Source organism: Mytilus trossulus, chromosome 14 (genome assembly GCF_036588685.1).
Source record: "Mytilus trossulus isolate FHL-02 chromosome 14, PNRI_Mtr1.1.1.hap1, whole genome shotgun sequence".
NCBI classification, from domain to species: Eukaryota; Metazoa; Mollusca; class Bivalvia; order Mytilida; family Mytilidae; genus Mytilus; species Mytilus trossulus.
The window spans coordinates 21,411,036-21,472,254 of record NC_086386.1 but is presented as its reverse complement, the minus strand read 5'-3'; the positions used below and the strand labels follow the sequence as shown (position 1 = coordinate 21,472,254).

General features: G+C 33.1%; 6 protein-coding genes across 6 annotated transcripts; all 6 read right to left on the bottom strand.

Annotated features, from left to right (window-relative positions):
- Positions 1-12,127: 12,127 nt before the first annotated feature.
- LOC134697576 (extracellular matrix-binding protein ebh-like) lies at positions 12,128-14,383 on the bottom strand. The gene has a single exon (XM_063559860.1). The coding sequence runs from the start codon at positions 14,381-14,383 to the stop codon at positions 12,128-12,130; it is 2,256 nt and encodes a 751-aa protein (XP_063415930.1).
- A 636-nt stretch (positions 14,384-15,019) lies between these two features.
- Positions 15,020-17,272, bottom strand: LOC134697575 (extracellular matrix-binding protein ebh-like). Its single transcript, XM_063559859.1, has one exon. It carries the CDS (start codon positions 17,270-17,272, stop codon positions 15,020-15,022), a length of 2,253 nt encoding a protein of 750 aa, XP_063415929.1.
- Positions 17,273-17,570: 298 nt separating this feature from the next.
- Positions 17,571-19,565, bottom strand: LOC134697574 (uncharacterized membrane protein DDB_G0293934-like). The gene has a single exon (XM_063559857.1). It carries the CDS (start codon positions 19,563-19,565, stop codon positions 17,571-17,573), a length of 1,995 nt encoding a protein of 664 aa, XP_063415927.1.
- A 121-nt stretch (positions 19,566-19,686) lies between these two features.
- On the bottom strand, positions 19,687-21,192 carry LOC134697573 (LIM domain-containing protein A-like). The gene has a single exon (XM_063559856.1). The coding sequence runs from the start codon at positions 21,190-21,192 to the stop codon at positions 19,687-19,689; it is 1,506 nt and encodes a 501-aa protein (XP_063415926.1).
- A 38-nt stretch (positions 21,193-21,230) lies between these two features.
- On the bottom strand, positions 21,231-23,882 carry LOC134697572 (LIM domain-containing protein A-like). The gene has a single exon (XM_063559855.1). The coding sequence runs from the start codon at positions 23,880-23,882 to the stop codon at positions 21,231-21,233; it is 2,652 nt and encodes an 883-aa protein (XP_063415925.1).
- Positions 23,883-26,474: 2,592 nt separating this feature from the next.
- LOC134697571 (trichohyalin-like) lies at positions 26,475-60,628 on the bottom strand. The gene is made up of 25 exons (XM_063559854.1): positions 60,200-60,628; positions 55,603-55,801; positions 55,240-55,352; positions 50,904-51,035; positions 49,235-49,393; positions 45,151-45,254; positions 44,366-44,498; positions 43,766-43,774; positions 42,123-42,466; positions 37,552-37,578; positions 36,438-37,073; positions 35,892-35,918; positions 34,982-35,005; positions 34,296-34,412; positions 33,541-33,888; positions 32,606-32,992; positions 32,027-32,149; positions 31,336-31,449; positions 30,888-30,992; positions 29,733-29,819; positions 29,226-29,466; positions 28,923-29,005; positions 28,305-28,394; positions 27,786-28,080; positions 26,475-27,079 (listed from the first exon to the last, which is right to left on the bottom strand). The coding sequence occupies exons 1-25, from the start codon at positions 60,249-60,251 to the stop codon at positions 26,787-26,789; spliced, it is 4,242 nt and encodes a 1,413-aa protein (XP_063415924.1). The 5' UTR covers positions 60,252-60,628; the 3' UTR covers positions 26,475-26,786.
- Between the last annotated feature and the right edge of the window lie 591 nt (positions 60,629-61,219).

The window sequence follows — 61,219 nt, the reverse complement described above, 5'->3', positions numbered from 1 at the left end:
TGAAGTCCAACGGAATAACGTAGGTATTTGTTATTAGGAACAACAATGGAACTGGTAAGTGCGGTATATTATAGAGAGTGATCGCTGTCATTAGAGTTCATTGTTTGACGAAAGTTTAGCTGCATTTATCCTGTTTATCTTGATTTCCCTTTCTGTTCGACGTTTTGATAATTCTAACTATATATCTGATAAATAAAATAAAAATTGAAAAACATTTTAAATTGAGAAAATCTATACATATAAGCTGTACTCTGACCTATAGCTGTTAACGTTAATGTCATTTGGTTTATGCGGAAGAGTTTTCTAAATAAAAAATATACCACATCTTATTATGTATTCAATACTTTACGAAGCTTTGTATTAATTTACTTTACTACCAACTACAATTCTGTTCATATACAGATATTATTTGTTAAATGTAACTTTAAAATGATTTTATTTAATAGCAAACACATACAAAGTATACATCGACTGCGTATATAATGAAGCTCGACACTACTTAAAACCAAGCTATATCAATTAAACAACAAAAATGTTTCTAAATGGTACGCCAGATCAAAGTACAGCGACTGGATATATTTAGTACTAGTATTAACATAGCTGCAGATGGACAGTCTCGGGTTCGAGAAGTTGTGGTTTTGATTAATCATATGTGCGAAAAGAATTCGGACTTTTAACTTTGTAATTTCTGCATTTACACCATTAAATACCGGTCAAGTCCGTGTCGTTATGATATATCTTCTTAAAGTTATATTTATATTTCTTTGCGTCCTTTATTACTTTTCAGCTTGTAGTTCAAAACCCCTTTTCAGTTGCGGTCATGTACTATTTCAAAAAATCATTTCACATAAATTATTCATCAATCATAAAAGCAATCGGGTGAGGTATTATATGTATTAAGATAAACACACCAATTAGCATGCACAATAGGGATTGAAGTGTTGGTGCAAATATGAGTCTTAAATAACCTCAGTTCATTCATAAATCAGTTCATTAAGTTGTATTTATGAATGAGTTTAATGATATGTCTTCACTACAATTGTCTTTACTAAGTCAGTGATTTTGCGTCGTTAGTGTTTATTGATTCTTTTTGTAAATCTCGAAGTGTTTTTCACATGTTTTATGATACTAAAAATGAAATTAAAAAAAAGGTGTTTTCTATACAAAGGTATGAACTCAAGACTATAAGATGGGAAAAAATTCAATTCACTCTGTTATTGCTACCCAGATTTTCCAGATTGCTTCACAATATTTAAAAAAAATAAAATCACAAAATACTAAACTCAGAGGAAAATTCAAAAAGAAAAGTTCATACCTTGTAATCAAATGGAAAAATCAAAAGATCAAACACATCAAACAAATGGATAACAACTGTCGTATTCCTGACTTGGTACAGGCATTTCTTATGTACAAAATGTTGGATTGAACCTGGTTTTAAAGCTAGCTAAACTCCTCACTTGTATGGCAGTCGCATCGAATTCCATTATATTGACAACGATGCGTGAACAAAACAAACAGACACAATAGGTACACATTTCAAAAATAAGGGTACATCATGTCAACATTGTGTAATTAACCTAATCTGTTCACTATTAAAACAAACAAATGTAACAAAGAAGCACAAACAGGCATACATCAATTTTAACAACTTCATTTTGCTTTTTATTTTACTATTTTATCTAGAGATGTTAAATTAACCCATAAAGGATAAAAATATTTTAAATAAACCACATAGGTTAATACTGTAACGCAACAAAATCAATCACTGACCTCAGGTAAAACATTGTCGTCTGTATTTCAGAAATCAGTATGAATATTTAATTTTGTATCTTTTACGTTTGCTTTGGGTCTTAAACGACCTTCATTTTTTTCTTCTTAAAAAACTGCAATATCTATTGAAATAGTCTCATTTTAAAATTTTGTCATAAACATTTGGTAAAAATCATAAACATGTTGTCTCAATGAGAATTGAATATTGCTATACAATGTCTAGTATACAAATATCTTATATATATAATTAATGCGGGTAAAGTATCTTCCCAAATCATAATTAAACTAATACTCAGTTTCGAACGACCTAATAGTTTCGATTCTTGATCGAGTACGTATATTAAAATAGTTCAATAAAGACATTATGAACTAATAAAACATGCACAGATAAAAACATTATCACATATAATATTGCAATTTGTCTTTAAAAACTTCAATGAAACACAAAAATTGGATTCACCACCCCAAAAATGAAAGGGGTTTACCCTTTTGATTTTTCACATACCAAAATTTTAGGTCTTTTTCTGGGTTTAAATTGTGCCAACAGTGTTAACCGTATATCAAAAAGCTGACCAGGGATATTAATCCTATTGTGTTTTACCTTTGTGCGCTATATTCAAATTTGGCAAAATAATGTAATATGACTACTGTAAAATGTTTTGATTACCTTTGTCTTTTTCTTATTTTTAACACCTAATGACTTTGTTTGAAATCTACGGCCTTCGTTAGTTCAGTAATGTCATTATTATTAAAAAAAGATAACTGAAATGGGGTTTATGTAAAAAAAAAAAAAACAACCAGCTGAAAACAGTCGAAGTACACTGCTTTGTCTGCAACACAGCAAGAAAATGCATTGATGACCACAACAAAGTGAATTTGGAAAATTATCTTAAAAAAAGTGATTAAAAAATAAATGGAAAAATATTCAGATAGCTTTGCTTTTTGTAGTATGAGGTCTAGTCTCATTTCGGGGCCTTTTATAGCTGACTATGCGGTATCGGCTTGGCTATTGTTTAAAGCTGTACGATGACCTATATTTGTTAATTTCTATGTCATTTTGGACTCTTGTGGAGAGTTGTCTCATTGGTAATCATACCACATCTTCTTTTTTTTTATAGGAATAAGCAAATTAGGAATAATTTGATATGTATTAAAATTCCTACTAGAAAACCTGGTAGAAATTTTTCAAAATTCTACCTAAAAAAAATGTTTTCTTGTATGAATCTAAAAATATACAAAATGTAAGTGTATATTAACAAATAAACAACTGGGTCAATGAATTAAGTTTGACTCTCAACAAAAAAGAACAAAGGAATTTCATAAAATACATTCATTTTTTAGAAAATGGACTTTTAAAACGTAAAAGGCAACTGCAATATATGCAAGCTAGAAATTTTATTACATAAACATGAAGATAAGCCAAAAATATGCCTAGATAAAATTAAGAGTGAATTTCTTTATAATTTAGCTGTGTGACCCTAGCTTGCAGCATAAGTGTTCCGATACATTTCTTCATAATAATCCCCTCCAACTTTTAAATATGTGAATTGGAACTTACTTGCATTTAACACTACAAAATGTGTGTCATTAGCAAACAAAGATCCAGTTCAAGATTACTTAATAAATCCAGGTAAAAAGATTGTTTGGTAGGAATCTGGTACATGTAGTAGGAAAAGAAATAATCAAATCAAATTTTTAAAACAGAAAAAAATCCATACAGGCTTTGTAAATTCCACCTAGGTAGTAGGATTTTGGTAGTAGGAATATTAAAAAAATCTAGTCAGAATTTTGTTCATTTTCCATGTCCGCCTACTTACTATATGGAATCTTTGATTCAAGGTAGATTCCTACTTCATTCCTACTACTTATTTCGTACCGGTAGTACAGCAAAGGCAACTGAGAGGACATTAAAACCGATTTAGGCATGATTAATAAAACAATAATTAACACATATGATTCTTTAGAAACTGATGAGCTACATTTGTATGGGAACTCTTTGTATCTACAATCATCAGCTCAGTCCAAAAATCATTTATAAAAACACACTAGAACAAACACAAATAACAGTGGATCTGACAATTTTAAAAGAGGTCAAATAAACAATAAACATAAGCTGTACAAAAGCGAAAAAAAAAACAAAAAAAACCCACTGAAAATTATAAAAGAACAGAGGAAAGCCTGTTGGGACTATATTGAAAAACTCATCTGTGATCTTCCCATAAAAAAAACAACATATGTTAACATCCGAAAATAATTCAAATACATATAACATCAAAAGAGATCAAAATGTTTTTTTTAAAAATAAGATCAAATTCATAAAGCCAGCTACTCAGATAACAGTAGATGCCGCTTACTCAACGAAATGTAGACACAAAAATTGCAATATTTCTTTGACAAAGTTTCAAATAATCTTACATGACTGGAATCATAGCTGACGATTGAAAACATGCTAGAGTCGCATCGGCATAGAAAAAGGGGAACAAACATAAACCGTTTAGTTATAGACCAATCTCATTAACTAATTTGCTGCAGGTTAATAAAGAACTTAGTCACATCACACATTATGAAACATTTGAAATAAAATATCATCTTGTACGACCTCCAACATGGCTTTCGACACTGTCGATCTTACAAAAACAACTTCTCTCCTTCATCTCAGAATTTCAATCCACTGTCCGACAAGGTACCCTCTTAGATACAATCATAATTTTTGCCAATATTAACCACCTCCCAGACTACTTTACTCATAGCAAACAACGTTTGTTTGCTTTAATATGACAGTATCACATACATGCAATTTAAATCCAAGGGTGACTTCCTCACATTGCAAGCTGATCTTGATGCAGCCGCGAAATGGGAAATGGACTAGCTGATGGCCTTCCAACCAGACAAGTGTACGGTTCTCTCTGTCACAAGAACACGTCAAACTTTACAACATAACTACACTCTTCACAATCATTATTTAGAAACTGCTTCATCATTAATATGTACCTAGGCATCCCACTACAATATAACCTCAAATGGGATAAACATTGAGATGACAATATCTTCAAAGCCAATTAAAACACTTGGCTTTCTTAGAAGAAAACTGAAAACATAAAATCAAATCATTTAAATGGGTTCTTAAAAGACCCAGGCCAACACTTGTCCTTCCGAAAATTGAGTACTCTTGCTCGGTTTGTGATCGCCCTTACTTCAGAGTCCATCTTGAAGATACATATGGTCCAAAGCAGAGCTGTTCGGTATATGCTAGTATAATAACACTAGCAGTGTATACAACATGCCTAATACACTCAACTGGGAACAATTTACACAACGCAGATTACGCGCACGCCTGGTTATGATGAACAAGATCACACATCATCGCGTTGCTATAACATCTATTACAATTATCATTCCATCAGACTCAAGAAACAGAATGAAATGATACATATGTACTTTTACATCCAAATATATGCAACAGAAGTATACCGCTGTTCAAAATTCATAAATCGATTGAGAAAAAATCAAATCCGGCTTCAAACTAAAACTGAGGGAAACACATCAAATATAAAAGGAGAACAACGACACAACAGAAACACAACAGAGACACAACATCAAAATGTAACACACACAGAAACAAACTATGATATATAACAATGACCATTTTCCTGACTTGGTACAGGACATTTTAACAAAAAGTGGTGGGTTGAATCTGATTTTTTTTGGCATGCTAAACTTCCCACTTTTATGTCAATGTTAAATATAACATTAAAATGACAACAGTACATGATAGGACTACAATACAAAAAAAATGGGAGAACATTAGGACAGAAAAACACACGAATAAAAGCTAACAAAAGGTGCCAGGTTTAAAATTTTTATTTTTTTGTTGAATAATTTGTTGAAATAGAACTAGTTTTTATATAAATATCACCTGAATTTAATTAATAAATATCGACGATATCAGTTCTTATCTGCACATGCAGGTACTGTACTCGTAAACACTAAAACAGATGTGTTTATCCTCATTGTTTTCAACACTTAAAATAACCAAGTTTATAAATTTATGTTATTGACACCTTGTAATTGGTCATCCACAACTCATAACTGCAGCAAGATGGCAGATAGCCAGCATAAGGGAACCAGGTACATGTATGTCGCTGTGATAATTGCACGTATTGTTGATCATCACCATTCCACTTTTAGTCGTTTTTAGAAAAAAAATCAGGCAAGAAACGATGTTGAAGACCTTCCAAGGTCAGGAAGACCCCCTTTAACATCTGATAGGGAAAGTAAAGCATAATAAAGGTTGGTCAGAAGGAAACCCATTGCAAACAATACAATCTTAAAAAGGGAAAGATTGCCATACAGGAGCCTTTAAACAAGAACTGTTCGAGATCGGCTCATCGCTACTGGTTAACGTGCGATAATACAATTTCGAGGACCTTTGCCTACGAACAGACACACAGATGCTTGTATCCAATATAGTGCAGAGCTCGCCAAAGTTGGAAATAAGCGTCGTGGAGGAAGATCCATTGTTCCAATGGAATTCGGTTTATCTTCCTCGGCCCAATCGTAGCCCGAATTTGAACCATATTGAGCATATATGGGACACTATTTAGCGTAAAGTGCACATCTCCGTCTATTCACAGTGCGTTATAAGTTAAGTGCAACTATATACTTTTGTTTAAACCCCTGAGCTAAAGAGAGTAACTAACTTTACGTTTCATTGATAATCACTATGGAATTTTGTTTAAAACAAATTCAATGAGAAAATGCAAATACATGTTTGATATTGTTGTAAAAAAATTGAAAGAACAATAAAAATGTGTTGATAGATATAGGAAGATGTGGTGTGAGTGCCAATGAGACAACTCTCCTGAGTTTGTTACACCATCAGGAGTGCAAACAAAACAGATTTGTAGAGCTTAAAATCAAGACCCATAATGATTTACTGAACACAATAAAAATATTCACGTTTATTATCTATCATGAATCATTGAAATTTAGAATAATACTTGTTGGATTTCAGTTGAAAAAAAATTTATATGATGTGATTGCCAATGAGACAACTCTTTACCAGAGACCGACTGATACTGAAATTAAAAACTTTAAGTCACCGTGCGACCTTCAATAAAGAACAAAACCCATATCGTAAAGTCAGCTATAGAAGACCCCGAAATAACGAATAATGAACGAAAACAATATGTAGCACAACAGCAAATGACAACCACTGAAATACAGACGCCTGACTTAGGACAGACACATACAGAATGTGGGGGATGGGGGCTAAACATGTTAGCGGGATACCAACCCTCTTTTATCAACATTTTTATTACTTAAATACTTAAGTCAATTAGATTTTGCAAAGCATTGAATTTATATTTCATGTAAAGAGCGTTTAACACTTTGTTCTTAATAACATTAGATATATACATACAATGTATCTTGAAAGTGCAATTACAAGTGTCCTTTGACATACAAGTCTGCGTATATGGTTAATTTGCTCAATATACTTCGCTTGAAAGAAAAAAGGTTCATATGTCTACATTGTACCAGAATGAAATGAGTACCTATTAAATCAATTAAGACTTTTCATGGCCACTGTCTAAAAAAAACGCATTACATGAATATTTGTTATACTAAAGCACCTTAGTTTACACATAAAACACTAGACATATTGGTAACTGTAAGGATTTGATACGTGTACATGTTCAATGTACCTACAGCATTAACTAAATGAATTCATATATATACATGTACATGTATATAAAATCACATTATGAACATGTGGTACAATATATTATTATTTTGAAAATATTCACCAGAAACCAAATATAAACGAGGCTTCAAGTTATCTTATGCAAACAACGATGAGCCTGTTAATCTAATCGTCTGATTTTAATTTTCAACGCAAACTTACATATTATGTAACATACATATTGTATAATACCCTATATAGGTCACCAAATACTGGCAAACCATTGGATATATAGAGAATATATCAGTTGTCACGATTCATGGGGATCAGTATTTCAATATTTTTTTTATGGTTGCACAAAAGAAAGATAACTTGTGGATTTCATTTTGCTAACGACGTGAATTAGTGTCCTGAATAATACCACCAGGCATGCATTTGATATGGCAATACAGAAGCACTTTAAATTCATTCAAAAGAATTAAAATATGCATTACTTAACTATAATTGCTCATGACAGGTGTTCTTTGTGAAGTGTCCCTTAAAACTCTTTTAGTTTTTAATAATTTCACCTACTCGATGAAAACGATAAATAGTCCCTGACATGTATAATATATTACACATATTACACGTTATTAGACGGACATTTTGGTGTTTCACATTATGTAATAGATTGTATTAGATCGAATACCGTACGGATCTGCAACGGATAAATGCCAATTGAAAATTTCGCGTCAGAAATGCCAATTATAGGTTTGTCAGATTTCTTGAGTGTCATGAATGCTTATTATAGATAATAGATCTTAGAGTAAGACCACGTCTTCATTATTAAGCAGCTCTTATTCAGGTCATACACTTCCCTTTGGTGGCATTTTGAAGAACAAACCAAAAGCAGTAACACGGAAACTTTTTGAATATTTATGCGATTTACATGTATTATTAATTTCGCCATAAACTTTTTAATATTTTGTTAATCCGTTTTATCCGGTACATTTCCGTTAGGTGTCCGTTTTATGCGGTACTCGTCCGTTCTGTCCGGTACGTTTCCGTTTCTCGTACGTTACATATCATGTGCGTGTCCGTTTTATTTGGTCAGTACTTAACGGACTCCCAACGGATAACAATTTTGTCAACGGAAAACTTTTTTTTCTCATACGTTAGTCGTCCGTTCGTGCTTTCCAGTAAGATGTGACCACAGCTTTATATATAATGTCTTGAACTATAAAATGCAGAACTTGATTTAGTACTTTTTATATGCAATGAATATCATATTAAAACTTTATTACATTTATAAATATCATGTGCCATCATGTACATGTATAAAAAAAATGTTTAATTTTTATTAGGTACATTGTAATTCAATCCTTAAATCTGACAACAAAACTGCTGTGTGACGAATGCTACATGTACATTAAACATTGTGTATAATTCAGTGGTTGTCTTTGGTTGCTGTCTGTTATATATGGCTTCTTTTCTCTTGTTTGCTGTCATAGAGCAAGTAATTATTCTTTCTTTTGATTAGTTTATATTAATTAAACAATTTGTCTCCTTATTATATAAACAAGAAGTATTCTTTTTATTATTATGCACAAGCATATAATTTGCTGTGGTTTTAAATTCAACTAAATATTTTATGTGCATCTTATTTTTCATAATTTTCTACATGGCTAAATTTGAGTCGGACCATATTCTTCGTACAAGTTTGTCCTTAAGAGAACTATTATAAAATCAGACTAGTCGACCCCATTTAAGTCTAATATGAAACATAACAAAGTCATTCTAACAATTAAAGGAAATTACATAATGACCTAGTTATCATGCACAATTCGTTCTTGAAAGCAACTGCATATCTGACACGATGAAAAAGCTTAATCGTACGACGTCTTTCTGACGTAAACCGTATCCCTCACATTGTAACCCGAATTCAGATCTAAATATATTGCGATACTTATCCCCCTTTTTAAATACTTGTCGCTTAAAAGTTCATGTACCCCTTTCATAAATTAAATAATGCATTTAAAAAGCGTTATAGAAAATGGCTCATTTCATTTAATATTTCATATGTTTATATGGTTTTTGATTTCCTTTCAAGCTTTGTCATTTCAGTATTAGAAATGATTGCCAAAATACGATAAAATAAAAGAAAATCACCCGGACGTGTGACCATTATATAAAGAGGTTCAAAACACTTTTAAAAGTTTTAAACATCGATATTGTATTGACTTCAGATAAAAGAATATTATTAAAATTTCCCTTTTCAGCATTTAATTTGTAATTAGTTTATAAGTACAGACGTTTATTTAAACCCACGTAAAGACCACGGTGGTGTCAACTAAAATATTAAGTGTAATGCAGCATTCATAACTTTGGAAAATATTGATTTGAAAGTATCATATTAAGGACAATTGAACAATTACTTCATATCTTTATTGCAGTAATATAAAGCTTACTATTCTTACACAATACCATTTCAATTTGTCATTCATAATTGACAAAAATAGGCAGATTGCTAGAAACTAAATACTAACATTACTTACAATTTGTATTTTTACTGTTAGATTTATTCATATTTATTTAATAAAAGTATAAGATTGTTGATAATATAAAAATAAATCAAAATCTATGCTATTTTCAATTGTATTTCATCTGAGTGTTTAAAACTTAAGAAGACTTATGAATTTAAACAAAGGTGTACATTGTATGTCATTTTTTGGAACAATATATGTATTGCTTTCTGTCTACTTGCAAAATCAAATTAACACATAGAATGACTACGCGGAATGTTTTATATGACAAACCTGGTCTACTTTATAGAACCGTTTAATTGTGACCAGTAAGCAACGAAAACCGAAATTACTGAAAGAAAGACCCCATAAACATTAACACTAAGAACAAATTACTCTAAATGACGACATGAAGTGTTCAAACGATTTTATTTCATAAGAATACTGGTTATATGAATTGATGGAACCGAATTAAGGTATCACAATAGCTGTCTCGTGGTGTAAGGGATCATGTGTCACGATTGCTCCAGAAGGAATAATTGAAATTCGAAGGATTCGCGGGAAGCCTGCTACAAGACTTAATCTCTGTCTCTAATAGAAAATAACCTCTTTTCCTAGTGGCAGTTATATAGTTTAGCATTCCATCCTATATACACACTGTAGAACCAGTTCATTTGATTTTTAATTCTCCTCAAGAATTTACATGAGGTATTTGCAACTGAGCGTTAATGAACAATCAATCAATCCACCATGGCCAGCAGCATTGTTATTTCCAGTTCTTCAATTTTTTTTATTACTCTAAAATATCTTTGAGAAATAATTACTTGTAACTGCGATAAAGAACCGATTTAGTTATCAAAGATTTCATTCCACTGAATGGTCACGTAAAAGTTCAACCTCTGGCAACACAATAAATAAGCAAAACAAAATCTTATTGCATTGACTGAACTTGATATCGGAAATTTCTTTTATTCAAAATCTATATAAATTCAATATACGGTAACTGTGAATAAACCAAATTATTGAATAAGTAAATACAGGTTCATTTGAATGGTAGTCTAAAACGATCATGGTCGAATACACACTTGAAGATGAAATCAACAAGAAACCGATTTAAAAAACGGATGATTTGATTTATTCACGAATTTAGCTAATGATTGAATCAGAAAGTTTGTAAAATTCGGGTATGGTATCGCGAAATTTTTCTATGATCTCACATAAGACATATCTTCATACCTAACTTAGACCTCATCTCGAGGCTGTCTTAGGGTGATGTTAGCAAATCTTGTATAAAAATGTCGCCAATTCTTCAGATTTTTAGTAAACGTGAGTACATGTATTGTAGGGTTCAACTTGATGATTGATGTTGTCTGTTGTTGACGTAAGTATGGTAGGGTTGGTGATTGATGTTGTCTGTTGTTGACGTAAGTATGGTAGGGTTGTTGATTGATGTTGTCTGTTGTTGACGTAAGTATGGTAGGGTTGTTGATTGATGTTGTCTGTTGTTGACGTAAGTATGGTAGGGTTGGTGATTGATGTTGTCTGTTGTTGACGTAAGTATGGTAGGGTTGGTGATTGATGTTGTCTGTTGTTGACGTAAGTATGGTAGGGTTGGTGATTGATGCTGTCTGTTGTTGACGTAAGTATGGTAGGGTTGTTGATTGATGCTGTCTGTTGTTGACGTAAGTATGGTAGGGTTGTTGATTGATGTTGTCTGTTGTTGACGTAAGTATGGTAGGGTTGTTGATTGATGCTGTCTGTTGTTGACGTAAGTATGGTAAGGTTGTTGATTGATGTTGTCTGTTGTTGACGTAAGTATGGTAGGGTTGTTGATTGATGTTGTCTGTTGTTGACGTAAGTATGGTAGTGTTGTTGATTGATGCTTTCTGTTGTTGACGTAAGTATGGTAGGGTTGTTGATTGATGTTGTCTGTTGTTGACGTAAGTATGGTAGGGTTGTTGATTGATGTTGTCTGCTGTTGACGTAAGTATGCAGGGTTGTTGATTGATGTTGTCTGTTGTTGACGTAAGTACGGTAGGGTTGTTGATTGATGTTGTCTGTTGTTGACGTAAGTATGGTAGGGTTGTTGATTGATGTTGTCTGTTGTTGACGTAAGTATGGTAAGGTTGTTGATTGATGTTGTCTGTTGTTGACGTAAGTATGGTAGGGTTGTTTATTGATGCTGTCTGTTGTTGACGTAAGTATGGTAGGGTTGTTGATTGATGTTGTCTGTTGTTGACGTAAGTATGGTAGGGTTGTTGATTGATGTTGTCTGCTGTTGACGTAAGTATGGCAGGGTTGTTGATTGATGTTGTCTGTTGTTGACGTAAGTATGGTAGGGTTGTTGATTGATGCTGTCTGTTGTTGACGTAAGTATGGTAGGGTTGTTGATTGATGTTGTCTGCTGTTGACGTAGGTATGGTAGGGTTGTTGATTGATGTTGTCTGTTGTTGATGTAAGTATGGTAGGGTTGTTGATTGATGCTTTCTGTTGTTGACGTAAGTATGGTAAGGTTGTTGATTGATGTTGTCTGTTGTTGACGTAAGTATGGTAGGGTTGTTGATTGATGCTGTCTGTTGTTGACGTAAGTAAGGTAGGGTTGTTGATTGATGTTGTCTGTTGTTGACCTAAGTATGGTAGGGTTGTTGATTGATGTTGTCTGCTGTTGACGTAAGTATGGCAGAGTTGTTGATTGATGTTGTCTGTTGTTGACGTAAGTATGGTAGGGTTGTTGATTGATGCTGTCTGTTGTTGACGTAAGTATGGTAGGGTTGTTGATTGATGTTGTCTGCTGTTGACGAAGGTATGGTAGGGTTGTTGATTGATGTTGTCTGTTGTTGATGTAAGTATGGTAGGGTTGTTGATTGATGCTTTCTGTTGTTGACGTAAGTATGGTAGGGTTGTTGATTGATGTTGTCTGTTGTTGACGTAAGTATGGTAGGGTTGTTGATTGATGCTTTCTGTTGTTGACGTAAGTATGGTAGTGTTGTTGATTGATGTTGTCTGTTGTTGACGTAAGTATGGTAGGGTTGTTGATTGATGTTGTCTGTTGTTGACGTAAGTATGGTAGTGTTGTTGATTGATGTTGTCTGTTGTTGACGTAAGTATGGTAGGGTTGTTGATTGATGTTGTCTGTTGTTGATGTAAGTATGGTAGGGTTGTTGATTGATGCTTTCTGTTGTTGACGTAAGTATGGTAGGGTTGTTGATTGATGTTGTCTGTTGTTGACGTAAGTATGGTAGGGTTGTTGATTGATGCTTTCTGTTGTTGACGTAAGTATGGTAGTGTTGTTGATTGATGTTGTCTGTTGTTGACGTAAGTATGGTAGGGTTGTTGATTGATGTTGTCTGTTGTTGACGTAAGTATGGTAGTGTTGTTGATTGATGTTGTCTGTTGTTGACGTATGTATGGTAGGGTTGTTGATTGATGTTGTCTGTTGTTGATGTAGGTATGGAAGGGTTGTTGATTGATGCATTCTGTTGTTGACGTAGGTATGGTAGGGTTGTTGATTGATGTTGTCTGTTGTTGACGTAAGTATGGTAGGGTTGTTGATTGATGTTGTCTGTTGTTGATGTAAGTATGGTAGTGTTGTTGATTGATGCTTTCTGTTGTTGACGTAAGTATGGTAGGGTTGTTGATTGATGTTGTCTGTTGTTGACGTAAGTATGGTAGGGTTGTTGATTGATGTTGTCTGTTGTTGACGTAAGTATGGTAGTGTTGTTGATTGATGTTGTCTAATGTTGACGTAAGTATGGTAGGGTTGTTGATTGATGTTGTCTGTTGTTGATGTAAGTATGGTAGGGTTGTTGATTGATGCTTTCTGTTGTTGACGTAGGTATGGTAGGGTTGTTGATTGATGTTGTCTGTTGTTGATGTAAGTATGGTAGGGTTGTTGATTGATGCTTTCTGTTGTTGACGTAAGTATGGTTAGGTTGTTGATTGATGTTGTCTGTTGTTGACGTAAGTATGGTAGGGTTGTTGATTGATGTTGTCTGCTGTTGACGTAAGTATGGTAGGGTTGTTGATTGATGTTGTCTGTTGTTGACGTAAGTATGGTAGGGTTGTTGATTGATGCTGTCTGTTGTTGACGTAAGTATGGTAGGGTTGTTGATTGATGTTGTCTGTTGTTGACGTTAGTATGGTAGGGTTCTGTTGTTGACGTATGTATGGTAGGGTTGTTGATTGATGTTGTCTGTTGTTGATGTAAGTATGGTAGGGTTGTTGATTGATGTTGTCTGTTGTTGATGTAAGTATGGTAGGGTTGTTGATTGATGCTGTCTGTTGTTGACGTATGTATGGTAAGGTTGTTGATTGATGTTGTCTGTTGTTGACGTAAGTATGGTAGGGTTGTTGATTGATGTTGTCTGTTGTTGACGTAAGTATGGCAGGGTTGTTGATTGATGCTGTCTGTTGTTTTATACAAGAGCATGCCATTGTTTGTGGTGGATTTGGTCTGATGTATAAGCTGAGAGCATGCTGACTTGGGTGGTTAACGCGGTTTGTTGATTACAAAAATGTATGTGAGCATCGCCGTGGGTATGGTAGTGTTGGTGGTTGATATTGTCTGTTGTAAACGTGGGTATGGTAGTGTTGGTGGTTTATGTTGTCTGTTGTATACGTGGATATGGTAGTGTTGGTGGTTTATGTTGTCTGTTGTATACGTGGATATGGTAGTGTTGGTGGTTTATGTTGTCTGTTGTATACGTGGGTATGGTAGTGTTGGTGGTTTATGTTGTCTGTTGTATACATGGATATGGTAGTGTTGGTGGTTGATATTGTCTGTTGTAAACGTGGGTATGGTAGTGTTGGTGGTTGATATTGTCTGTTGTATAAGTGGATATGGTAGTATTGGTGGTTGATGTCTGTTGTAAACGTGGATATGGTAGTCTTGGTGGTTTATGTTGTCTGTTATATACATGGATATGGTAGTGTTGGTGGTTGATATTGTCTGTTGTAAACGTGGGTATGGTAGTGTTGGTGGTTGATATTGTCTGTTGTATAAGTGGATATGGTAGTATTGGTGGTTGATGTCTGTTGTAAACGTGGATATGGTAGTCTTGGTGGTTTATGTTGTCTGTTGTATACATGGATATGGTAGTGTTGGTGGTTGATATTGTCTGTTGTAAACGTGGGTATAATAGTGTTGGTGGTTGATGTTGTCTGTTGTATACATGGGTATGGTAGTGTTGGTGGTTGATGTTGTCTGTTGTATTAAGTGGATATGGTAGTTTTGGTGGTTGATATTGTCTGTTGTAAACGTGGGTATGGTAGTGTTGGTGGTTGATGTTGTCTGCTGTTGACGTAGGTATGGTAGGGTTGTTGATTGATGTTGTCTGTTGTTGATGTAAGTATGGTAGGGTTGTTGATTGATGCTTTCTGTTGTTGACGTAAGTATGGTAAGGTTGTTGATTGATGTTGTCTGTTGTTGACGTAAGTATGGTAGGGTTGTTGATTGATGCTGTCTGTTGTTGACGTAAGTAAGGTAGGGTTGTTGATTGATGTTGTCTGTTGTTGACCTAAGTATGGTAGGGTTGTTGATTGATGTTGTCTGCTGTTGACGTAAGTATGGCAGGGTTGTTGATTGATGTTGTCTGTTGTTGACGTAAGTATGGTAGGGTTGTTGATTGATGCTGTCTGTTGTTGACGTAAGTATGGTAGGGTTGTTGATTGATGTTGTCTGCTGTTGACGAAGGTATGGTAGGGTTGTTGATTGATGTTGTCTGTTGTTGATGTAAGTATGGTAGGGTTGTTGATTGATGCTTTCTGTTGTTGACGTAAGTATGGTAGGGTTGTTGATTGATGTTGTCTGTTGTTGACGTAAGTATGGTAGGGTTGTTGATTGATGCTTTCTGTTGTTGACGTAAGTATGGTAGTGTTGTTGATTGATGTTGTCTGTTGTTGACGTAAGTATGGTAGGGTTGTTGATTGATGTTGTCTGTTGTTGACGTAAGTATGGTAGTGTTGTTGATTGATGTTGTCTGTTGTTGAAGTAAGTATGGTAGGGTTGTTGATTGATGTTGTCTGTTGTTGATGTAAGTATGGTAGGGTTGTTGATTGATGCTTTCTGTTGTTGACGTAAGTATGGTAGGGTTGTTGATTGATGTTGTCTGTTGTTGACGTAAGTATGGTAGGGTTGTTGATTGATGCTTTCTGTTGTTGACGTAAGTATGGTAGTGTTGTTGATTGATGTTGTCTGTTGTTGACGTAAGTATGGTAGGGTTGTTGATTGATGTTGTCTGTTGTTGACGTAAGTATGGTAGTGTTGTTGATTGATGTTGTCTGTTGTTGACGTATGTATGGTAGGGTTGTTGATTGATGTTGTATGTTGTTGATGTAGGTATGGAAGGGTTGTTGATTGATGCATTCTGTTGTTGACGTAGGTATGGTAGGGTTGTTGATTGATGTTGTCTGTTGTTGACGTAAGTATGGTAGGGTTGTTGATTGATGTTGTCTGTTGTTGATGTAAGTATGGTAGTGTTGTTGATTGATGCTTTCTGTTGTTGACGTAAGTATGGTAGGGTTGTTGATTGATGTTGTCTGTTGTTGACGTAAGTATGGTAGGGTTGTTGATTGATGTTGTCTGTTGTTGACGTAAGTATGGTAGTGTTGTTGATTGATGTTGTCTAATGTTGACGTAAGTATGGTAGGGTTGTTGATTGATGTTGTCTGTTGTTGATGTAAGTATGGTAGGGTTGTTGATTGATGCTTTCTGTTGTTGACGTAGGTATGGTAGGGTTGTTGATTGATGTTGTCTGTTGTTGATGTAAGTATGGTAGGGTTGTTGATTGATGCTTTCTGTTGTTGACGTAAGTATGGTTAGGTTGTTGATTGATGTTGTCTGTTGTTGACGTAAGTATGGTAGGGTTGTTGATTGATGTTGTCTGCTGTTGACGTAAGTATGGTAGGGTTGTTGATTGATGTTGTCTGTTGTTGACGTAAGTATGGTAGGGTTGTTGATTGATGCTGTCTGTTGTTGACGTAAGTATGGTAGGGTTGTTGATTGATGTTGTCTGTTGTTGACGTTAGTATGGTAGGGTTCTGTTGTTGACGTATGTATGGTAGGGTTGTTGATTGATGTTGTCTGTTGTTGATGTAAGTATGGTAGGGTTGTTGATTGATGTTGTCTGTTGTTGATGTAAGTATGGTAGGGTTGTTGATTGATGCTGTCTGTTGTTGACGTATGTATGGTAAGGTTGTTGATTGATGTTGTCTGTTGTTGACGTAAGTATGGTAGGGTTGTTGATTGATGTTGTCTGTTGTTGACGTAAGTATGGCAGGGTTGTTGATTGATGCTGTCTGTTGTTTTATACAAGAGCATGCCATTGTTTGTGGTGGATTTGGTCTGATGTATAAGCTGAGAGCATGCTGACTTGGGTGGTTAACGCGGTTTGTTGATTACAAAAATGTATGTGAGCATCGCCGTGGGTATGGTAGTGTTGGTGGTTGATATTGTCTGTTGTAAACGTGGGTATGGTAGTGTTGGTGGTTTATGTTGTCTGTTGTATACGTGGATATGGTAGTGTTGGTGGTTTATGTTGTCTGTTGTATACGTGGATATGGTAGTGTTGGTGGTTTATGTTGTCTGTTGTATACGTGGGTATGGTAGTGTTGGTGGTTTATGTTGTCTGTTGTATACATGGATATGGTAGTGTTGGTGGTTGATATTGTCTGTTGTAAACGTGGGTATGGTAGTGTTGGTGGTTGATATTGTCTGTTGTATAAGTGGATATGGTAGTATTGGTGGTTGATGTCTGTTGTAAACGTGGATATGGTAGTCTTGGTGGTTTATGTTGTCTGTTATATACATGGATATGGTAGTGTTGGTGGTTGATATTGTCTGTTGTAAACGTGGGTATGGTAGTGTTGGTGGTTGATATTGTCTGTTGTATAAGTGGATATGGTAGTATTGGTGGTTGATGTCTGTTGTAAACGTGGATATGGTAGTCTTGGTGGTTTATGTTGTCTGTTGTATACATGGATATGGTAGTGTTGGTGGTTGATATTGTCTGTTGTAAACGTGGGTATAATAGTGTTGGTGGTTGATGTTGTCTGTTGTATACATGGGTATGGTAGTGTTGGTGGTTGATGTTGTCTGTTGTATTAAGTGGATATGGTAGTTTTGGTGGTTGATATTGTCTGTTGTAAACGTGGGTATGGTAGTGTTGGTGGTTGATGTTGTCTGTTGTATTAAGTGGATATGGTAGTGTTGGTGGTTGATGTTGTCTGTTGTATACATGGATATGGTAGTGTTGGTGGTTGATATTGTCTGTTATAAACGTGGGTATGGAAGTGTTGGTGGTTGATGTTGTCTGTTGTATTAAGTGGATATGGTAGTGTTGGTGGTTGATGTTGTCTGTTGTATACATGGGTATGGTAGTGTTGGTGTTTGATGTTGTCTGTTGTATACGTGGATATGGTAGTGTTGGTGGTTGATGTTGTTTGTTGTATAAGTGGATATGATAGTGTTGGTGGTTGATGTTGTCTGTTGTATAAGTGGATATGGTAGTGTTGGTGGTTGATGTTGTCTGTTGCATACGTGAGTATAGTGGTGTTGGTGGTTGATGTCTGTTGTATAAGTGGATATGGTAGTGTTGGTGTTTGATATTGTCTGTTGTATAAGTGGGTATGGTAGTGTTGGTGTTTGATGTTGTCTGTTGTATAAGTGGGTATAATAGTGTTGGTGGTTGATGTTGTCTGTTGTATAAGTGGATATGGTAGTATTGGTGTTTGATATTGTCTGTTGTATAAGTGGATATGGTAGTGTTGGTGGTTGATGTTGTCTGTTGTATACGTGAGTATAGTGGTGTTGGTGGTTGATGTCTGTTGTATAAGTGGATATGGTAGTGTTGGTGTTTGATATTGTCTGTTGTATAAGTGGGTATGGTAGTGTTGGTGTTTGATGTTGTCTGTTGTATAAGTGGGTATAATAGTGTTGGTGGTTGATGTTGTCTGTTGTATAAGTGGATATGGTAGTGTTGGTGGTTGATGTTGTCTGTTGTATACATGGATATGGTAGTGCTGGTGGTTGATGTTGTCTGTTGTATACATGGATATGGTAGTGTTGGTGGTTGATGTTGTCTGTTGTATACATGGATATGGTAGTGTTGGTGGTTGGTGTTGTCTGTTGTATTAAGTGGATATGGTAGTGTTGGTGGTTGATGTTGTCTGTTGTATACGTGGATATGGTAGTGTTGGTGGTTGATGTTGTCTGTTGTATACATGGATATGGTAGTGTTGGTGGTTGATGTTGTCTGTTGTATACATGGATATGGTAGTGTTGGTGGTTGATGTTGTCTGTTGTATACGTGGATATGGTAGTGTTGGTGGTTGATGTTGTCTGTTGTATACATGGATATGTTAGTGCTGGTGGTTGATGTTGTCTGTTGTATTAAGTGGATATGGTAGTGTTGGTGGTTGGTGTTGTCTGTTGTATTAAGTGGATATGGTAGTGTTGGTGGTTGATGTTGTCTGTTGTATACATGGATATGGTAGTGTTGGTGGTTGGTGTTGTCTGTTGTATTAAGTGGATATGGTAGTGTTGGTGGTTGATGTTGTCTGTTGTATACGTGGATATGGTAGTGTTGGTGGTTGATGTTGTCTGTTGTATACATGGATATGGTAGTGTTGGTGGTTGATGTTGTCTGTTGTATACATTGATATGGTACTGTTGGTGGTTGGTGTTGTCTGTTGTATACGTAGGTATGGTAGTGTTGGTGGTTGATGTTGTCTGTTTTATACGTGGGTATGGTAGTGTTGGTGGTTGATGTTGTCTGTTGTATACGTGGATATGGTAGTGTTGGTTGTTGATGTCTGTTGTATAAGTGGATATGGTAGTGTTGGTGGTTGGTGTTGTCTGTTGTATACATGGATATGGTAGTGTTGGTGGTTGATGTTGTCTGTTGTAAATATGGATATGGTAGTGTTGGTGGTTGGTGTTGTCTGTTGTATTAAGTGGATATGGTAGTGTTGGTGGTTGATGTTGTCTGTTGTATACGTGGATATGGTAGTGTTGGTGGTTGATGTTGTCTGTTGTATACATGGATATGGTAGTGTTGGTGGTTGGTGTTGTCTGTTGTATACATTGATATGGTACTGTTGGTGGTTGGTGTTGTCTGTTGTATACGTAGGTATGGTAGTGTTGGTGGTTGATGTTGTCTGTTTTATAAGTGGGTATGGTAGTGTCGGTGGTTGATGTTGTCTGTTGTATACATTGATATGGTACTGTTGGTGGTTGGTGTTGTCTGTTGTATACGTAGGTATGGTAGTGTTGGTGGTTGATGTTGTCTGTTTTATACGTGGGTATGGTAGTGTTGGTGGTTGATGTTGTCTGTTGTATACGTGGATATGGTAGTGTTGGTGGTTGATGTTGTCTGTTGTATAAGTGGATATGGTAGTGTTGGTGGTTGATGTTGTCTGTTGCATACGTGAGTATAGTGGTGTTGGTGGTTGATGTCTGTTGTATAAGTGGATATGGTAGTGTTGGTGTTTGATATTGTCTGTTGTATAAGTGGGTATGGTAGTGTTGGTGTTTGATGTTGTCTGTTGTATAAGTGGGTATAATAGTGTTGGTGGTTGATGTTGTCTGTTGTATAAGTGGATATGGTAGTATTGGTGTTTGATATTGTCTGTTGTATAAGTGGATATGGTAGTGTTGGTGGTTGATGTTGTCTGTTGTATACGTGAGTATAGTGGTGTTGGTGGTTGATGTCTGTTGTATAAGTGGATATGGTAGTGTTGGTGTTTGATATTGTCTGTTGTATAAGTGGGTATGGTAGTGTTGGTGTTTGATGTTGTCTGTTGTATAAGTGGGTATAATAGTGTTGGTGGTTGATGTTGTCTGTTGTATAAGTGGATATGGTAGTGTTGGTGGTTGATGTTGTCTGTTGTATACATGGATATGGTAGTGCTGGTGGTTGATGTTGTCTGTTGTATACATGGATATGGTAGTGTTGGTGGTTGATGTTGTCTGTTGTATACATGGATATGGTAGTGTTGGTGGTTGGTGTTGTCTGTTGTATTAAGTGGATATGGTAGTGTTGGTGGTTGATGTTGTCTGTTGTATACGTGGATATGGTAGTGTTGGTGGTTGATGTTGTCTGTTGTATACATGGATATGGTAGTGTTGGTGGTTGATGTTGTCTGTTGTATACATGGATATGGTAGTGTTGGTGGTTGATGTTGTCTGTTGTATACGTGGATATGGTAGTGTTGGTGGTTGATGTTGTCTGTTGTATACATGGATATGGTAGTGCTGGTGGTTGATGTTGTCTGTTGTATTAAGTGGATATGGTAGTGTTGGTGGTTGGTGTTGTCTGTTGTATTAAGTGGATATGGTAGTGTTGGTGGTTGATGTTGTCTGTTGTATACATGGATATGGTAGTGTTGGTGGTTGGTGTTGTCTGTTGTATTAAGTGGATATGGTAGTGTTGGTGGTTGATGTTGTCTGTTGTATACGTGGATATGGTAGTGTTGGTGGTTGATGTTGTCTGTTGTATACATGGATATGGTAGTGTTGGTGGTTGATGTTGTCTGTTGTATACATTGATATGGTACTGTTGGTGGTTGGTGTTGTCTGTTGTATACGTAGGTATGGTAGTGTTGGTGGTTGATGTTGTCTGTTTTATACGTGGGTATGGTAGTGTTGGTGGTTGATGTTGTCTGTTGTATACGTGGATATGGTAGTGTTGGTTGTTGATGTCTGTTGTATAAGTGGATATGGTAGTGTTGGTGGTTGGTGTTGTCTGTTGTATACATGGATATGGTAGTGTTGGTGGTTGATGTTGTCTGTTGTAAATATGGATATGGTAGTGTTGGTGGTTGGTGTTGTCTGTTGTATTAAGTGGATATGGTAGTGTTGGTGGTTGATGTTGTCTGTTGTATACGTGGATATGGTAGTGTTGGTGGTTGATGTTGTCTGTTGTATACATGGATATGGTAGTGTTGGTGGTTGGTGTTGTCTGTTGTATACATTGATATGGTACTGTTGGTGGTTGGTGTTGTCTGTTGTATACGTAGGTATGGTAGTGTTGGTGGTTGATGTTGTCTGTTTTATAAGTGGGTATGGTAGTGTCGGTGGTTGATGTTGTCTGTTGTATACATTGATATGGTACTGTTGGTGGTTGGTGTTGTCTGTTGTATACGTAGGTATGGTAGTGTTGGTGGTTGATGTTGTCTGTTTTATACGTGGGTATGGTAGTGTTGGTGGTTGATGTTGTCTGTTGTATACGTGGATATGGTAGTGTTGGTTGTTGATGTCTGTTGTATAAGTGGATATGGTAGTGTTGGTGTTTGATGTTGTCTGTTTTATAAGTGGGTATGGTAGTGTTGGTGGTTGATATTGTCTGTTGTAAACGTGGGTATGGTAGTGTTGGTGGTTGATGTTGTCTGTTGCATACATGGGTATAGTAGTGTTGGTGGTTGATGTCTGTTGTATAAGTGAATATGGTAGTGTTGGTGGTTGATGTTGTCTGTTGAATTAAGTGGATATGATAGTGTTGGTGGTTGATGTTGTCTGTTGTATACGTGGATATGGTAGTGTTGGTAATTGATGTTGTCTGTTGTATACGTGGATATGGTAGTGTTGGTGTTTGATGTTGTCTGTTGTATAAGTGGGTATGGTAGTGTTGGTGGTTGATGTTGTCTGTTGTAAACGTGGGTATGGAAGTGTTGGTGGTTGATGTTGTCTGTTGTATACATGGATATGGTACTGTTGGTGGTTGATGTTGTCTGTTGTATACGTAGGTATGGTACTGTTGGTGGTTGATGTTGTCTGTTGTATACGTGGATATGGTAGTGTTGGTGGTTGATGTCTGTTGTATAAGTGGGTATGGTAGTGTCGGTGGTTGATGTTGTCTGTTGTATACATGGATATGGTACTGTTGGTGGTTGATGTTGTCTGTTGTATAAGTGGGTATGGTAGTGTTGGTGGTTGATGTTGTCTGTTGTATACGTGGATATGGTAGTATTGGTGGTTGATGTCTGTTGTATAAGTGGGTATGGTAGTGTCGGTGGTTGATGTTGTCTGTTGTATACATGGATATGATAGTGTTGGTGGTTGATGTCTGTTGTATAAGTGGGTATGGTAGTGTTGGTGGTTGATGTTGTCTGTTGTATACGTGGATATGGTAGTGTTGGTGGTTGATGTTGTCTGTTGTATACGTGGATATGGTAGTGTTGGTGGTTGATGTCTGTTGTATAAGTGGGTATGGTAGTGTCGGTGGTTGATGTTGTCTGTTGTATACGTGGATATGGTAGTATTGGTGGTTGATGTCTGTTGTATAAGTGGGTATGGTAGTGTTGGTGGTTGATGTTGTCTGTTGTATACGTGGATATGGTAGTGTTGGTGGTTGATGTTGTCTGTTGTATACGTGGATATGGTAGTGTTGGTGGTTCATGTTGTCTGTTGTATACGTGGATATGGTAGTGTTGGTGGTTGATATTGTCTGTTGTATACGTGGATATGGTAGTGTTGGTGGTTGGTGTGGTATGTTGTTGACATGAGCATAGTAGTGTTGGTGGTTGATGTTGTCTGTTGTATAAGTGGATATGAAAGTGTTGGTGGTTGATGTTGTCTGTTGTATACGTGGATATGGTAGTGTTGGTGGTTGATGTTGTCTGTTGTATACGTGGATATGGTAGTGTTGGTGGTTGATGTTGTCTTTTGTAAACGTGGGTATGGTAGTGTTGGTGGTTGATGTTGTCTGTTGTAAACGTGGGTATGGTAGTGTTGGTGGTTGATATTGTCTGTTGTAAACGTGGATATGGTACTGTTGGTGGTTGATGTTGTCTGTTGTAAACGTGGGTATGGTAGTTTTGGTGGTTGATATTGTCTGTTGTAAACGTGGATATGGTAGTGTTGGTGGTTGATATTGTCTGTTGTAAACGTGGGTATGGTAGTGTTGGTGGTTGATGTTGTCTGTTGTATACATGGGTATGGTAGTGTTGGTGGCTGATGTTGTCTGTTGTATACTTGGATATGGTAGTGTTGGTGGTTTATGTGGTATGTTGTTGACATGAGCATAGTAGTGTTGCTTAATTATATGGTTTGCTGTTTACATGCGCATGGTAGCGTAAGGGGTTGATTTGTTTGATTTTGTGTATGTTCGCATGGTAGACTAAGTGTTGGTTGTTGTTGAGGTCTGTTGTTAACGTGAAGCATGATAGTGTTGTGTTAACTTACGTTTTTTGACTGAGCTAAGCCTTCCAATTGATATTTTATCATGTGTTCTTTTTATGTTGTGATGGTATATACTTTTTTTTCAGAAAAAGTTAGAAAAATGTGGTGCCATTAAAACGTTTAATCCCGCTGCAAATGTTTGCACCTGTCCTAAGTCAGGAATTGGATGTACAGTAGATTGTTTTTTGTAATTTATACGTGTTTCTGGTTCCTATTTTTTGAATAGATTAAACCGTTGGTTTGACTGCTTAAATGGATTCACGCTAGTAATTTTGGGGCCCTTTATAGCTTGTTGTTCGTTGTGAGCAAATGCTCCGTGTTGAAGGACGTACCTTGACCTATAATAGTTTACTTTTATAAATTGTTTTTTGGATGGAGAGTTGTCTCATTATCACTCATTCCACATCTTCCTATATCTAATTGAAGAACTATTTTGTATCCATTAGCAAGGTATTGTTGGTGGTTGATGTAATCTATAATTGTTTACGTGATCATGGTAGTGTTGGTTGTTTATGTGGTCTGTTATTGACGTGAGCTTGGTAGTTTTGGTGGTCAATAGGGTTTGTTGTATACACGAGTATGGTAGGGTTGGTGGTTGATGTGGTCTGTTGTATACATGAGCATGCACGGTAATATTGGTTGTTGATGTGGTTTGTTGTTGACGTGAGCTTGATAGTGTTGGTGGTCAAATGGATTGTTGTTCATATACGTATAGTAGTGTTGTTGGTTGATGTGTTTTGTTTGTATCCGTGCACATGGCATTGTTTGGGGTTGTTTTTGTCTGTTGTATATGTAATCATGATAGTGTTGAAGGTGTATGTGGTCATTTGTATACGTAATTTTGGTAGTGTTGGAAGTTGTTGTGGTCTGTTGCATATATTAGTATGGTAGTTTATGTCTGTGTCATTTTTGTCTCTTGTGGACAGTTGTCTCATTGGCAATCATACCACATCTTCTTTTTTAAATTGAAGGTTTATGTTGTCTGTTGTATACGTTAGTTTGGTAGTGTTAAAGGTTGATGTGGTAGGTTGTATATATAAGCATGGTAGTTTTAGTAGTTGATGTGGTCTGTTGTATATATAAGCATGGTAGTTTTAGTAGTTGATGTGGTAGGTTGTATATATAAGCATGGTAGTTTTAGTAGTTGATGTGGTCTGTGGTATATATAAGCATGGTAGTTTTAGTAGTTGATGTGGTCTGTTGTATATATAAGCATGGTAGTTTTAGTAGTTGATGTGGTCTGTTGTATATATAAGCATGGTAGTTTTAGTAGTTGATGTGGTCTGTTGTATATATAAGCATGGTAGTTTTAGTAGTTGATGTGGTAGGTTGTATATATAAGCAAGGTAGTTTTAGTAGTTGATGTGGTAGGTTGTATATATAAGCATGGTAGTTTTAGTAGTTGATGTGGTCTGTTGTATATATAAGCATGGTAGTTTTAGTAGTTGATGTGGTAGGTTGTATATATAAGCATGGTAGTTTTAGTAGTTGATGTGGTAGGTTGTATATATAAGCATGGTAGTTTTAGTAGTTGATGTGGTCTGTTGTATATATAAGCATGGTAGTTTTAGTAGTTGATGTGGAAGGTTGTATATATAAGCATGGTAGTTTTAGTAGTTGATGTGGTAGGTTGTATATATAAGCATGGTAGTTTTAGTAGTTGATGTGGTAGGTTGTATACATGTACGTGAGCATGATAGTAAGTGTTGATGGTTGATTTGGTATGCTTTCATGCATTAATGTTTGAAATTCTTTTTTGCCAATCTTAATACAACAATTTTAATGTGTCAACCCTGAGCAACATTTAAAAATCATGTTGTCTAACCAATCAACAACATAGTTTCTGGAAAAAATAGACTATACTAGTATACATGACTTTGCAGTTAAGTAAATTCCTGATTTTAAAACATAAAAATATTTTTCAATGGAATATAACATTATTAAAAAAAAACATGTATTGAAATCGTTTTTGATGCTAAATAATTATGTTGATTCCATATGCAGTGGTGCATGACAAGTATAACATATATATGATTGAAAGGTTCACCACGCCAAGATAGAAATTACTGTGTTTGTCGCAAAGTTTAGTTTAGTGAACATCATAAAAAATAAGTGGTGATATAGGTGACAATAATAGTTATTCATCAGGAAACCACAAAACTAAGATTTCATCAATTTTTAAGGATCCCGTTCGACAAAAACAAAGACAGCTGTTTGACTAGCTTGTCATCAGGTTTTTTCTTCTATTCAACTCTCAATATTCTTTGTACTCAAAATTAACTTTTCTTTTCTTTCAAGTGTACAGTCAGAGAAAAGGATTTTTTTTTAAACAGAAACAAAACAATTTGATAACAAATACATTTTTAATATCAATAAATAACAATGATTGATACGGCAAAATATCACAGGAAGCTTAATAATACTTTTGTTTCTATAGTAATAAATTGTTTATAACACTTTACCACTTCTAATATGTATCCATTTTGTTTTGACTTGTACAGTATTTTTTTTAGACGAAAGAAACAAAATATCTGAATATACATGTACTTAATACCGTGATTAAAAGTAATTTTCTAGTATACGAGACACTGATTTTGATTTCAACTTATCAAATTGATATGCACATCAACAATAAGACATGTACATGATTTATCATTCAGCACACAGTATGTTCACGTTCAACGAAAGCTTCTTTTGATTGTTTTGGTGTTTCTTGTCGTTGTTCAGGGTGAGGTGGCGGGGTAACTGTGGATGCGTATGATATATTAGATACACGACCAGAGTCAAGCATATTAGTGTTCATTCTAGATAAGCGTAGTCCTAAGGCAGTTGTAGGCGGGCGAGGTATGTGAACGCCTCTTCCATCCCAAAATTCTGCACGATCTAGCAAGAATCCTCGGCCATGTTCTGCTAAATCTCGTTCGTCTATTATTGGTTCTGTGTTGGGCTCTGAAATTAAAAAGAGTTGATTTATTGATTCAATTATCATGAACCTATGGGTATATTAGATTCCTTCTCAACTAGTGAAAATCTTTAAATTAACTTATTCTACTTGTTCTTTATTAGTTATATCACGACGGAATAAAGTTCTAAATTAGAATTTCATTTCATTAATTGTTATGCTGATATACAAATCTTCATATAATAGTTGAAACTATTGTTAATAAAAGAATAAATATTCTTCAGAACTTTCTCATTACTTGTTTTCCCTAATATGAATGATGTTGCGTTAGTAAATCAATAAAAGCTATGAAAATTTATGTAATGCATTTCAAACCACCTATTGATAAATTAAAGACACGAAAGCTATAAAATACATGTACATATAGGTCTATGAAACGTTAACATGCGATACAAAACATTAAGAAAGGATAAAGTACCTATCAGTATAAAGCAGGCAAATCGTACATTCGTGTGTTGCTCGCTCTGTACAGATATTATATGTTAATTAAATTTTGCAATATAACAAATTACTTTCTCTTAAGCAATGTCCGCAATAATTTCAAATCATACTACAAAGTATTTTTTATTAGTAAAATTGACCTATCAGAGTTACACTATGCGTCCGGATACCACTTTTGTATTCCATTGATGAAAGGTTGTTTTAATGATTTATGAGTTTTATCTAAAACAATGAAATTTAAGATTATCTTACCGGTTGTATCTATCACGTGATCAAAATACTTTTTGTCTTTGTACAACTCTTCTAAAAGTTCTCTTAATCGTCTATCGTCCATATCTCGTTTGACATTGCCAGCTGATTTAGACATGGTATGGTGCTTGGATACACTATTAATGTCCAGTAGGGAAGATTCTCTTATTTGATACTGATTTATTAAAGACCATGGCAAGGCATGGCGCATGTCATGTTTATGACAAAACATGTCATGACTCCCAGGAAGAGGTCGAACAGTTGTTTGTCCAGGTCGTCGTGTATGAGTAAAAAACTGCTGAAAAGAAAAGAAAATGCAAATTTCAAGCGTGTCGTCACAATTTATATTGAAAATGTTTTACGTCCTTATAATTGCACACTAACATTTAAAATCCTTCATTTTCCCCTTGTTTTTAACTTTTCACCAGAAAGGTACATTTGTTTAAGATATTAAAATGTGTAGAGTTTTGTATGCCTTGAAATTTTACTTGTTTTTAAAAAAAATCACACCAAAGAGTGTACCTCTGGCTGCTGTTCTCTATTGTCACCGACTAGAAAGAATTCGTCATCACTTCCAATATTAATGCCATCTTCCTGTCTTTGTAAACGATTCTGTAACAGGAATTAATAATATATAAGATTAAATGCATACAAATTCTTAAGATGAATTAACTAGTAGCTCAAATTTGGTAGTTACATGTCTAGGAGAAGTTTTCAGTTATATAGAGAGAAATATTATTGATATATCTTTTTAAAATGCAACTTGACGGCCGAACAATGACCCATATGTCATTACATGTACGTCATAAAAACTTTCATGATATCAGATGCACATCATTGGGACTATCATGAAGTAAAGGACCTAGTAACTGATATCTTAACAAATCTACATTCCAAATTAAAATTAAATGTCCAAGCCCAAACATATGCTTATACAATTTACTAGATGCGTTTGTATTAGATGTAAACGTTATGTCTAACTTTGAACCAAAATATACCTGTTCCCTTACATATATTAACATCAGTTCAGAAAAATCAAACTGACAAGTTTATAACTTATGCATGCCTATTCGAAAGACAGAAAAATCGACAATATTCCATTGATACGAAATGTAAAAATATAACATTTTGTTAATCTACCTCGTTTTCTTCATTATCAATTGAAACTCGAATATCATCAGGATCCTGTTCTGTAAAAGCTTGCCGTGGTACTCCGGGAGGTCCTGCAATTTTATACATGTATAAATAACTTTACATTCATTTTAAGGCAGGTCTATATTTGCCATTATTTGGATACAATTTAAATTAAAAATAGGATTTTACTTGCAATATAGTTTTGGGTATTGAATCGGTAATTGCTTTTTTCTTGTTAGTTTTTTGTATTTATTTGTATTTAATTATTAGTCTTATCTTTGGCTTAACAAAGTTATTACTTTTACTTACGTTTGAGTGACGGTGAACGTTCAAGAATCTTTTTATCAGTGGCAAGACCTTCTCTGTACATCTGCTGCTGTTCATGGTCAAATTTGTTTTTCATGCTATCATTTCTAGAAACAACAGACCCAGGAATAGGTGCACGACCATTTAATAAATACTTATTGGCACTATTTTGTGGAATAACACGAACCAGATCACTTAGTTCTCTAGGTCGGCCATCATCGGACATAAACATCTTGTTGTCAGCCTATATGACAAAAATACAATTTAAATGTACTACTGTAATTGTCCTAAAATCTCAATCATTTCAAAGCGATGTTTACTTTAACCACCATATTTAATGTCAACTGTTAAAGTAGTTCATTTTCCAGCTCATATTTAATTTATGTATGTCATAAAAAGAGGATACTCACTGCAGTTTAAAATACATATCGTTTTAAATGGCTTAAATATAACACCAAATTGGTATTTTTGGTGAAAACAATATTATCTAACAAACATTGTCAATCTTACCCCTCCATGTGAACGTGACTTCCTTTTATTTTTGAAAAGTCTTTTTCTGAGAAGTTCTCTGTTCGTGGTAGAGCTGTCTCGCCGATGCTACAAATAACAAATGGTTTTTTTACCCTATTTGTACTGTTTCGAACAACAATGAACAAACACACGATTAAATTGCACTTTAATTTATTCTAAATCGCCAGACTTTTCTTTGTGGTTTAATAAATCTAACACTTAAGGAGGGAGATCCTGAAAAAAGGAATGTTGGTAGATTTCAATAACTCTTGTTACATCATTATTTTGTATTAAACGATTACCAGAAACCAGTAGCGTTTCGCCGGTAATGCCATTCTGGTATTGTTTTATTCAATTTTTCGTTTATCATGGTGGTTCAGAAAAGAGGATAATGGGAAAGGAAAAAATAAGAGAAAAAAAGGACCCCAAAAGATCAACAAGACAATAATGAGGGGCTAAAATACAAAGAAAGATTTACAATGGACAAACAAATAATAGAGAAAATGACATAAGAAAATAAAAAAATAAAAAATGAAGGACTTTCTATCCATTCTTAACATTGATTGGTTAAATATTTCTCAGTGTGTTCGAATTTGTTTGATAGCCTTTTGGTCATGACTGTTTGTCTCTAATATTTAATTAACTGTGCATTTGTATTCAGATATCGCAGATCAAATTTATTCGTTCTTTGTGTAATCATACGTTTTTTGATTGAGTTAAGTCTGCTAATTGATATTTTATCGTATATTTTTATATGTTGTGATGTTATGCTATTGTTTCAGAAAAAGGGAGAAGGTTTGGGCCCATTAAAACGTTTAATCCCGCTGCAAATGTTTGCACCTGTCCTAAGTCAGGAATCTGATGTACAGTAGTTGTCGTTTGTTTATGTAATATATACGTGTTTCTCGTTTCTCGTTTTGTTTATCTAGATTAGACCGTTGGTTTTCCCGTTTGAATGGTTTTACACTAGTAATTTTGTGGCCCTTTATAGCTTGTTGTTCGGTGTGAGCCAAGGCTCCGTGTTGAAGGCCGTACTTTAACCTATAATGGTTTAATTTTTAAATTGTTATTTGGATGGAGAGTTGTCTCATTGGCACTCACACCACATCTTCCTATATCTATTTTGTTTACATGGAATTAATAAATTGCACATACCTTCCATTCATCCTCGTCTTCAACCATGAGTATATCAGAATTCATTGATTGTCCATCATCCATATCGAAGGCGACTGTTTTTTCTTTAATATCTCTCCGTGCGGACTGCAAATATTATTTTGTTTAAAAAACTTGATGTAATGTATTGTATTTGGCATTTTGATATACATGTATTACAATGTATATACATGTACCTGAGGAACACATAAAAATGTGCATTTTTCAACATAATATGAATATCCATGAAGAATTATTTTCTGATGTATCTGATCAAATAGTCTAGTTGCTTAAACAAAGATAATTGAGATTTCAATTAAAATAATGATAAAAAAGTATCATGTATAATTAATATTACTTTGTAATTCATCAATTCATTATAAGTAGAACAGAATTTAAATTATTTTTCATCGTTTCATTACTTCAAAATGAATATGTAATCAATAGTTACCCCTTTTGATGATCTGGGATGCTTTGGTTTGGAATGTTCTTCTTTCAATTCGACGTTACGAATGCTTTCCTTATCATTTTCCAGTTTTGGACCAAAAGGATCTTCGATATATTCCTATAAATAGAACAGTTTATATTAATATAAAACATGATTGCAACGTCTGTCAAATCAAAACACTAGCATATTAAGTGATGCAGTACAAAAAACACTGTACTTGAAATTTAAGGAAGCTGGCTTGTCATGTTTTGGATTTTTTGTCAGATTTTCGGAATCCTCTGGTTTTATCCATTTGTATGTCTTGAAAAAAATTGCCTGGTGACCCCCAATTTTCTTTTTGTAAATCTTTTACATGTATAATGATAAGCCATCTGTTAAAGTCTGATAAAATTTTAATTACTTTTTAACAGTTTTTGAGAGCTTCAACCTGTCGATGATAAAGCTATGAAAAGTCAAGAGAGAATATTTTCCCGCCAAAATTTCAATGGCTTATATATCGAAAACAAGCACGGTGACCTATATATTTTTTTTGCTCTTTGGACTCCTTTATTAATCCCCTTTCAATATAAACTAGTGTTTTGGAAAGTTAATTACTTTGATACTGAGAAGCCAACTCCCTTAAAAAATGCTGATAGAAATTGAATAGGTAACGAAAGGTATTCAAAATAAAGAGTATAGTATATATATTACTTACGCCTGTAGGACGCCCATGTGATGTTCGTTTTAATCTTGGTACATGGAATAACATTCCAAGTCTAGCCGTGGGAAATATGGATTGCATTTCTTCCTGTGTCATAACTTTTCCATCATATAGACGCTTTAAAAAAAAGAGAGACAGTACTTGAAAAGGAAGTAACAATATATGTTTGTAATATTTACGTATTAATGATTATCTAATTGATGTAAATTTGTGTAAACAACATTCCAGCAATACATTTGTTCGTTCATACAGGACTAAACTTTTCAAAACTATTGATTTCAATTGGATGAAACGTAATATTTGTCTCATAAAAATGTACGAGGGACATAGAAGAATATGTCTAGTGACATGCATTTATTACTTGTACCTTCAAATTTACTTTATAAAAATAAAGATTTTATAGAAGAAAAATCTAACCTACAGTTTCATTTCTTCGCAGGCAAAGCCCAATTTTGAATCTTGGTATATATAATGTCATGAGTTTATTTACAACGCTTTGGTTGAAAATTGAAAATTGAAAGTTCTTTGTCAATATTTAAATCCAGAATACATTTTTGAAAGTGTTATACTTACAATGATTTGACCTGTGCTGTCTCTGATATAACCTGGCGGTGGTTCTGTCATTTCAACAGCCTCCATTTCTTCGTTGTTTTCAATAAAGCTTGTTTCCTTTTTAAAGTCCGGACTATCGACACCACTATCTTTTCCCTGATCCTCAGTTCTCTGTTTACGTTTTGCTCTTTCTAGTTCATCCATTTCTTTGCCTTGATCTCCACCCATTTGTTTCTTTCTCGTATGTTCTGATCCTTTTGTATACCTTTTCTCCCCCGCGTTTTTGGAAGACTGTAAAGGTTTCTTTCCTTCATGTTTATTCTTTTCATTGAGTTTTTCTATTCGAGTTTGTTCGATTTTTTCATGTTCTCTACGTTTCTTTTCATCATCAACAATGCCACCAAATTCCTGGAAGTTTAGAGTAATAATCAGGATAGAAAACAAAATAGCTATGAAAATATATTTAAAAAAAATTACATTTTTATGCTAAAATACACGTATTTCAATCATGTGCACCAGTTAAATATTTTTTTTTACTGATCAATTATTCATATGCATTTAGACTTGATTTTAATATACACAAGTTATAAAAGAGGGACAAAAGATACCAGAGGGACAGTCAAACTCTTAGATTAAAAATAAAATGACAACGTCATGGCTAAAAAAACCCACAAATAGATAAATAATAGTTTATAGAAGACACAACATAGAAAACTAAAGATTAAGCAACACGAACCCCACCAAAAACAGGGGGTGATTTCATGTGCTCCAGAAGGGTTAGCAGATCCTGCTCCATATGTGGCATTCGTCATGTTGCTTATGTTACATGTATTACAAATCCGGTGAATAGTTTAATTCGGTATGTCACATTCGTTTTAATTGGTAGTTGAATGAAATGTATAAGATATAAAAGGTAATATGACAAATTTGTTAAATGTGTGAACTGTATACATTACCTCATCGTCATCATCTGAATCTTTAATTCTATCTTTGAAATCAGGTTGCTTTTCCCGAACATGTTGTTCATCCAATACGTGATCCATCTGTTTTTTATAATGATATTCCTTCATGAACGGAGCAATAGTCTTTTCTCGGTGAATCCCTTCGTCGTCAGAGTCAGCATTTCGCCCGTCTTCTTTTTTGTGGTCTTTGTTGTCATTGTTTTGATAGCTAGCAACTTTAATCTTTTTTGCTTTAACACGAAATATATTTTTCATCTTTGTCCATTTTCCGTGGTCTTTTTCCTTTCGTTTATGTTCTTCCATTTTCCGTGTAACGAGAACCTTGCTTAACTCGCCTTGAGGCTAAAATATGCATATTTATAATCGTCAAATATGAGTTATTATAATAGTATTCCATTGTAACATAAAATGGAAATAGGATATTCCTTATAGACATACTCTTATTAATTGTTTTATGTTTCCATATGATTACGTTTCACATATCATGTACTTTGACTATTTACAGCTTTTCTGGTGGGTTAAGCGTGATTTACTTTCGTGTGCTTTTGTTTGTTTCTTTTTTGTTAAATTTCATATATTTGATACTTAGTCTATATAGCTACTTAGGGTTCATCTAAAATAAAAGAAAAGATGTAAAAAAGAATAAATTCAAAACGTCTTAATACCTGATCTACTAATAGTTTGCATTACGAGCGAAGATAGCAAGAGACATAATTTGAATTTCGCTTTTAAACTGTCTGGTTACCTACCTTGAAATCTGTAGATTTTTTCATTCCTATTTTACGGATATTTCTTTCTATTTCCTCTGGATCGGGAGTAGTAACCCGACTCGACGATGCAGTTTCTTCTGATCCAGAGTTTTCAGCCTGCAAAGTGATTTCAGATACGTTAGCAGTTGAGAAAGGATTTGCTGCTATCGGTAATATGGTAGTTTTTGGCTTAATAATCAATGACAAACAGATAACAATATCAATGTTGTATTGAAATACTAAGGATTCAATGTTTGTTCAAATTCAATTGTAAATAAAACTTTTTAACCTTTTATGGTGCAATTACATTAAGTAAATATATTGTCAAAATGTGCGTTGCTTATCGGTTTTTTAAAAGTTATACTGGTATAATTTAAAATAATTGTTTGCAGAATGATACTGTTCAAGCTATTAGCTGTAGACACGTGACAGGTATGCATAATTACATCATTGTCTATATATTTGAACTTTAAAATGTTTAATATGGTTGTTATCTTTGTTTATATTCTCGTCCTGTGGTCAGTAGTGGAAACAGTGTTTATAGGTTTCTGATTGGTAATGATAACATATCATTCATAAGATGACTACAAACATAATTAAACAAAAACTAATATCATTTTTTTTTATCATTTTTAACTGTTTATTCATCTTGCTTGAATAGGAACATATTGTTTATTAATATATACCTCATCTTCAACGTCTTCCTTTTGCTAAAAAAACCAAAAAACAAACAAATAAATTCCTAATGTAAATAACAATATGCAATAGCGGTACAATCACTCAATTGGAAGCTTATGCATACAGACATTTAAAGAAGAAAACTGTATAATGAGCAACAAGTAAGAATAGCACTTTCTGTAAGTTATCAGACATCAATCTACTATTGGAAAATCCTTTCAAACTATATTTTAAAAAAAATCTGAAAAAAATGCACAAATAATAAACGAAACGTAGCTAGAACAAACTGAAGATTTGGTCATCAATGTAATTTTCTTCATTTTTTCCATTACATAATTACATTGTTTCACACTATGTGTGTACCGTCTACATCAGTGGCAACCTTCTATGAATACTAACAGGCTTAAAAACGGTGATCAGTAAAACAAACTCCAAGTATAACGGTATGTACACGTTACTGTTGCCTTTTTTTTATGACATGCTGGTCTATTAGCAAGTTAACAGTAATTTAGTTTGTTCACGCATCGGTGACATTTTAATGGAATTTGATGAGACTAACACAAGTGAGAGGTTTAGCTAGCTATAAAACCAGGTTCAATCAACAATTTTCTACATAAGAAAATGCTTGTACCAAGTCAGGAATATGATGTGTTTGTACTTTTTATTTTGCTATTTGATTGGGGACTTTCCTTTTTTTAATTTTCCTTGGAGTTCATTATTTTGTGATTTCACTTTTTGCTATGGTTTCATTATTGAGTAATATAGATACATAAAGCCAGCTAGACGAGAGAGAAGTATTTAACATGTATTGATATCGATGCTATATATTTTAGGTTTTATATAAGTTTGGAACGCTGTAAACAAATATCTCAGCAGATTCATTCATAGTTTATATGGCAGCAGAACAATAGTAATTACCTCATCTTCTTGTCCTTTGACTTTAATCTGAAAGGAAACATACACAATTGTATTTAATTGTTGAAGAAAACAAAAACAGAAATATTGCAATCATACATATACATAATGTCACATAATATTCTAATTTCAAACTGAATAAAACTGACTTCACCATTTTTAGTAGCTACAATGCAACTGATTTTAGAAAATTACAATAAAATGACATTAAAATTAACAGTAAGTCTTTTACACTTTTATTCGGTAGAAATTATTTTAATATCGTTACTGTAAATTATTATTTTTTTAAGTCGAAACGCATCTATATGAAGCTCTAGTAGATCATGCTGTTCAAGCAGAAACAAATATTAGTTGTGATACAAATAAGAGTACTAAATTGTATACACATATACATATATAGAGAGATAAATGGTAAGTATCATTGTTAGTTTGTCAAAGTTAGTAGTATGTGAAAGCAGAGTATTTATTTGTTATAGAAAGTGGCTATTTAGAATTGTAATATAAGAATTGGGAAAAATTCTATGTCTACTATATAGGAGTGATCAATACTGTTTGGGTGATCTGTTCAGTGTTCTTTTCGCCAGTGACATCATCTGGTTTACGCTGGTCCAAGTTGTCATCCAAATCAACTCTTTCATAAATTTTAACTTTTCGATTTTGCTTTTCGGCAACATTTTTATCAGAATTGCCGTCCTCAATTTCAATTTTAGTTTCATTATGGGGAGTTTGTTCCTCCTGTACCTCATTTTGTGGTTCATTATTATCGTTTACATCTCCCTCTTTTTCATTTGGTTCAATACTGTTATTTTTTAAAGGAGTTATATTAACATCTATTGTTTTATCTTTGGGGTCAGTTTTTGTCTCACTTTCATTATCGTTTTCAATTTCCTTACTTTGTTCCGTTTGTTCATTTTGGTCAGGGTCATTGTTTATTATTTCTTGATCAGTAGTTTTATTTTCTTCTATGCCATTATCATTTTCCCCTACAGACTTTTCTATATTATCATTATTAACATAATCATTTTCGGGTTTTAAAATTTGGTCAGTATCAATGTTTTCCTTATCATCTGTGTAATTATTTATGATTTCATTATTTTGAATTTCTTTATCAATATTAGCTTCTTCAGTTAAATTTTCGTTTTCTTGGGACATATCATTACTATTCTCGTCTGATTTTTGTTGTTCCTGAAAATTGTAAATAAATATCTATCAAGGTAAACTATCTATATTCAGTATATAAACTAAAAATAATATAATTTTACATATAATTTTACAATCATAAAAAATCATAAACAGAATATTTTTGTTTTCCTTTGCTCTATTTTTCTATTCACCAGTTATGTAGATCTTTGGATTTACTTTTCTTTTGTGTTTACAAATATTTTGGTCCCTTTTCCCATTCAAATTAGCAGACAAACTTAATTGATTAAAATGACGCTTTTAATAACTGAGGTAATAAAATGATAACTTTATTTTTTTTTAATGCAAATCATGCAAATATTTATTTGAGGAGTATACCATTATTCTCTTATCATTCTAACTCAACAATGAATCTATTATATAGAGTTGTAATAGACTATTGGAAACTCAATATTAAACTCATGTTGTTCATATACATGTACAATCTCATCTGTGCATACTGTGCCATATGTTTTATAATTACCTCCTCTATATCCTCTTTCTTGTCTTCCTACAAAATAACATGATATATACTGCAGCTGTACTATTTGTGCAGTCTAATTGTATTGACTATATATTCATATGTAATATACAGCACTGGCCGTATATCGCCTTGTTTATAAAGTTAACAATGCAGGTCCATAGAGTTTTATTTATGACGTCAATAAAACATACAGGGTGTGCATAAAATTTACGTCGTCAGCTTCAAATTAAAAATGAGCACTTTTACCTTAAATATTTCATTAAGAACAGTTTTAAAAGAGGGACGAAAGATACCAAAGGGACAGTCAAACTCATAAATCTAACACAAACTGACAACGCCATATATAAGAGTTGCATTACATAAAGAATAACCACTCATTGCCTTAAAATAGAAATGTTATTTGTACTCGGCTAGAAACTGGTTGAAATACTCGGCCATCCTCGCTTTCTTCCTTTTTGTGAGCCTTGTTTCAATAACATTAATATTTTGAGACAATGCATGCTTATTCTATACATAGTACTCTCATGTTGTCTGACATTTGAGTATATGGGGATTCGGGGGAAATGGGAACTTAATCTAATTAGGATGTTCGATTTGACGTCTCTTTGTGACATGCAATAGTTATAAATATATTCGTAATCGAAGATGAAAAAAGGGATACAACTATCAAAACCGGTTGAAAATCAGACATTAATTATTGAAACCACAAAAAAGAAACGTAAGGGTAACATGCAAGTTTACTTTTAAAAGTAATTTCAATATAATTGTATGCATCAAAAGAGAAAGAATACAATGCATAACTGATCAGTGTCCTGCATGATTGACAAGATGAATTGTATTAAAGCCAGATTGTTGAAAATACTAAGGATTAAAATAATAAGCCTAGCATCTTTGATAAGTTTTCAAAAACATCCAGATTGGTAAAACCAATGCATATGGTTTTCTAATAAAGTCCTCTTAGAATAGTCATGTGATGTTTTTGGAGAATAGATAGCTAGATCTATCAATGACTTGTTGCTATTCCTATTATCTTTCATTTTATTGCTTATCAAGGTACAAAAAAGGGAATCCCAATAAATCTTAAAGAAGAAAGGTCAGTTGTTTCAAAGTGGTAAGCATCTTACAATATTCCTGCAGCTATCGGCATAAGAATCGGTATGAGTTGAGACACATCGTAATGGTCAATTTGTTAAACTTATATGGTATCGATACCTGTCGTAGTTCCTTATTTCTGCACTTGGGACCGATTTTGTGTCGAAAGCAATCGAAGGGAATTGACGCATAGTTTTTAGATTCTAGAGCGTATCGTCATACGGTAAGGTAGAGGACATTTAACTGTTAAGAAATGAGAAGTTTACAATTGGAATTTTGAAATCATCACACTTGCTACAGAGTGTACTTTGAAGTTGTGAATCTGTGTAAATACCGATAAGATATGCACCAGATATTTTAGATTCAAGAGTATATTAGATATTAGATGCAAGTACTCCATGAAATATGGGTTATTGAGTAACATTGTCAATGTCTAAAATTCTTTTTCACAGAATCTCCTTTTTTCAATTATCAGAAAGATTTGAAAAACATTTGCTTCACAAGAGTTTTTAAAAATCCAATCGATCAGTAAGGGATGTATGGTTGGTAAGACAAACATAGTGTTTAGTCATTAACCTGTTCTATGTTGTCTTACATATAGACAAATTTACAATGCGTTTTTGTATGACGATTGTTTTTTCCATTGAATACTTGTTTTGGAAATTGCACTCACGTAGCTTGTTTCAAATTAAACTTCGGATTGTTTTGGAAAGTTGAATTCGGATAATAAGAGTCACTTTTTATCATTATGAAATACAATATTTACCACGGGGACTTAACTTATGTTATTTGAACATGAACTTGCTTTTCGGTGTGTGCAAAGGTTTCGTCTTGAAGACCCTACTTTGACCTATAATGGTCTTTGTTTTTGGCAAATTGTGATTTGGGTGAAGAGTTGTCTCATTTGCACTCATATCACATGTTCTTATATCTATAAAAATATTAAAAATCTACATTTGTTGTATAGGATACTAGTGATAATCTTTTGTTGAATTATGAACACTGATACATAATACAAGATCTGTTAAACATGGGGCTTCAGGTCAATGTATTCAAGTTAGAAAAAAAAGTAAATACATAACAATATTATTTTAAAATAAATTCTTACCCCACTTTCGCGATTCATAAAGTTTCCCATATATCTTGTTGTGAAACATTTATACACAAAATAAAAACTTATCTCCTTTTTGTAAAATGGTCAATAGATGAAATATATTTATATAGATTATGTTTTCTTACCATTTCAATTCTTTATCTAATTTAAGCAGAGAACAAATTTACTAATGAAACTTGTTTCAATAAATTTATCGTTCTTTAAACAACAGTGAATTTTGAAATTTAAATTCATGGTCTCTATTTGCTTTTTCAACAATGATAATGTAATTCATGAAGGACAACTTATCTATTTAGATGTGAATGTATTGAATATTAAATAACAATTTAAAAGGAAACTGAATTGCAAACAATATTTAATTGATTTGCAATGAGTCTTCTTGTGATATGTTGTTATGCAATGTTGTCATGGGGCTGTGTTTCTATTTGTGTGGCGCCAGTCAATGCAAATGTCCAAATAGCAGTATGACTAAATGTAAGACAACTGGTTACGATTTGCAATTTTGAGATCAAAGCCATTTAATTGCAGGTCATCCCTTAGCTCTTTGTCAGATAATGTTGATGATTGATCGCCTTTCATGTTCAACAGAACTAATTCAATAGTCAGATACGATAGTGTTACAAATAAATAGCAGTTCCTATAATTTCTAGTAACAAGAAATAAAGAAAGGTCCAATTTGTAGACTAATCACGCATATATCATGTATATATTTCAAGAGCATGCCGGATAGGTACACATACCACATGGCTTTTCTAATACTAAGATGTACTTTAATAAAACATCATTGGAATAGTCTGTTAATAATTGAAAGTAGATAATGGATATGTTGCATATTAAAAATATAGTATGTTTTGGATTTAGTTGTATTCGAAATGACAACAACTAATGTTATATCATAAGTATTGTCCACGTGTGAAATATGTGAAACTGATAGCGAAAATGAAAAATATAAAGATATGTTTTTACCATTTTACTATTTACTTATTTGTTGTTTATGGACTTAGTTTGATACTTCCGGTGGACACTAAGTAGAAACGTAACAAAATGCTTTATAATGAAAGAAATGCTTGTTTGTAAACATACATTTGTAAGACAGACGAAATTATATAAAAATCTGTTTACAAATTACAAACAATTTTAAATAAAAAATGATTTAAGATTAAAGACTTGTATCAACAAAAAAGCTAAGAATCATAATATTCCCATTTTATATAATCAATTAAACTTAACAAAAGTTATACGTAGATATATTCATAGAGTAAATTTACATACCTCTGAATCGCTATTGTGATGAAAGTCACCTTGGTAATCTGTTTTACTATTATCCGACATTATTGAATAAGTCTAATGGTTTTACATCATAAACTTTGTGTTTGAATTTAACAATTTTGTATTTAAATCATGTCTATAACTTTTAAAAAGAAAATATTGAAGCACTTATAAAAGCTTTCCTTTTTAATTTCAATAGGTTTTTTTATATTGAATACTTCGTTGATAGCGAAGCTAATGTTGTGTATTTAAACCAAGAAGAAAAGATTCAATAGTTCTATGGACTTTTAATTGACAATTGTTCAGGTAAAATCTAACATGCAATTTGCAGATGAATATCCTTCACCTTTGCAGTTAAAATTCTGCATTTCATGAGAATTAAATTGTCTGGATTAAATTACAATATTGATTCATTAATGTTCAAGTCCTAACTTTGGAAATAGTCTAATTATGGATGTCAGATCAAACAACTTTTGAAGGATGCAATGAAATAAAGGTTTCTGTATTTAATAATTAGATTCGTTGTGTTAATGTAATAGAGGTCAATGTATTGACTTATCCGATTCCTGTGTGTCATAAATAGAGGTCACTATATCGAATTAAATGATTCTTTTTGTTATGCAATAAAGACCTAGTAAAAAAGTCAGAAGATAGATTGGGATTTAAGTACTTTTAGGAGAATATTAAAGGAAAACTTGATCCTTGTAACCTTGTTGCTTTGGTACATTTATATTGTCATGCATATACATCGAAATATAAAGCATAAGGCAAAGGTAACAATACCACACATCCCAACCATTAAACAATAATTTCTTTATTAGACTGTGATATTTATTTTACCAATATGTTTGTTCTTCCTTTTTTCTGGGAGGGAATCGTCTAACTAACACTATATGCTAAATTCAAATTTAACTTTTATCACACGAAAGGCAGTAGAAATTAAAGAAAAGCACACACTCATGTTGTAATCCAAAGATTAAGGAAAGTGTAAAGATAAAGTTTTATTGTGTTAGTTGTCTAATTCTAGCATCAAACTATGTAAATATATATCACACATAAGCTACAGTATTAAAGAAAGAACTACTGTCACACTCACTATTACCACTTTCTTGGCTTTCTCCTCTTCTTTTTTATCCTGCTGAATTCCCGAGTCTATGGAAGTCCTGTCCTCATCTTTCACTGGAATGGGACTTGGTTCACGTTTTTGTTCTTCTCGTTTCTTTTCGTCTCGTTTTTGTTCTTCATCGTTTCTCTTTTCTTCTTCTTCTGATTCAGAAGGGTGCAATGATTCTTCATCTGCTTTTTTCTGTTCTTTTCGTTTCTTCTTACGTTTCAGATAGCATATCAGTATTATGATAGCAATTATTATTAGAATAATAATAATTGCTATTAATATATACAGCCATAGTAAATTGGTAGATGTCGGTGACGACGATGGATCTGAAAGAAATACATACTAATGAATGATGAAAAAAAAAATATGAGTAGATACTAAAGACGCTGAACACTCAACAACAAAAAAGAAAACAAAAACAAAAAATGTTTACTTTTGATATGTTTCTTAAGATGTTACTTTAACTAAAACTGATAAAATGCAAGCAATTTATTAGTCTTGCATATAATAATGAATAGAAAAACTGAATAAAAACTTATTTTACAAATTAATATTTAAAATTTTGCAAGAGAATTCCGATAAAAAGTCTGAATTTTTTAAAACCTTTTTAAATACTATATTAATAATCCGCCTGGCTTCGTGTATTGGTCAATGCTATTACAATTTAAGCTCCTGTTCGCTTAGATAGTTAATTAAAACTTACAAATAATAGCCACTATTTAGAATTTAAATGATATAAAAGAAGGTAACGGTAAAGTCTTTGACTGCATGTTGAACAGGTTCATGATATGAATAATGTTCAATTCATCATTTAGTTTGCTACTATTACAATATATTAGGCAAAACAAAAGGGTTTAAACACTGTACAACACTGCATTTTCACCATTAATACTGCAAGTGCCAATCTCATAAGAATCAGACAGTGGTGAAAGAAATGGCAAACAACATCCCACTAAAAAGACTATTATTAAAGTGAGAGGGTTAGCGCTATGGAACCAGGTTTAATCCACCATTTTCTACATTTCAAAAAAAGCCTGTACCAAGTCAGGAATATGACAGTTCTTGTCCATTCGTTTTTGTTGCGTTTTGTTATTTGATTTTGCCATGTATTATGGACTTTCCTAATTGATTTTCCTCTGAGTTCAGTATTTTTGTGATTTTACTTTTTACACTATTTAAGTTCAGAATGTATAATGGAACATGAATATAACATTCGTCTTTTGATTATTCTGGTATATATACGCTTTTATTTGGTGAAAATACACTACTACTAGTAATTGACATTTGAGGGGATCTAAATCCATAAGCTGCTACCATTCGAATTAAAGTTGTTCTAGATATTGCTTGAATTAGTGAACATGCAAGACCTCCCCTTCAAACCCAAAATGGGGATTACAGTAACATAGGCTGGCAGGTTGTTTTATAGACCATGTTTTGATATTATTCATAACTGATTTTTACAAAGTCTGGTACTCAATTGGTTACAAAAAAGCTGTTGGAAGAGAAAGAAAAAAAGCTGTTGGAAGAGAAAGAAAAAAAGCTGTTGGAAGCGAAAGAAAAAAAGCTGTTGGAAGAGAAAGAAAAAAAGCCAATGATAATTGGAATTGATAAAAATCTATACTTACAACATACAGCTGAAATAAGAAATATATACAAATAAATTGAATACCAATTAGTTAATCGTACATGGTAAATGACAATTAATAAGGAAAGACTTTGGATTTTGAATAACCCTTTAGTAACCGTTGCCTCTCTTTTCTATTATCATACCGCATATACGTTTAATAGAATAAGTTTCAATCAAATAAATTATTTTGATGAACGCAATTATTGCTTTCCTGAGCCTATTCCGATAAAACTTTAGGAAGTCAGTGGGTGTGTTGTGATGTAAAAGTTTGCAGTGTACTATCAAATCAAACCTTTAGGTTAAATGCTGATACAATGGTTCCAGAAGTCGATTATACCTCAATAGCTACACCGATTTTTAGCACCAATACATAAAAAAATAGTTGTTTGTTAGGACAAATACACTTTTTTACATTCTATAAGAAATATCTTATACAAATCATAGTCACTATAATGATTACAAACTATCGGAACATATGAATAATTCAATGGATAACTTAAATCGTAAGGCAGTAAGGTAAAAATACTGAATTATATGATATAATGCTTAAATTCTTAATTCTGCTGATACTGAAAGTGTAATGCTATAAAATACTTACAATCACCATAATTTGTGAAAGTTCGTGTGACTCCATCCGGATGTACAGTTGATGTTGGAGTTTGTAGTGAACTATCAAAACACTCCTTTGGATTTATAGATGCTGACACTATGGTATCAGAGGTTGAGTATACCTAAATATAGTATGTACAATTTAGGTGTGTGGAGAACGCATGTTGGTCCTCAATGAATGACATTGTATACGACAAATATTTCGGAAAATGCAATATTATACTTTCACGGCACAACATGTACACCCAAAACCACCAACAGTGCTTTTCTTATTCATAACTTATTTTAATATAAACTATAATGTGTCCGTATAAGTTGCGGCTGTACCATGCGTACAGTAAAACAAAATTTATGTTGACAAAAGCAAATGTAGAATACATATTCTATGTGTTATGCATATTAACACCGCTCTACAAAACACCATGGTCAGATTGCTTAATGTTATATGTTGACTTGCAGTTGTAGCATCATTGTCTGATTATTCTTTGGTTGATCTCCATACCTCTGTTCATATTTCCAGGTAAATGAAACTTACTATGTATGACTACATATGTAATGACAACATTTTCTACGTTTCCCATCAGGTTGCGAGATTGAAAAGGGAAAGACGACTACAATTAAAAATGCTTAGTACCATGAACCCCACCAAAACGGTAATAAATCAAAGAAAATTTGAATTACAATGCCAGAAAGTAACAATGGCAAAAATAATTCCTTACATCAACAACACATTTGAAAAATTCAGAGGAAAAATAAGCATAAATGAATACTTACTAAACAGGCATACTGATAAGTAGGCGCTGCATCTTTATTGTAAAGAGTGAGGTAGTTGTTACTGCCACTGGTACTAGTAAATACACATAGTAACTGGCCGACAGCTGAAACATATAAAAGAATATTCACTAACTACAGTTAACTTCTAAACCTATGTGAGATAGTCAACCGCTATAAAACAAAACAACCAAACATTCCGGCAATTTTATACATTCGCAAATAATCTTTAGTTTGCGTCTGTTACAAAAAAACCTTATTCAAAACTTCTCAATTACTACGTGTTAAAGTTTTATAGTGCTTGTACTGCGTCGCTTAAGGTTTGTTTATGCTGGCAGGTGATGGTTTATAGATATAGGAAGATGTGGTGTGAGTGCCAATGAGACAACTCTCTACCCCACTTTCGCCAAGATAAGGCCACCCCTAAGTGTTGTTTGACAGTGAAAATAAAAGCAACACTTAAGCTAGCACAAGACGACGATTTTATAACTTCCAAGTTTAAAAATGCTCTAACTTTCTTGATAATGTTTGAAAATTTATAAAAGTAGTAGTTATGGATAGCTAACAGATTACTCTTTCAAATTAATGCAATGTTAGTAATATACAACAATTATGTAGTTCCAATTATAATGTTAACTGTGTCTAAAGTATTGTCCTCCAAATTTCCACTATCAATTGGAATTAGCTTCTGCATAGTTATTCCTAGAGTGTTGGTTTTATTATATGCTGTTCCTATTGATATTATCTACAAAAAAGTGTCTCAGATTTTAGAGTGTATAGAACAAATTTTACACCTAATGAAACAGTATCTTCTTTTATGTGGTTAGAATGTTTACATGAGAGAATGGAATACCATAGGGACTATTTGAGACACCCTTTTGAAGCCCATGATGTGTTGATAAAGATTTCGTTAAAATTTTCTGTATAGTTAAAGAGATGATAGAGGTAAATTCATTCAAGTGAACTAACCGAGATTGTTGCAACTAATTACATAAATAGTACATCACGATTGCATAAAAAAAATATTGCATTCATTTTAAAGATTTTTCTATATCTATCTATATTTACCTCTTTTATTATCTTTTAGACATTCATAAGTAACAGCCTTTTAAAGGTTAGTGATTGGAAGTAAACACATTTTTGTTTTGAGCTACCTTAATTGTTTACCGATGTTAGAATTTCATAAAACGATTTATATGAGACAAATCAAGGTAAAAGAAAAAAACCAAGGGAATCACATGATCTCCAACTAGCGAAACTACAATCTTCGACAGAGAAAACTTCTCGAGTTACTCATACATTCACACTCAGTCAAAATAACAATCGGTCATATGCTCATGTTGATTTAATTGAAGATCAGACGACAAAACTGGTATCTTATTAAGGCCGCGAAGAGTTAGCAAGGTACCGGGCTCATAATTTGCCAGACGCGCGTTTCGTCTAAATAAGACCGTTCATATCGCAAGTGGATTGACAAATATTATCGGCCCACCAATTAATGAGGGGGGTCGTAAAACGTGTAGTCACAATTTCAGTCGTTCGTTTCCGTTACTCTTTTGGAAAGGTTTTTATGTAAGGAGCACATCCCTGTTACTAAAGTTCATTTATTACTGTTGCCTTGCAAAACAACGGCACAAGCATTGACAGGGAGCAATTTGATATTAGTTGCATGGTATGAAAACATGATTTGACTTTTAGTTTCAGATTGGCTGCGCATTTAATGAGCATGCTAATTTAAAAAATGTAAGCATTGAATCTATGACATTATCAAACAGACGTAGGAAAATCGTCATAAAATAATAGCACATGCTTTACTACAAATTATATTATTATCTCGGATCATTAGGTAATTCGAAGTATTTAGCTGTCATCTCAATATTTATTGATTTGTCTGCGAATCCGAAAGTGCGCACGAATTTCGGATACTTTAAAACGATTGCATGAATTATATATTGTTTCCTATTGAACTTTTGTAGTTCTGTTAAGGTGGTACCTAACACCTGAACTAAAATTAATTTGGCTCGTTTAATTTTCTTAAAATTTTGACAAAGTATTTACTTTGACCCTTTGACAAAAATATAAAAAAAACAAAAATATTGAACCAACCGTTTTATTAGAAAAATTACACTGGTTATATAACAGTTTGACAAACACTCATTTTGATCATTGAGAAGCTTAATATTCCCTTAAGGGCATACGATACAGTTACAGGGGAGGTAATGACGTTGCTAACGTAAAATGTTATTTTCGCGACGTCAAACTGTGACATATCGGGAAAAGATGCTTTTTTCGACTGATTTTTATCATTCAAACTGATTTAGTTTGAAAACGAGTTCATGGACCCCTATTTTTCAAAACGGCAATATGTTTCATTTTGCAGGGAGATTATGTGACCCAAATTTTATAAAACTGTAAATAGAGGATTTTTTTTAATTTTGATAAACATGCAGTAAAAAGTTACGTTTTTTCCTATATTCATGAACATTTGATAAATATGTGTTATTTCTGAATAAAAAATTGCGTATTTTTTAGAATACTTATAAAATACAGAAATTACCGATTATTTAACAAAAAACAATTTGTGTTTATCTTTTATAACAAAAAAGTTATGTCTTTCTTTCGAAAAAGAAATTACGGCCACAAATCTGAATTTTGAGCAAATCTTCAAAATTTCGACCTCATTTTACTCAAAAAGTAGCACATGAAGGTATATTTTTCATTACATATTTGAATTAATCAGGTAAAAAATAGCCTATATGCAAATTTTCATGAACTTGTAAATACAGGATCAAAACTGTATCGTATGCCCTTAAGAACACAACGTCATTTAAACGTTCTGCTGATTTTACAGAGTTATCTCCCTGTAGTGTTAGGTACCACCTTAAATGTTTTAGTATTTTGTAAGTCTAATTACTGAGTATGGGTCAACTTTTTAAAATAAAATTGGCAATTAATGCCCCCTTTAAATGTAACTATATATCCATTGATTATTACATATATCATAAGCAAATACTTTAAAACTCTCAAATGTAAAAGTTCATAGATTTGCAGACAGGGACGACAAATGTACATGCATTATCGTTATAAAATATACTTATATTTAACCTGAGATTTTAAATGGTATATTTTAATAATCCAGTAAAATAAGTAAAAGTCTAACGAACTAAAATTTAAAAGTACAATGATTTCATATTACACCAGTCGAATGTCTTGAAAAGGCCTCAAATAGTATCCAGCTGTTTTAAGATTGCGTATAAACTAGAAATCATATGCATGCATGGTTTAATGATTTGTTTAGATTTTTTGTAATTTGATTACAAGTTTCAGTATGGTATAAACCAAATATGCTATTTTGAGTCAAATCGGTGAACTAGAGTTCGACACCAATTTCTCCTTTTAAAATTATTCACATTTGCACTATCAAATCTAATTAAACGTCACATCATCAATCATATAGAGTGAATACATGTCTTTTGTAAATAGGTTTAAAAATTTAAAAAAAGAGCCACAATAATTTTACACATCTAAATTAAAGACTGACTTTCAATATGCAGACTTTTTTTGTGTATCTGGATTAAGTCATTGGCCATTTCTACAAATATCAAATACGCTAATGGGATGTGGGAAAAAGCAATATTTAACTAAAAATACATTTCTAAAAGTAATGCCGAAATCTAAATATTAAAAAGGTCGTTGATTTATACATACTTCATTGCGGTATATAAAAAAGGACAAAAAAAAAACCTGTTATATCCAAAATTGTATTTTAAGCCTAGCCGTATAACTTTAGTTTCTGAAAATTGTTTAAATTTACCAACATTGATTCCAAAACTGGTATTCAAAAAGTCACATCAGCTCAAAAGCGCTGTCCAATGAGCTCAATTTACCCTGAGGAGCTGGCATTCTTCCAGCAGCTTTATTTATTCAGTGTCAGAAAAAATAACACTTCATTTATTACATCGAAAGCGTTTGTCTGAACAAAAGTTCAAACCAATTAATGTGAATTATAAATGTATAATAAATACTTGAAGACTTATGCGATGCTTTACCAAAAACATTATTAAACCAAAATTTAAGTTTAACTTACCAGAAAATATTTGTTCTTCAGCACAAACAGTATAATTGAAATAAAACTGTGTAAGGGTGGAACACACGTCTAGAAAAGTACTTGTGCAAGCTGTATCACTGTACGAAAATGTCCCATGTATTGACGTCGGACATGTTATCGCTGCATTGTCTTCAGTTCCTGAAACACAGCAGAATCAGTAATATATAATACTGACATCACAGCTAGTATAGCATGAATACTCTAAATTATCTGTATCTTTCTTTGAAGTTTATGAAAGGAAGAGACGAGTTATGTAAGCATAAAGTTTCGTTTTTAAATCTATATATGTATATACAATTCTTCTCCTCTTGCACTTATTGTTCTTTACTTACATCTGAATTTTTTATATATTTCTTAATGATCTCAATGTTAGTGCTTTCATCGTTTGACCCGGTCTAGTATTCTAATTAAATATTTCACATAATTGAGAATATGATCTGTAATTAATGTATCCATATAAGGACTTTTTGTGTATATTAGATTTTTAGTAGTATATTTTAAAAATCTATATAATTTTGGAATTCGCAACGTTAAGTTTTTTGGTTTTATGAAACTTTACATTTTTGAAATAATTAAATGAATGAAATAACAAAATTTCATTTCCAACATTTTTATATTTCAACTAAAATTTTGTACGCATCTGTCCTAAAAGAGGGATGAAAGATACCAGAGAGACGGTCAAACTCATAAATCGAAAATAAACTGACAATGCCATGGCTTAAAATGAAAGAGGCAAGCAGACAAACAATAGTACACATGGCATAACATAGAAAAATAAGAATAAGCAACACGAACGCCACCAAAAACTAGGGGTGATCCCAGGTGCTCCTGAAGGGTTAGTAGATCCTGCTCCACATGCGGCATTCGTCGTGTTGCTCATGTTATAATAAATCCGGTAAATTCGGTAGGTCACATTTATGAAACGGAAGGGGATCTTAAGTAAGATCCTTTCGTTCAATGGTTGTCGTTTATTGGTGTTGTTTATATATACTAGGTGTTTTCATTTCTAATATAGACTTATATCGTTGTTTTCATGTTTGGAATGTATCATACTAGTCATGTTGGTGCATGTATAGCTTGCAGTTTGGTATGAGCCAATGACCTGTGTTGAAGACCGTACTTTGACCTGTTATTATTTACTTTATATATATTGAAACCTGGATGGAGAGTTACCTCATTGGCACTTATACCAAATTTATTCAAATCTTCATATTGGTCAAAATTGGAGAGAAGTACGCCTTTTGCCATCATTTTGTTCTTAAAATTTATGTCCTAAGTAACGAATCTGACAATTGTTAGCCTTCGTTCAGTTGTTTGATAAAATTGAGCATATGATTTGATTAGGTAGTATGGACTTTTATTCAATAAACCAATGAACTTTTGCGACCTCTTTTGTTTTAAAAATCAGTTATTTAAATTGAGCCAGTAACGTAGTACTGGAAACAAAGATGGTACCCTAAGGAATGTTTGAACAAGTGAATGCCTCTCTTGTAATTCATGTTATATATTATGTGCACAATTGGTGGAGAGTTTAAAGCTTTGGTAAAATTATCCTCATTTTGACGTGAATATTATTTTTTAAACGTCAAAAACTGTAATCCAACGGTAATTTTTCCATTCCAATTCGTTAATAATAGAGGACAAATACCATCTTTTATCGCAACATGTGTCCTTTCTGCCGCTGTTGATTTTTCTGCACAATGGCTAGCAAAATTAAATGTAGATGTTGTTGGCAACAAAATAATCCTTTCATATGTACCGACAGCTAGTGTAGTAGAACCTGGAAATATGCATTATCATTATAACTTTGTACCATCACTTCATTGTGGGCAAATGTTTAAAACCTCTTTACAGATAAATCAGAACTTAAATTATTTAAATGTTATTGAGCATAGGTTATTACTTGCGCAAAATCAAATTATGTTTTGCAATGTTCTTTTTAACTTTCAATATCTTTCTTTGAAAAAACGTTAATGCATTGCAGCACGTACTAAATATACATTTTAGTCATAAACGACTGTTTCTCGTTGAGTATAAAAAAAACCAAATAGCTACCGGTCGGAAGAAAAAGAAAAACGCACATGCCAATATAGAAGCATATATATCCGCGTCGATGTAACAATGAAATTCAGGCAACGTCATTCATACAACAGAACAATCATTGTAGTCATTTGATTGCAAACAAAAAATGGTGTTACCTACTTTATGTCATTAGATAATTTACCCAACTAAAACACATGGGAGAAAAAATGGTGACAAGAAACAATGATTGTTTTTTTTATGTTAAAACCAGCTCGCCTTTGTCGTAAAGCTTTGTGGATCGAGTCAGTATAACAAACTAAAATATCACTATTTGTCGTTTGTTTTTGAAATATTCCGCGAAATGAGAGAATGTTATATAAGACGGTCTCGTTGATAAGTCAACAACTATATTTATTGTAAAGCAGTGATGTCCACTGTTATATAAATGCGATGTGAACATTACCTAGAGATAAAACACATGTATTGTTAATTGAGGGATGCACATAACCCTCTAGACAAACTTCAAAGAGCTTATAAAACTAAAAGAAACTACAAACATGTAACCATATAAGGTAAAGGGATGATTGTTATATAAGAATGTATTCTTTTTGTCCATCTGTGTCCTTGTTTTGAAAAATTATCATGTTTACATTAATCGAAAGTATTAACAATCTGTAAAATATTTATTCGACACATAGTACCGTTCACTTTGCTTATAACAACATATTCCAGTTATTACATATGTTAAAGACAAACGACCTATTATTCAATAACAACAGACTTGTAGAAGAATTATACATGTATGTATATAGAAGTTTAATAAATATACTTTGTAAAGGGACGACCATTAAGGTTCTGAAAGGATGTTTTGCTGTCAGAAAATTAATTTTCACTTACAGTTGAGCACAATTATGAAAAGTCAATTGATCCTCTTTCGGGCAATTTTGTATATGCATGAACTAAGTGCCAACCAGTCAATGATACATACATTTCTAAAATTCCCTTTCAAGAAAAGCAAATATTTAAAAGCAAAGCTAAGGTTCTAACCAATGTTAATTAGTAAATTACGAAATGTAAGAAATTGTGTGTAAGATAAAAGTACAAAAGGAAAATGTAAGCAAATGTTCAGATAAAAAAGGCACTACATCCATAATATTTATGATTACTGATAGCATTATAAATCTAGCAGTTAGTTTGATCAATAAATTAAGTCTGAAATCGGAGCCTTAGAAACAAAAGCTATTAATCCTAAAAGTGGCCATTGTTTGAGGATATATTGAATGACGTGTTAAAACCGATTGTCACTATCAAACTGTAGATAAACAAAACTCAAATAGTGAAATCATTGAACACAAAATTATGTTGCAATTCTCAAAAGTCTTCTTATGGTTGGTAAAACAAAAGGAGGACATTCAAAGTTAAGATAACGTGCAATTTGAAAAAAAGCTGTTTCTTAGATCTGAAATACCTGTTCTGACATTCTTAAATTCAGAGAAACAGTACATTCGTATATTTAACTAATATATATGTTGATTCGCTCAGAACAAGACAAGTTAAAATAATGCTTTGATTTAAATTGGTTATTACCATCTTTAAAAATATAATATGAATGCGTGAAATAAAACACCATCAATAAACTATTCATTCGGACCACATTGTGCTGTTTACTTTGGATTTTACATAGTCTTCTAATTTTCTAATGGGTAAAAGAAAGACGACATTTTCGTCATGACATACATGACACACGTCATGATATAGCTATATCAAGTCGGGAGATATCAATCAAATTTATAGAAGTTTCTTTGCCAGTAGGAATAGTAATGCCTACAGACGAAAATACTTCTTTTGTGTATATTGTGATACAGAAAATTCATTTCGCATCAAGTGTTGGCCAATGTTATTTCTATAGAGGCTTCGGTAGTGGCTGATATCCATTTTCAAAATTCGTAGTCCCATTCCCCAAAAATCAAATGGTCGTCCATATATGTTAACGCAAGCAATTTAAAAGCAAATCTAAGGTACTAATTTAACAATTACAATGTTAGTGTTAGCGTTTAGTAAAATTGGTTTTATAATAGAATATAAGGAGTTTGAATATACAATACACAAAGTCTAGATCTAGAATCGAAGTCTGGCAAAAAGTCATTTTGTTCATAATCAAGAACATAATATTTTGAACACAGAATGACGTGTAAGGCCATGTGATCCCTATCAATACTTCCTATCTAAAACTTAGTCGGGGAAAAATTTGCACAAGAAATCTAGTTCAAAATTATTTGCTGCAACATGCATAATTTGTCTTGTGGCTGGTCAAATAAAAATTGGAACTCAAAAGATAAAAAGAGTAAAGGTGTAACATTTTAGCAATATTACAACTGTTGCTGTCTATTCGTTTGAGGTGTGTGAACTTTTGATTTTGCCATTTGATTATGTAATTTCCGTTTTGAGTTTAGTCGGAGTTCAGTATTTTTGTGATTTGACTTTTTTACACCACTTATTCAGATCTTTCCTAAAAGTAAAATAGAAATTTGACAATCTGACAACAACTCGACTTAGAGCAGAACACAGTTTAATGCCTCCAACGTTCACGCAGCAAGAACCCTGAGGCGGGCGTCACTTTTTTCGTTAAATAGTAATACATACTAGTTCATCGAAATGAACGCAACACTAAACTTGTAGTAAATATATAAAACAAAATAGTTCATACACATATGTCATGTAGGTGTTACTTTCAAACTATTTGAATTAATTCTGGTATGAACTGGAATCGGATGCTCTTGAATAACAAAAAGATGCATGAGTGTATCAGGTTGTCTGTTTCTAAGATCATGAGTAGATGTTTCTGTATTTCTAAAGTTGGACTTTTGTACGTTCTTTTATAATACATTCATAAGAGGTCAGCTGATTGTCATCACGATATGACAACTAAAGGTAGTGCCTTGAAATGAAATGGTTTTCACTTTATTTGAACTAAAGAAATTAAGAAACAAATGCCATGAATGCTTGAAATTTGATTAAATGAAAGAGAAAGCGAAGTGCCTGAATTAAGATGTTATCCTGTTTAAATATTTCTTCTTGTTGATTGCTGATTTGGTTCATAAATGTGTCTCATTTTGGATTATTTTTTACATTGTATGTTCAAATTTTATCTTCATAGGAGAGAAACAGTCCGTTTGGCTGGTATTAATAAGGCTAGTGAGTTTTTATAAGAAGTAAGCGTATTACTTATTATAAATTAATATAAAATCGAAAGTAGAAAACAATCACTATTAAAACAAATATTGCACATGCAAAATTATGGTGAAAAATTAAAGATAAGTAGTGCTGCACATTATTAATATATCAAGAACTTTTAGCTGTAGTTTACCTGCCATGTAATCAGTTGTCAGAACTAAGACGAAAAATAATTCAATAACTTAATATCTATCAGTTGATATTGAGGAAAAGGGAGATGCAATGAGAAATAATAGAAGAAGTAAAATTGAAATAAAAAAGTGGTTATGAAGAATACTAAAACAAAGAATGATTCTTAATTACATTTACTAGTAATGGGGACATTTTGAGTTATATATAACTGATTGATGAACCAACGTGCTTTTATGCTACAAAATTATATAAAAAAGTGCCTGATAACACTACTGCATTTGAAACCATATTCGTCAATTTGCATGGCTGTTTTGTATGAATTAATACAATATGCCTAAATTTAATAACCACTTTAGTGTTAAAGAAATATAACATTTACATTGACTGTTAAATGGGAACACTGATTATCCGTCTGGACCCAACACCTCCTTTGTTTGATACAAAAATATTCTTTGCATTCATTTTACATCAGCAATATTGACAAAAGAAATTCACAATAACAATAAAAAAGAATATTCCAAATCACAATCTTGTTATTTTCATCCTTATTAAGCAAACCATTTAAGTACAAAAGCAACATGTAAACAAAAACATACCTGATCCAAAATAATACAAGTAAGAATCTGTTGACGATGCGTCTTTCTGCTCAAATTTCACACATACATAGATATATTTGGGGCCGCCAAATAAATTGACTGTCGTTGCAGATCTAACAAAATAAATAATAATATGATATCCCTTCCAAACCATTACTACCATGTACTTATTTATGAGCCATACTGAGTCATTTTTTTTTTACCTTTTAATGAGTTTAAATCTAGTTTTAAGAACTCATGATGTATATCAATTATAGATTCTTTACATCTTATCATCTTTAATCGAGTAAAACACATATATACTAATAAATGATGTAAGTGTTACAACACGTTTCATAACTATTGAATAATTAATATACTCACTTAAGTAAAGTGTATCCATCAGTATCTGTTGTATCATCCTCACAATCCATTGTGTATTTGACAGGTCCGGTAACACTACTTGTGGTTACTTCAAAATTTTGTATTTGTGTCTGACCTGCATTAATTGTCCATGTTCCTTTGCTACTTGTTCTCCACGTTGTTGATGCAGCAAATGGTAATAGGTTAGAACATGCTGGCTCTGCAAGGAAACATAATCATAAATAATGCCGCGAAAACGTAATGCTCATCTAATTACAATGTATGTGTTTGCAACATATTCGGGAAAGATGAAAATATGCTACATGTATGTGCAAATTCAAAAAACGGTTGGCGTATATGAGTAGGGGAATGGTGGATTTGTTACTGCCTTCAAAGAAAGGGCGTATTTGATAGATCTTACATGCAGCGTTTCAAAGGGTCACTACTGACCAATTAAAAATGCCAGCTGGTTAACGTAAATGAAATAGCAATAAAGTGACAAAAATAAATAAAATTTCTACATCTTCAATATTCTTCTCTATTCATAGTCATAGTGTGCTGCTAAACGTAACTTTGATATTGCTATGGTCCTTAGCTTTCATTTATATAGCTTTATGTGGACTTTATAATGTGTTCCCTTCTTTATGATCATGATAACTCTAAACAAATTTAGAATATAAATAGAAGTATTTATGGAAAGCCAAAAAAAACAAATCTGCAGCCAAAAATGTCAAAATTTGGAACAAAGGGCACAGTGCAATGGTGAGAGCCCCCTGATCTCTCAAACTTTCTAATATAATGCAGACATTTAGTTAATAGGTAGATACAACCGGGACTAAAAGGAATTTTGGTACACTGCCTGTCTTTTATGTATACGGAACGCCCAAAGTGCCAGTTGGATATTTAAAATATATAAGTGAAAAAATACCTGAGACCGCTTAAATAATGGTGAGACTCCCCTGGTCTTTCAGAGTCAATACAATTCAACTAAATCATAGAATCTGTATATATAAAGGTTGTATCATATGGATTTTTTCAGAAGAATGTCATTTCGTTATTTACGGAGGACTTAGATTGTCACTTTTTAGCTAAAAAATGTCAAAATTTTGGGACAAAAGGCACAGTGCAATGGTGAGACCCCCCTGATCTCTCAATCTTTCTATTATTATGCAGACATTTAGCTAAAAGGTAGAAACAACCGAGACTAAAGGGAATTTAGGTACACTTCCTGTCTTCCATGTATACGAAACGCCCACAGTGCCAGTTGGATATTCAAAATATATAGTGAAAAACTATCTGAGACCGCTTAAATAATGGTGAGACCCCCTGGTCTTTCAGAGTCCATAAAATTCAACTAAGTCATAGACTCTGTATATATAAAGGTTGTATCAAATGAATTTTTTTCAGTCTGAAGAATGTAATTTTTGTTATCTACGGAGGGTTTAGATTGTCACTTTTTAAATAAACAATATCAAAATGTTGGGACAAAGGGCACAGTGCAATGGTGAGAGCACCCTGATCTCTCAATCTTTCTAATATTATGCAGATCTTTTGTAAATAGTTAGATACAAACGTGACTAAAATGAATGTGGGTACATTTCCTGTCTTCCATGTTTACGGAGCGCCCAAAGTGCGAGTTGGATATTCAAAATATATAGCGAAAACCTACCCGAGACCGCTTAAATGGGGTTGAAATCCCCCTGGACTTTCAATGTCCATAAAATTCAACCAAATCATTGACTCTGTATATATAAAGATTATAATAAGAGGATTTTTTCAGAATAACGTCATCATTAATATATACGGAGGGCTTAGATTTTCAGCCAAATAATGTCAAAATTTTAGGACAAAGGGCACATGGTAATAGTGAGAGCCACCTGATCTCTCAATCTTTCTAATATTATGCAGATTGCACTGTGCCCTCTGTCCTAACATTTTGACATTTTTTTTAGCTAAAAAGTAACAATCTAAGCCCTCCGTAGATAACGGAAATGACATTCTTTTGAAAAAATCCTTTTGCTACAACCTTTATATATACAAAGTCTATGATATAGTTGAATTTTATGGACTTTGAAAGACCAGGGGGTCTCACCATTATTTAAGCGGTCTCAGGTAGTTTTTCGCTTTATATTTTGAATATCCAACTGGCACTTTCGGCGCTCCGTAATTATGGAAGACAGGAAATGAACCCAAATGTTTGTATCTACCTATTGACAAAAGATCTGCATAATATTAGAAAGATTGAGAGATCAGGGGGCTCTCACTAATACCCTGTGCCCTCTGTCCTAAAATTTTGACATTATTTGGCTGAAAAGTGACAATCTAAGCCCTCCTTAGATATTGATGATGACGTTATTCTGAAAAAACTTTTTATTACAACCTTTATATATACAGAGTCAATGATTTGGGTGAATTTTATGGACATTGAAAGTCCAGGAGGGTCTCAACGTCATTTAAGCGGTCTCGGGAAGGTTTTCGCTATATATTTTGAATATCCAACTGGCACTTTGGGCGCTCCGTAAACATGGAAGACAGGACATGTACCCAAATTCATTTTAGTCACGTTTGTATCTTCCTATTGACAAAAGATCTGCATAATATTAGAAAGATTGAGAGATCAGGGGGCTCTCACTATTACCCTGTGCCCTTTGTCCTAAAATTTTTGTCTTTAGAATATAATATACAAAAGTTAATCTTTGAAGTCGTTTTATTGACATAAATCTATAATTATTACAAAAAGACAATTATGTAACTTAGAAAAGGGTTAAGATTTATATTCGAGGACAACGAAAAATTACGACAGCTTGAAGAAGTCATTTAATGATTTCCTACTTATCTTATCAGTCATTTAACTATGAAAATCATGCTTTAAATGTTATCAAGTGTTTCATTTTCTTATGATTTTCAACTTAATCAAAAAAAAAATATCGATCCGACTGCTAGCAGCCTGTTGGATATTAGATATCGAATAACGAATAACGAACCGGCTGCTAACTTCACATACATGTTACAGTATCATTTAGTTCTAATTCATGAACATCTTCATTCTTACAAGTGTTAAACTAGGAATGTATACATCTCAATAAATGACAGAGATATATATTCTATGTGAAAAGCTCTACTCCACAACTACAAGTAATCATGTAGCAAAACAAAGCAAACCCCAATATATAGATACATCATAAATCTGAAACGAAGACATCATAAATCTGATACACTTGTCGAAAACTAATTCGAATGAAAAATGCCTACTAATATAAATAGACACATTACATGTAAGAAGCTGTAAATATAAAGCATGTTTGATATGATAAATGTTGTTATTTTATACATATAAATCATATCAAAAGCATATTAATTTTTGTAGATATACATTGTTGAGACGAAATAACGATTTTTCAATGGTATATAGCAATATGATTGTTTGTCTAGGCGGATTGGCGGATCCTACTTCTGATGGGCATGTTCGCAAATAGGATAAAGGTCTAGTTTTGTTATGGAACATAAAAAGATGTAAATGTAGCTAAACAAAACAAAACAAAAAACGGCAGTGCATAGGGCTATAAGTAACCTGTAACTTGGCATTCCAAAAGGTCATGTTTTTCTCTGGCTGTTTAAGACGTCTTTACACTAAATTCATTGGATGTTGGATGTGTGCGGATTGATTATTTAGTCTTAGATGCATGATTTTTTTATTAGTTGTTAGTGGCTTTGAACTAGCTGTCAGATAACTGCGAGTACTCTCAGATCTGTTCATTGTGTCTTTTTTTGTCGGGATGTATAAGTACTCGGCCACGTCTACTTGTATTTTTTGTCTATCTGATGAGTTAAGCCTTTTTCAACTGATTTTTGTAGTTCGTTCTTATTTTGTACTGTTATACCACTGTCCCAGGTTAGGGGAGGGTTGGGATCCCGTTAACATGTTTAACCCCGCCACATTATCTGTGTATGTGCCTGTTCCAAGTCAGGAGCCTGTAATTCAGTGGTTGTCGTTTGTTTATGTGTTACATATTTGTTTTTCGTTCATTTTTTAAAATAAATAAGGCCGTTAGTTTTCTCGTTTGAATTATTTTACATTGTCTTATCGGGGCCTTTTATAGCCGACTATGCGGTATGGGATTTGCTCATTGTTGAAGGCCTTACGGTTACCTATAGTTGTTAATGTTTGTGTCATTTTGGTCTTTTGTGGATAGTTGTCGCATTGGCAAAAATACCACATCTTCTTTTTTATAATATCAGCTGTTCTCAAACTTTTCAAGACACCATATAAACTCAGTGATTTATAATGAGTTGCTGATACAACATACACACGGACTCTCGAAAGAACGGACGGGTGATTTCTGGGGAATTACTGCTTTGCTATGGGACGGAGGATATAGAAATTACCGCTTTTGTTTTTCATATCATCTGCCTTGTGATAAAAACAGCAAGATATGTAATATAGCTATAACGGAAACTTATAAATATCGAGTTCGTGCCAACATAGATACATATAGCTAAACTGTATTTCCTCGAATGTTAAACTTAAAATCTCAGTGTGCAGATATTTAGGTTTGTGCTTGTACTTATTGATATATTATTTAAAACTGGTATATTTATATATGCATTCAATACTTACCAATTACAGCTATCCTCGAAACGAAGACACATAAAACGAAGATCCAAATCATTACTGTCTGAAAGCTGGTTTATCCAAATTTGTTTACTTTATCATTTTATTTTTTAATTTCAACATAATCCAAATGTATATTCAGAATTGTTAATATTTATTATTATTCCTTGGAGCCATGTTTAATTCCTATCCTATTGTTTTAATTTCTTTTGTGTCGTTAAGTAAGTATCAAGTAGAAAGCATTTTTGTTTTGACAAGTCAATCATAATAGTATTGTATTACTATATTTTTTATCTACTCCTTTGTTACAGTAAACACGACAGCAATACACATAGAACCCAATACTGATCGAAAGTTCACGCACATTGATTTTACCGTAAGGAAAAGTCGGGGTTCAGTTTCGACTAATGTAAATCATTCAAAGTTAAGAGTGATTCTCCGTTTGAATGCATATGAGCGCTATTTAATTGAAATTCATCGAAAAGAAAAGTCAAAGATAATAATTATTTATTTTAGTCACCAAATAAGTTCATGTGGTCTACATAATTCTCTCTATTGTCCTAACAAATATGCATATTTATATTCACATAGGATCGTGATTAAAGACTTTTAAAGATCTTTTAAAATTGTGGAAGAATGGAAAAGAAAAGCTTTTATCCACTCCACAAAGAACGTCTTCCACATTAGATAAATAGTTAAACATTCATTGATTTTGATATCAATTCTGAAGCTAGATATTTATTTTCATTTATCACTTTTTAAAAATAAATCTTTGAGAACACATTTTTATTAACAATTAGATTAATATACTCTTTTGTGTGTTTTTTTTATGTTTGAGTTTGATATCTTATTTGTAAAAAATAATGTGGACACTTTATTAATACAAAAGAGCTAGTTTTCACAAAATCCGTTCTCTAGACCTACAAACAAGAAAGAAATGAAGTTCACTAAAGAAATTTTTCACTTCGGTTTTTACTTTTTATTGATTTTATGCTTATTTTTCTGAAAACTACCATAATGAGTCTT

What these genes read in the sequence shown, in the direction of transcription:
- LOC134697574 (XM_063559857.1), bottom strand. Translation starts at nt 19,565, where the DNA reads ATGTATACAACAGACAACATCAACCACCAACACTACCATATCCACGTA.
- LOC134697575 (XM_063559859.1), bottom strand. Translation starts at nt 17,272, where the DNA reads ATGCTCTTGTATAAAACAACAGACAGCATCAATCAACAACCCTGCCAT.
- LOC134697573 (XM_063559856.1), bottom strand. Translation starts at nt 21,192, where the DNA reads ATGTATACAACAGACAACATCAACCACCAACACTACCATATCCACGTA.
- LOC134697576 (XM_063559860.1), bottom strand. Translation starts at nt 14,383, where the DNA reads ATGCTCTTGTATAAAACAACAGACAGCATCAATCAACAACCCTGCCAT.
- LOC134697572 (XM_063559855.1), bottom strand. Translation starts at nt 23,882, where the DNA reads ATGTATACAACAGACAACATCAACCACCAACACTACCATACCCACGTT.
- LOC134697571 (XM_063559854.1), bottom strand. Translation starts at nt 60,251, where the DNA reads ATGATTTGGATCTTCGTTTTATGTGTCTTCGTTTCGAGGATAGCTGTA. An exon ending in AAGCCAAGAAAGTGGTAATA is followed by an intron (nt 37,579 to 42,122) that starts GTGAGTGTGACA and finishes GTTATTTTGTAG; the next exon opens with GAAGACAAGAAAGAGGATAT. An exon ending in AGAAAGAGGATATAGAGGAG is followed by an intron (nt 37,074 to 37,551) that starts GTAATTATAAAA and finishes TACAATTTTCAG; the next exon opens with GAACAACAAAAATCAGACGA.